The sequence below is a fragment of the Maylandia zebra genome, linkage group LG23, assembly GCF_041146795.1.
Source record: "Maylandia zebra isolate NMK-2024a linkage group LG23, Mzebra_GT3a, whole genome shotgun sequence".
In the NCBI taxonomy this organism is placed as follows: domain Eukaryota; kingdom Metazoa; phylum Chordata; class Actinopteri; order Cichliformes; family Cichlidae; genus Maylandia; species Maylandia zebra.
Genome location: NC_135188.1, coordinates 31,790,421 through 31,862,509, shown reverse-complemented (window position 1 = coordinate 31,862,509; position 72,089 = coordinate 31,790,421). Strand labels below are relative to the sequence as shown.

At 36.7% G+C, this 72,089-nt stretch overlaps 1 long non-coding RNA gene across 4 annotated transcripts; it reads right to left on the bottom strand.

Annotated features, from left to right (window-relative positions):
• Positions 1-56,618: 56,618 nt before the first annotated feature.
• LOC143415124 (uncharacterized) lies at positions 56,619-65,806 on the bottom strand. Of its 4 annotated transcripts, none has more exons than XR_013095745.1 (9): positions 64,997-65,806; positions 64,299-64,460; positions 63,940-64,048; positions 63,711-63,830; positions 63,407-63,568; positions 59,448-59,554; positions 58,564-58,721; positions 58,079-58,136; positions 56,619-57,125 (listed from the first exon to the last, which is right to left on the bottom strand). It is a non-coding gene; the product is annotated as an uncharacterized LOC143415124 (long non-coding RNA). The 4 variants fall into 4 exon arrangements; XR_013095744.1 differs by having other exon boundaries at positions 64,010-64,048; XR_013095746.1 differs by having other exon boundaries at positions 64,010-64,048; positions 64,299-64,455.
• Positions 65,807-72,089: the final 6,283 nt, after the last annotated feature.

Sequence of the window (72,089 nt, the reverse complement as noted above, 5' to 3'; positions counted from 1 at the left end):
TGTTCAAAAACGCTTTATTTCGCCAAGACAATGCGTTTCTCACTGTTACATGCATTTGAATGGGAAACTCGCCCGAGACAAAGTATAGGTTTTCATTATGTGAATAATTTTAAAATCTTAGCTCAAACGGCTGCAAAACCTGTTTGCCCAGCACGGGGATATTGAGTTCTATAAGATAAAGCCATAAACATTTTTGTCTGAGTCTTCTATCAAAAGTTACAGCGATTTATATGAAGTTGTACGAAAACGCTTTCTTTCGCCAAGACAGTGTGTTTCTCACTGTTACATGCATTTGAATGGGAAACTCGCCTGAAACAAAGTATAGGTTTTCATTATGTGAATAATTTTAAAATCTTAGCTCAAACAGCTGCAAAACCTGTTTGCCCAGCACGGGGATATTGAGTTCTATAAGATAAAGCCATAAACATGTTTGTCTGAGTCTTCTATCAAAAGTTACAGCGATTTATATGAAGTTGTACGAAAACGCTTTATTTCGCCAAGACAATGCGTTTCACACTGTTACATGCATTTGAATGGGAAACTCGCCCGAGACAAAGTATAGGTTTTCATTATGTGAATAATTTTAAAATCTTAGCTCAAACGGCTGCAAAACCTGTTTGCCCAGCACGGGGATATTGAGTTCTATAAGATAAAGCCATAAACATTTTTGTCTGAGTCTTCTATCAAAAGTTACAGCGATTTATATGAAGTTGTACGAAAATGCTTTCTTTCGCCAAGACAGTGTGTTTCTCACTGTTACATGCATTTGAATGGGAAACTCGCCTGAAACAAAGTATAGGTTTTCATTATGTGAATAATTTTAAAATCTTAGCTCAAACGGCTGCAAAACCTGTTTGCCCAGCACGGGGATATTGAGTTCTATAAGATAAAGCCATAAACATGTTTGTCTGAGTCTTCTATCAAAAGTTACAGCGATTTATATGAAGTTGTTCAAAAACGCTTTATTTCGCCAAGACAATGCGTTTCACGCTGTTACATGCATTTGAATGGGAAACTCGCCCGAGACAAAGTATAGGTTTTCATTATGTGAATAATTTTAAAATCTTAGCTCAAACGGCTGCAAAACCTGTTTGCCCAGCACGGGGATATTGAGTTCTATAAGATAAAGCCATAAACATGTTTGTCTGAGTCTTCTATCAAAAGTTACAGCGATTTATATGAAGTTGTTCAAAAATGCTTTATTTCGCCAAGACAATGCGTTTCACGCTGTTACATGCATTTGAATGGGAAACTCGCCCGAGACAAAGTATAGGTTTTCATTATGTGAATAATTTTAAAATCTTAGCTCAAACAGCTGCAAAACCTGTTTGCCCAGCACGGGAATATTGAGTTCTATAAGATAAAGCCATAAACATGTTTGTCTGAGTCTTCTATCAAAAGTTACAGCGATTTATATGAAGTTGTACGAAAACGCTTTCTTTCGCCAAGACAGTGTGTTTCTCACTGTTACATGCATTTGAATGGGAAACTCGCCTGAAACAAAGTATAGGTTTTCATTATGTGAATAATTTTAAAATCTTAGCTCAAATGGCTGCAAAACCTGTTTGCCCAGCACGGGGATATTGAGTTCTATAAGATAAAGCCATAAACATTTTTGTCTGAGTCTTCTATCAAAAGTTACAGCGATTTATATGAAGTTGTACGAAAATGCTTTCTTTCGCCAAGACAGTGTGTTTCTCACTGTTACATGCATTTGAATGGGGAAACTCGCCTGAAACAAAGTATAGGTTTTCATTATGTGAATAATTTTAAAATCTTAGCTCAAACGGCTGCAAAACCTGTTTGCCCAGCACGGGGATATTGAGTTCTATAAGATAAAGCCATAAACAATTTTGTCTGAGTCTTCTATCAAAAGTTACAGCGATTTATATGAAGTTGTACGAAAATGCTTTCTTTCGCCAAGACAGTGTGTTTCTCACTGTTACATGCATTTGAATGGGAAACTCGCCTGAAACAAAGTATAGGTTTTCATTATGTGAATAATTTTAAAATCTTAGCTCAAACGGCTGCAAAACCTGTTTGCCCAGCACGGGGATATTGAGTTCTATAAGATAAAGCCATAAACATGTTTGTCTGAGTCTTCTATCAAAAGTTACAGCGATTTATATGAAATTGTTCAAAAACGCTTTCTTTCGCCAAGAGAGTGTGTTTCTCACTGTTACATGCATTTGAATGGGAAACTCGCCCGAGACAAAGTATAGGTTTTCATTATGTGAATAATTTTAAAATCTTAGCTCAAACGGCTGCAAAACCTGTTTGCCCAGCATGGGGATATTGAGTTCTATAAGATAAAGCCATAAACATGTGTTTCTGAGTCTTCTATCAAAAGTTACAGCGATTTATATGAAGTTGTACGAAAATGCTTTCTTTCGCCAAGACAGTGTGTTTCTCACTGTTACATGCATTTGAATGGGAAACTCGCCTGAAACAAAGTATAGGTTTTCATTATGTGAATAATTTTAAAATCTTAGCTCAAACGGCTGCAAAACCTGTTTGCCCAGCACGGGGATATTGAGTTCTATAAGATAAAGCCATAAACATTTTTGTCTGAGTCTTCTATCAAAAGTTACAGCGATTTATATGAAGTTGTACGAAAATGCTTTCTTTCGCCAAGACAGTGTGTTTCTCACTGTTACATGCATTTGAATGGGAAACTCGCCTGAAACAAAGTATAGGTTTTCATTATGTGAATAATTTTAAAATCTTAGCTCAAACGGCTGCAAAACCTGTTTGCCCAGCACGGGGATATTGAGTTCTATAAGATAAAGCCATAAACATGTTTGTCTGAGTCTTCTATCAAAAGTTACAGCGATTTATATGAAGTTGTTCAAAAACGCTTTATTTCGCCAAGACAATGCGTTTCTCACTGTTACATGCATTTGAATGGGAAACTCGCCCGAGACAAAGTATAGGTTTTCATTATGTGAATAATTTTAAAATCTTAGCTCAAACAGCTGCAAAACCTGTTTGCCCAGCACGGGGATATTGAGTTCTATAAGATAAAGCCATAAACATGTTTGTCTGAGTCTTCTATCAAAAGTTACAGCGATTTATATGAAGTTGTTCAAAAACGCTTTATTTCGCCAAGACAATGCGTTTCTCACTGTTACATGCATTTGAATGGGAAACTCGCCCGAGACAAAGTATAGGTTTTCATTATGTGAATAATTTTAAAATCTTAGCTCAAACAGCTGCAAAACCTGTTTGCCCAGCACGGGGATATTGAGTTCTATAAGATAAAGCCATAAACATTTTTGTCTGAGTCTTCTATCAAAAGTTACAGCGATTTATATGAAGTTGTACGAAAACGCTTTCTTTCGCCAAGACAGTGTGTTTCTCACTGTTACATGCATTTGAATGGGAAACTCGCCTGAAACAAAGTATAGGTTTTCATTATGTGAATAATTTTAAAATCTTAGCTCAAACAGCTGCAAAACCTGTTTGCCCAGCACGGGGATATTGAGTTCTATAAGATAAAGCCATAAACATGTTTGTCTGAGTCTTCTATCAAAAGTTACAGCGATTTATATGAAGTTGTACGAAAACGCTTTATTTCGCCAAGACAATGCGTTTCACACTGTTACATGCATTTGAATGGGAAACTCGCCCGAGACAAAGTATAGGTTTTCATTATGTGAATAATTTTAAAATCTTATCTCAAACAGCTGCAAAACCTGTTTGCCCAGCACGGGGATATTGAGTTCTATAAGATAAAGCCATAAACATTTTTGTCTGAGTCTTCTATCAAAAGTTACAGCGATTTATATGAAGTTGTACGAAAACGCTTTCTTTCGCCAAGACAGTGTGTTTCTCACTGTTACATGCATTTGAATGGGAAACTCGCCTGAAACAAAGTATAGGTTTTCATTATGTGAATAATTTTAAAATCTTAGCTCAAACAGCTGCAAAACCTGTTTGCCCAGCACGGGGATATTGAGTTCTATAAGATAAAGCCATAAACATGTTTGTCTGAGTCTTCTATCAAAAGTTACAGCGATTTATATGAAATTGTTCAAAAACGCTTTCTTTCGCCAAGAGAGTGTGTTTCTCACTGTTACATGCATTTGAATGGGAAACTCGCCCGAGACAAAGTATAGGTTTTCATTATGTGAATAATTTTAAAATCTTAGCTCAAACGGCTGCAAAACCTGTTTGCCCAGCATGGGGATATTGAGTTCTATAAGATAAAGCCATAAACATGTGTTTCTGAGTCTTCTATCAAAAGTTACAGCGATTTATATGAAGTTGTACGAAAATGCTTTCTTTCGCCAAGACAGTGTGTTTCTCACTGTTACATGCATTTGAATGGGAAACTCGCCTGAAACAAAGTATAGGTTTTCATTATGTGAATAATTTTAAAATCTTAGCTCAAACGGCTGCAAAACCTGTTTGCCCAGCACGGGGATATTGAGTTCTATAAGATAAAGCCATAAACATTTTTGTCTGAGTCTTCTATCAAAAGTTACAGCGATTTATATGAAGTTGTACGAAAATGCTTTCTTTCGCCAAGACAGTGTGTTTCTCACTGTTACATGCATTTGAATGGGAAACTCGCCTGAAACAAAGTATAGGTTTTCATTATGTGAATAATTTTAAAATCTTAGCTCAAACGGCTGCAAAACCTGTTTGCCCAGCACGGGGATATTGAGTTCTATAAGATAAAGCCATAAACATGTTTGTCTGAGTCTTCTATCAAAAGTTACAGCGATTTATATGAAGTTGTTCAAAAACGCTTTATTTCGCCAAGACAATGCGTTTCTCACTGTTACATGCATTTGAATGGGAAACTCGCCCGAGACAAAGTATAGGTTTTCATTATGTGAATAATTTTAAAATCTTAGCTCAAACAGCTGCAAAACCTGTTTGCCCAGCACGGGGATATTGAGTTCTATAAGATAAAGCCATAAACATGTTTGTCTGAGTCTTCTATCAAAAGTTACAGCGATTTATATGAAGTTGTTCAAAAACGCTTTATTTCGCCAAGACAATGCGTTTCTCACTGTTACATGCATTTGAATGGGAAACTCGCCCGAGACAAAGTATAGGTTTTCATTATGTGAATAATTTTAAAATCTTAGCTCAAACGGCTGCAAAACCTGTTTGCCCAGCACGGGGATATTGAGTTCTATAAGATAAAGCCATAAACATTTTTGTCTGAGTCTTCTATCAAAAGTTACAGCGATTTATATGAAGTTGTACGAAAACGCTTTCTTTCGCCAAGACAGTGTGTTTCTCACTGTTACATGCATTTGAATGGGAAACTCGCCTGAAACAAAGTATAGGTTTTCATTATGTGAATAATTTTAAAATCTTAGCTCAAACAGCTGCAAAACCTGTTTGCCCAGCACGGGGATATTGAGTTCTATAAGATAAAGCCATAAACATGTTTGTCTGAGTCTTCTATCAAAAGTTACAGCGATTTATATGAAGTTGTACGAAAACGCTTTATTTCGCCAAGACAATGCGTTTCACACTGTTACATGCATTTGAATGGGAAACTCGCCCGAGACAAAGTATAGGTTTTCATTATGTGAATAATTTTAAAATCTTAGCTCAAACGGCTGCAAAACCTGTTTGCCCAGCACGGGGATATTGAGTTCTATAAGATAAAGCCATAAACATTTTTGTCTGAGTCTTCTATCAAAAGTTACAGCGATTTATATGAAGTTGTACGAAAATGCTTTCTTTCGCCAAGACAGTGTGTTTCTCACTGTTACATGCATTTGAATGGGAAACTCGCCTGAAACAAAGTATAGGTTTTCATTATGTGAATAATTTTAAAATCTTAGCTCAAACGGCTGCAAAACCTGTTTGCCCAGCACGGGGATATTGAGTTCTATAAGATAAAGCCATAAACATGTTTGTCTGAGTCTTCTATCAAAAGTTACAGCGATTTATATGAAGTTGTTCAAAAACGCTTTATTTCGCCAAGACAATGCGTTTCACGCTGTTACATGCATTTGAATGGGAAACTCGCCCGAGACAAAGTATAGGTTTTCATTATGTGAATAATTTTAAAATCTTAGCTCAAACGGCTGCAAAACCTGTTTGCCCAGCACGGGGATATTGAGTTCTATAAGATAAAGCCATAAACATGTTTGTCTGAGTCTTCTATCAAAAGTTACAGCGATTTATATGAAGTTGTTCAAAAATGCTTTATTTCGCCAAGACAATGCGTTTCACGCTGTTACATGCATTTGAATGGGAAACTCGCCCGAGACAAAGTATAGGTTTTCATTATGTGAATAATTTTAAAATCTTAGCTCAAACAGCTGCAAAACCTGTTTGCCCAGCACGGGAATATTGAGTTCTATAAGATAAAGCCATAAACATGTTTGTCTGAGTCTTCTATCAAAAGTTACAGCGATTTATATGAAGTTGTACGAAAACGCTTTCTTTCGCCAAGACAGTGTGTTTCTCACTGTTACATGCATTTGAATGGGAAACTCGCCTGAAACAAAGTATAGGTTTTCATTATGTGAATAATTTTAAAATCTTAGCTCAAATGGCTGCAAAACCTGTTTGCCCAGCACGGGGATATTGAGTTCTATAAGATAAAGCCATAAACATTTTTGTCTGAGTCTTCTATCAAAAGTTACAGCGATTTATATGAAGTTGTACGAAAATGCTTTCTTTCGCCAAGACAGTGTGTTTCTCACTGTTACATGCATTTGAATGGGGAAACTCGCCTGAAACAAAGTATAGGTTTTCATTATGTGAATAATTTTAAAATCTTAGCTCAAACGGCTGCAAAACCTGTTTGCCCAGCACGGGGATATTGAGTTCTATAAGATAAAGCCATAAACAATTTTGTCTGAGTCTTCTATCAAAAGTTACAGCGATTTATATGAAGTTGTACGAAAATGCTTTCTTTCGCCAAGACAGTGTGTTTCTCACTGTTACATGCATTTGAATGGGAAACTCGCCTGAAACAAAGTATAGGTTTTCATTATGTGAATAATTTTAAAATCTTAGCTCAAACGGCTGCAAAACCTGTTTGCCCAGCACGGGGATATTGAGTTCTATAAGATAAAGCCATAAACATGTTTGTCTGAGTCTTCTATCAAAAGTTACAGCGATTTATATGAAATTGTTCAAAAACGCTTTCTTTCGCCAAGAGAGTGTGTTTCTCACTGTTACATGCATTTGAATGGGAAACTCGCCCGAGACAAAGTATAGGTTTTCATTATGTGAATAATTTTAAAATCTTAGCTCAAACGGCTGCAAAACCTGTTTGCCCAGCATGGGGATATTGAGTTCTATAAGATAAAGCCATAAACATGTGTTTCTGAGTCTTCTATCAAAAGTTACAGCGATTTATATGAAGTTGTACGAAAATGCTTTCTTTCGCCAAGACAGTGTGTTTCTCACTGTTACATGCATTTGAATGGGAAACTCGCCTGAAACAAAGTATAGGTTTTCATTATGTGAATAATTTTAAAATCTTAGCTCAAACGGCTGCAAAACCTGTTTGCCCAGCACGGGGATATTGAGTTCTATAAGATAAAGCCATAAACATTTTTGTCTGAGTCTTCTATCAAAAGTTACAGCGATTTATATGAAGTTGTACGAAAATGCTTTCTTTCGCCAAGACAGTGTGTTTCTCACTGTTACATGCATTTGAATGGGAAACTCGCCTGAAACAAAGTATAGGTTTTCATTATGTGAATAATTTTAAAATCTTAGCTCAAACGGCTGCAAAACCTGTTTGCCCAGCACGGGGATATTGAGTTCTATAAGATAAAGCCATAAACATGTTTGTCTGAGTCTTCTATCAAAAGTTACAGCGATTTATATGAAGTTGTTCAAAAACGCTTTATTTCGCCAAGACAATGCGTTTCTCACTGTTACATGCATTTGAATGGGAAACTCGCCCGAGACAAAGTATAGGTTTTCATTATGTGAATAATTTTAAAATCTTAGCTCAAACAGCTGCAAAACCTGTTTGCCCAGCACGGGGATATTGAGTTCTATAAGATAAAGCCATAAACATGTTTGTCTGAGTCTTCTATCAAAAGTTACAGCGATTTATATGAAGTTGTTCAAAAACGCTTTATTTCGCCAAGACAATGCGTTTCTCACTGTTACATGCATTTGAATGGGAAACTCGCCCGAGACAAAGTATAGGTTTTCATTATGTGAATAATTTTAAAATCTTAGCTCAAACAGCTGCAAAACCTGTTTGCCCAGCACGGGGATATTGAGTTCTATAAGATAAAGCCATAAACATTTTTGTCTGAGTCTTCTATCAAAAGTTACAGCGATTTATATGAAGTTGTACGAAAACGCTTTCTTTCGCCAAGACAGTGTGTTTCTCACTGTTACATGCATTTGAATGGGAAACTCGCCTGAAACAAAGTATAGGTTTTCATTATGTGAATAATTTTAAAATCTTAGCTCAAACAGCTGCAAAACCTGTTTGCCCAGCACGGGGATATTGAGTTCTATAAGATAAAGCCATAAACATGTTTGTCTGAGTCTTCTATCAAAAGTTACAGCGATTTATATGAAGTTGTACGAAAACGCTTTATTTCGCCAAGACAATGCGTTTCACACTGTTACATGCATTTGAATGGGAAACTCGCCCGAGACAAAGTATAGGTTTTCATTATGTGAATAATTTTAAAATCTTATCTCAAACAGCTGCAAAACCTGTTTGCCCAGCACGGGGATATTGAGTTCTATAAGATAAAGCCATAAACATTTTTGTCTGAGTCTTCTATCAAAAGTTACAGCGATTTATATGAAGTTGTACGAAAACGCTTTCTTTCGCCAAGACAGTGTGTTTCTCACTGTTACATGCATTTGAATGGGAAACTCGCCTGAAACAAAGTATAGGTTTTCATTATGTGAATAATTTTAAAATCTTAGCTCAAACAGCTGCAAAACCTGTTTGCCCAGCACGGGGATATTGAGTTCTATAAGATAAAGCCATAAACATGTTTGTCTGAGTCTTCTATCAAAAGTTACAGCGATTTATATGAAGTTGTACGAAAATGCTTTCTTTCGCCAAGACAGTGTGTTTCTCACTGTTACATGCATTTGAATGGGAAACTCGCCTGAAACAAAGTATAGGTTTTCATTATGTGAATAATTTTAAAATCTTAGCTCAAACGGCTGCAAAACCTGTTTGCCCAGCACGGGGATATTGAGTTCTATAAGATAAAGCCATAAACATATGTTTCTGAGTCTTCTATCAAAAGTTACAGCGATTTATATGAAGTTGTACGAAAATGCTTTCTTTCGCCAAGACAGTGTGTTTCTCACTGTTACATGCATTTGAATGGGAAACTCGCCTGAAACAAAGTATAGGTTTTCATTATGTGAATAATTTTAAAATCTTAGCTCAAACGGCTGCAAAACCTGTTTGCCCAGCACGGGGATATTGAGTTCTATAAGATAAAGCCATAAACATGTTTGTCTGAGTCTTCTATCAAAAGTTACAGCGATTTATATGAAGTTGTACGAAAATGCTTTCTTTCGCCAAGACAGTGTGTTTCTCACTGTTACATGCATTTGAATGGGAAACTCGCCTGAAACAAAGTATAGGTTTTCATTATGTGAATAATTTTAAAATCTTAGCTCAAACAGCTGCAAAACCTGTTTGCCCAGCACGGGGATATTGAGTTCTATAAGATAAAGCCATAAACATGTTTGTCTGAGTCTTCTATCAAAAGTTACAGCGATTTATATGAAGTTGTACGAAAACGCTTTCTTTCGCCAAGACAGTGTGTTTCTCACTGTTACATGCATTTGAATGGGAAACTCGCCTGAAACAAAGTATAGGTTTTCATTATGTGAATAATTTTAAAATCTTAGCTCAAACAGCTGCAAAACCTGTTTGCCCAGCACGGGGATATTGAGTTCTATAAGATAAAGCCATAAACATGTTTGTCTGAGTCTTCTATCAAAAGTTACAGCGATTTATATGAAGTTGTACGAAAACGCTTTATTTCGCCAAGACAATGCGTTTCACACTGTTACATGCATTTGAATGGGAAACTCGCCCGAGACAAAGTATAGGTTTTCATTATGTGAATAATTTTAAAATCTTAGCTCAAACAGCTGCAAAACCTGTTTGCCCAGCACGGGGATATTGAGTTCTATAAGATAAAGCCATAAACATTTTTGTCTGAGTCTTCTATCAAAAGTTACAGCGATTTATATGAAGTTGTACGAAAACGCTTTCTTTCGCCAAGACAGTGTGTTTCTCACTGTTACATGCATTTGAATGGGAAACTCGCCTGAAACAAAGTATAGGTTTTCATTATGTGAATAATTTTAAAATCTTAGCTCAAACAGCTGCAAAACCTGTTTGCCCAGCACGGGGATATTGAGTTCTATAAGATAAAGCCATAAACATGTTTGTCTGAGTCTTCTATCAAAAGTTACAGCGATTTATATGAAGTTGTACGAAAACGCTTTATTTCGCCAAGACAATGCGTTTCACACTGTTACATGCATTTGAATGGGAAACTCGCCCGAGACAAAGTATAGGTTTTCATTATGTGAATAATTTTAAAATCTTAGCTCAAACAGCTGCAAAACCTGTTTGCCCAGCACGGGGATATTGAGTTCTATAAGATAAAGCCATAAACATATGTTTCTGAGTCTTCTATCAAAAGTTACAGCGATTTATATGAAGTTGTACGAAAATGCTTTCTTTCGCCAAGACAGTGTGTTTCTCACTGTTACATGCATTTGAATGGGAAACTCGCCTGAAACAAAGTATAGGTTTTCATTATGTGAATAATTTTAAAATCTTAGCTCAAACGGCTGCAAAACCTGTTTGCCCAGCACGGGGATATTGAGTTCTATAAGATAAAGCCATAAACATGTTTGTCTGAGTCTTCTATCAAAAGTTACAGCGATTTATATGAAGTTGTACGAAAATGCTTTCTTTCGCCAAGACAGTGTTTCTCACTGTTACATGCATTTGAATGGGAAACTCGCCTGAAACAAAGTATAGGTTTTCATTATGTGAATAATTTTAAAATCTTAGCTCAAACGGCTGCAAAACCTGTTTGCCCAGCACGGGGATATTGAGTTCTATAAGATAAAGCCATAAACATATGTTTCTGAGTCTTCTATCAAAAGTTACAGCGATTTATATGAAGTTGTACAAAAATGCTTTCTTTCGCCAAGACAGTGTGTTTCTCACTGTTACATCCATTTGAATGGGAAACTCGCCTGAAACAAAGTATAGGTTTTCATTATGTGAATAATTTTAAAATCTTAGCTCAAACAGCTGCAAAACCTGTTTGCCCAGCACGGGAATATTGAGTTCTATAAGATAAAGCCATAAACATGTTTGTCTGAGTCTTCTATCAAAAGTTACAGCGATTTATATGAAGTTGTACGAAAACGCTTTATTTCGCCAAGACAATGCGTTTCACACTGTTACATGCATTTGAATGGGAAACTCGCCCGAGACAAAGTATAGGTTTTCATTATGTGAATAATTTTAAAATCTTAGCTCAAACAGCTGCAAAACCTGTTTGCCCAGCACGGGGATATTGAGTTCTATAAGATAAAGCCATAAACATTTTTGTCTGAGTCTTCTATCAAAAGTTACAGCGATTTATATGAAGTTGTACGAAAACGCTTTCTTTCGCCAAGACAGTGTGTTTCTCACTGTTACATGCATTTGAATGGGAAACTCGCCTGAAACAAAGTATAGGTTTTCATTATGTGAATAATTTTAAAATCTTAGCTCAAACAGCTGCAAAACCTGTTTGCCCAGCACGGGGATATTGAGTTCTATAAGATAAAGCCATAAACATGTTTGTCTGAGTCTTCTATCAAAAGTTACAGCGATTTATATGAAGTTGTACGAAAATGCTTTCTTTCGCCAAGACAGTGTGTTTCTCACTGTTACATGCATTTGAATGGGAAACTCGCCTGAAACAAAGTATAGGTTTTCATTATGTGAATAATTTTAAAATCTTAGCTCAAACAGCTGCAAAACCTGTTTGCCCAGCACGGGGATATTGAGTTCTATAAGATAAAGCCATAAACATGTTTGTCTGAGTCTTCTATCAAAAGTTACAGCGATTTATATGAAGTTGTACGAAAACGCTTTATTTCGCCAAGACAATGCGTTTCACACTGTTACATGCATTTGAATGGGAAACTCGCCCGAGACAAAGTATAGGTTTTCATTATGTGAATAATTTTAAAATCTTAGCTCAAACAGCTGCAAAACCTGTTTGCCCAGCACGGGGATATTGAGTTCTATAAGATAAAGCCATAAACATTTTTGTCTGAGTCTTCTATCAAAAGTTACAGCGATTTATATGAAGTTGTACGAAAACGCTTTCTTTCGCCAAGACAGTGTGTTTCTCACTGTTACATGCATTTGAATGGGAAACTCGCCTGAAACAAAGTATAGGTTTTCATTATGTGAATAATTTTAAAATCTTAGCTCAAACAGCTGCAAAACCTGTTTGCCCAGCACGGGGATATTGAGTTCTATAAGATAAAGCCATAAACATGTTTGTCTGAGTCTTCTATCAAAAGTTACAGCGATTTATATGAAGTTGTACGAAAATGCTTTCTTTCGCCAAGACAGTGTGTTTCTCACTGTTACATGCATTTGAATGGGAAACTCGCCTGAAACAAAGTATAGGTTTTCATTATGTGAATAATTTTAAAATCTTAGCTCAAACAGCTGCAAAACCTGTTTGCCCAGCACGGGGATATTGAGTTCTATAAGATAAAGCCATAAACATGTTTGTCTGAGTCTTCTATCAAAAGTTACAGCGATTTATATGAAGTTGTACGAAAACGCTTTATTTCGCCAAGACAATGCGTTTCACACTGTTACATGCATTTGAATGGGAAACTCGCCCGAGACAAAGTATAGGTTTTCATTATGTGAATACTTTTAAAATCTTAGCTCAAACAGCTGCAAAACCTGTTTGCCCAGCACGGGGATATTGAGTTCTATAAGATAAAGCCATAAACATGTTTGTCTGAGTCTTCTATCAAAAGTTACAGCGATTTATATGAAGTTGTACGAAAATGCTTTCTTTCGCCAAGACAGTGTGTTTCTCACTGTTACATGCATTTGAATGGGAAACTCGCCTGAAACAAAGTATAGGTTTTCATTATGTGAATAATTTTAAAATCTTAGCTCAAACGGCTGCAAAACCTGTTTGCCCAGCACGGGGATATTGAGTTCTATAAGATAAAGCCATAAACATATGTTTCTGAGTCTTCTATCAAAAGTTACAGCGATTTATATGAAGTTGTACGAAAATGCTTTCTTTCGCCAAGACAGTGTGTTTCTCACTGTTACATGCATTTGAATGGGAAACTCGCCTGAAACAAAGTATAGGTTTTCATTATGTGAATAATTTTAAAATCTTAGCTCAAACGGCTGCAAAACCTGTTTGCCCAGCACGGGGATATTGAGTTCTATAAGATAAAGCCATAAACATTTTTGTCTGAGTCTTCTATCAAAAGTTACAGCGATTTATATGAAGTTGTACGAAAACGCTTTCTTTCGCCAAGACAGTGTGTTTCTCACTGTTACATGCATTTGAATGGGAAACTCGCCTGAAACAAAGTATAGGTTTTCATTATGTGAATAATTTTAAAATCTTAGCTCAAACAGCTGCAAAACCTGTTTGCCCAGCACGGGGATATTGAGTTCTATAAGATAAAGCCATAAACATGTTTGTCTGAGTCTTCTATCAAAAGTTACAGCGATTTATATGAAGTTGTACGAAAATGCTTTCTTTCGCCAAGACAGTGTGTTTCTCACTGTTACATGCATTTGAATGGGAAACTCGCCTGAAACAAAGTATAGGTTTTCATTATGTGAATAATTTTAAAATCTTAGCTCAAACAGCTGCAAAACCTGTTTGCCCAGCACGGGGATATTGAGTTCTATAAGATAAAGCCATAAACATGTTTGTCTGAGTCTTCTATCAAAAGTTACAGCGATTTATATGAAGTTGTACGAAAACGCTTTATTTCGCCAAGACAATGCGTTTCACACTGTTACATGCATTTGAATGGGAAACTCGCCCGAGACAAAGTATAGGTTTTCATTATGTGAATACTTTTAAAATCTTAGCTCAAACAGCTGCAAAACCTGTTTGCCCAGCACGGGGATATTGAGTTCTATAAGATAAAGCCATAAACATTTTTGTCTGAGTCTTCTATCAAAAGTTACAGCGATTTATATGAAGTTGTACGAAAATGCTTTCTTTCGCCAAGACAGTGTGTTTCTCACTGTTACATGCATTTGAATGGGAAACTCGCCTGAAACAAAGTATAGGTTTTCATTATGTGAATAATTTTAAAATCTTAGCTCAAACGGCTGCAAAACCTGTTTGCCCAGCACGGGGATATTGAGTTCTATAAGATAAAGCCATAAACATATGTTTCTGAGTCTTCTATCAAAAGTTACAGCGATTTATATGAAGTTGTACGAAAATGCTTTCTTTCGCCAAGACAGTGTGTTTCTCACTGTTACATGCATTTGAATGGGAAACTCGCCTGAAACAAAGTATAGGTTTTCATTATGTGAATAATTTTAAAATCTTAGCTCAAACGGCTGCAAAACCTGTTTGCCCAGCACGGGGATATTGAGTTCTATAAGATAAAGCCATAAACATATGTTTCTGAGTCTTCTATCAAAAGTTACAGCGATTTATATGAAGTTGTACGAAAATGCTTTCTTTCGCCAAGACAGTGTGTTTCTCACTGTTACATGCATTTGAATGGGAAACTCGCCTGAAACAAAGTATAGGTTTTCATTATGTGAATAATTTTAAAATCTTAGCTCAAACGGCTGCAAAACCTGTTTGCCCAGCACGGGGATATTGAGTTCTATAAGATAAAGCCATAAACATATGTTTCTGAGTCTTCTATCAAAAGTTACAGCGATTTATATGAAGTTGTACGAAAATGCTTTCTTTCGCCAAGACAGTGTGTTTCTCACTGTTACATGCATTTGAATGGGAAACTCGCCTGAAACAAAGTATAGGTTTTCATTATGTGAATAATTTTAAAATCTTAGCTCAAACGGCTGCAAAACCTGTTTGCCCAGCACGGGGATATTGAGTTCTATAAGATAAAGCCATAAACATGTTTGTCTGAGTCTTCTATCAAAAGTTACAGCGATTTATATGAAGTTGTACGAAAACGCTTTCTTTCGCCAAGACAGTGTGTTTCTCACTGTTACATGCATTTGAATGGGAAACTCGCCTGAAACAAAGTATAGGTTTTCATTATGTGAATAATTTTAAAATCTTAGCTCAAACAGCTGCAAAACCTGTTTGCCCAGCACGGGGATATTGAGTTCTATAAGATAAAGCCATAAACATGTTTGTCTGAGTCTTCTATCAAAAGTTACAGCGATTTATATGAAGTTGTACGAAAACGCTTTATTTCGCCAAGACAATGCGTTTCACACTGTTACATGCATTTGAATGGGAAACTCGCCCGAGACAAAGTATAGGTTTTCATTATGTGAATAATTTTAAAATCTTAGCTCAAACAGCTGCAAAACCTGTTTGCCCAGCACGGGGATATTGAGTTCTATAAGATAAAGCCATAAACATATGTTTCTGAGTCTTCTATCAAAAGTTACAGCGATTTATATGAAGTTGTACGAAAATGCTTTCTTTCGCCAAGACAGTGTGTTTCTCACTGTTACATGCATTTGAATGGGAAACTCGCCTGAAACAAAGTATAGGTTTTCATTATGTGAATAATTTTAAAATCTTAGCTCAAACGGCTGCAAAACCTGTTTGCCCAGCACGGGGATATTGAGTTCTATAAGATAAAGCCATAAACATGTTTGTCTGAGTCTTCTATCAAAAGTTACAGCGATTTATATGAAGTTGTACGAAAATGCTTTCTTTCGCCAAGACAGTGTTTCTCACTGTTACATGCATTTGAATGGGAAACTCGCCTGAAACAAAGTATAGGTTTTCATTATGTGAATAATTTTAAAATCTTAGCTCAAACGGCTGCAAAACCTGTTTGCCCAGCACGGGGATATTGAGTTCTATAAGATAAAGCCATAAACATATGTTTCTGAGTCTTCTATCAAAAGTTACAGCGATTTATATGAAGTTGTACAAAAATGCTTTCTTTCGCCAAGACAGTGTGTTTCTCACTGTTACATGCATTTGAATGGGAAACTCGCCTGAAACAAAGTATAGGTTTTCATTATGTGAATAATTTTAAAATCTTAGCTCAAACAGCTGCAAAACCTGTTTGCCCAGCACGGGAATATTGAGTTCTATAAGATAAAGCCATAAACATGTTTGTCTGAGTCTTCTATCAAAAGTTACAGCGATTTATATGAAGTTGTACGAAAACGCTTTATTTCGCCAAGACAATGCGTTTCACACTGTTACATGCATTTGAATGGGAAACTCGCCCGAGACAAAGTATAGGTTTTCATTATGTGAATAATTTTAAAATCTTAGCTCAAACAGCTGCAAAACCTGTTTGCCCAGCACGGGGATATTGAGTTCTATAAGATAAAGCCATAAACATTTTTGTCTGAGTCTTCTATCAAAAGTTACAGCGATTTATATGAAGTTGTACGAAAACGCTTTCTTTCGCCAAGACAGTGTGTTTCTCACTGTTACATGCATTTGAATGGGAAACTCGCCTGAAACAAAGTATAGGTTTTCATTATGTGAATAATTTTAAAATCTTAGCTCAAACAGCTGCAAAACCTGTTTGCCCAGCACGGGGATATTGAGTTCTATAAGATAAAGCCATAAACATGTTTGTCTGAGTCTTCTATCAAAAGTTACAGCGATTTATATGAAGTTGTACGAAAATGCTTTCTTTCGCCAAGACAGTGTGTTTCTCACTGTTACATGCATTTGAATGGGAAACTCGCCTGAAACAAAGTATAGGTTTTCATTATGTGAATAATTTTAAAATCTTAGCTCAAACAGCTGCAAAACCTGTTTGCCCAGCACGGGGATATTGAGTTCTATAAGATAAAGCCATAAACATGTTTGTCTGAGTCTTCTATCAAAAGTTACAGCGATTTATATGAAGTTGTACGAAAACGCTTTATTTCGCCAAGACAATGCGTTTCACACTGTTACATGCATTTGAATGGGAAACTCGCCCGAGACAAAGTATAGGTTTTCATTATGTGAATAATTTTAAAATCTTATCTCAAACAGCTGCAAAACCTGTTTGCCCAGCACGGGGATATTGAGTTCTATAAGATAAAGCCATAAACATTTTTGTCTGAGTCTTCTATCAAAAGTTACAGCGATTTATATGAAGTTGTACGAAAACGCTTTCTTTCGCCAAGACAGTGTGTTTCTCACTGTTACATGCATTTGAATGGGAAACTCGCCTGAAACAAAGTATAGGTTTTCATTATGTGAATAATTTTAAAATCTTAGCTCAAACAGCTGCAAAACCTGTTTGCCCAGCACGGGGATATTGAGTTCTATAAGATAAAGCCATAAACATGTTTGTCTGAGTCTTCTATCAAAAGTTACAGCGATTTATATGAAGTTGTACGAAAATGCTTTCTTTCGCCAAGACAGTGTGTTTCTCACTGTTACATGCATTTGAATGGGAAACTCGCCTGAAACAAAGTATAGGTTTTCATTATGTGAATAATTTTAAAATCTTAGCTCAAACAGCTGCAAAACCTGTTTGCCCAGCACGGGGATATTGAGTTCTATAAGATAAAGCCATAAACATGTTTGTCTGAGTCTTCTATCAAAAGTTACAGCGATTTATATGAAGTTGTACGAAAACGCTTTATTTCGCCAAGACAGTGTGTTTCTCACTGTTACATGCATTTGAATGGGAAACTCGCCTGAAACAAAGTATAGGTTTTCATTATGTGAATAATTTTAAAATCTTAGCTCAAACGGCTGCAAAACCTGTTTGCCCAGCACGGGGATATTGAGTTCTATAAGATAAAGCCATAAACATATGTTTCTGAGTCTTCTATCAAAAGTTACAGCGATTTATATGAAGTTGTACGAAAATGCTTTCTTTCGCCAAGACAGTGTGTTTCTCACTGTTACATGCATTTGAATGGGAAACTCGCCTGAAACAAAGTATAGGTTTTCATTATGTGAATAATTTTAAAATCTTAGCTCAAACGGCTGCAAAACCTGTTTGCCCAGCACGGGGATATTGAGTTCTATAAGATAAAGCCATAAACATGTTTGTCTGAGTCTTCTATCAAAAGTTACAGCGATTTATATGAAGTTGTACGAAAATGCTTTCTTTCGCCAAGACAGTGTTTCTCACTGTTACATGCATTTGAATGGGAAACTCGCCTGAAACAAAGTATAGGTTTTCATTATGTGAATAATTTTAAAATCTTAGCTCAAACGGCTGCAAAACCTGTTTGCCCAGCACGGGGATATTGAGTTCTATAAGATAAAGCCATAAACATATGTTTCTGAGTCTTCTATCAAAAGTTACAGCGATTTATATGAAGTTGTACAAAAATGCTTTCTTTCGCCAAGACAGTGTGTTTCTCACTGTTACATGCATTTGAATGGGAAACTCGCCTGAAACAAAGTATAGGTTTTCATTATGTGAATAATTTTAAAATCTTAGCTCAAACAGCTGCAAAACCTGTTTGCCCAGCACGGGGATATTGAGTTCTATAAGATAAAGCCATAAACATTTTTGTCTGAGTCTTCTATCAAAAGTTACAGCGATTTATATGAAGTTGTACAAAAATGCTTTCTTTCGCCAAGACAGTGTGTTTCTCACTGTTACATGCATTTGAATGGGAAACTCGCCTGAAACAAAGTATAGGTTTTCATTATGTGAATAATTTTAAAATCTTAGCTCAAACAGCTGCAAAACCTGTTTGCCCAGCACGGGGATATTGAGTTCTATAAGATAAAGCCATAAACATGTTTGTCTGAGTCTTCTATCAAAAGTTACAGCGATTTATATGAAGTTGTACGAAAACGCTTTATTTCGCCAAGACAATGCGTTTCACACTGTTACATGCATTTGAATGGGAAACTCGCCCGAGACAAAGTATAGGTTTTCATTATGTGAATACTTTTAAAATCTTAGCTCAAACAGCTGCAAAACCTGTTTGCCCAGCACGGGGATATTGAGTTCTATAAGATAAAGCCATAAACATTTTTGTCTGAGTCTTCTATCAAAAGTTACAGCGATTTATATGAAGTTGTACGAAAACGCTTTCTTTCGCCAAGACAGTGTGTTTCTCACTGTTACATGCATTTGAATGGGAAACTCGCCTGAAACAAAGTATAGGTTTTCATTATGTGAATAATTTTAAAATCTTAGCTCAAACAGCTGCAAAACCTGTTTGCCCAGCACGGGGATATTGAGTTCTATAAGATAAAGCCATAAACATGTTTGTCTGAGTCTTCTATCAAAAGTTACAGCGATTTATATGAAGTTGTACGAAAATGCTTTCTTTCGCCAAGACAGTGTGTTTCTCACTGTTACATGCATTTGAATGGGAAACTCGCCTGAAACAAAGTATAGGTTTTCATTATGTGAATAATTTTAAAATCTTAGCTCAAACGGCTGCAAAACCTGTTTGCCCAGCACGGGAATATTGAGTTCTATAAGATAAAGCCATAAACATATGTTTCTGAGTCTTCTATCAAAAGTTACAGCGATTTATATGAAGTTGTACGAAAATGCTTTCTTTCGCCAAGACAGTGTGTTTCTCACTGTTACATGCATTTGAATGGGAAACTCGCCTGAAACAAAGTATAGGTTTTCATTATGTGAATAATTTTAAAATCTTAGCTCAAACAGCTGCAAAACCTGTTTGCCCAGCACGGGGATATTGAGTTCTATAAGATAAAGCCATAAACATATGTTTCTGAGTCTTCTATCAAAAGTTACAGCGATTTATATGAAGTTGTACAAAAATGCTTTCTTTCGCCAAGACAGTGTGTTTCTCACTGTTACATGCATTTGAATGGGAAACTCGCCCGAGACAAAGTATAGGTTTTCATTATGTGAATAATTTTAAAATCTTAGCTCAAACAGCTGCAAAACCTGTTTGCCCAGCACGGGGATATTGAGTTCTATAAGATAAAGCCATAAACATTTTTGTCTGAGTCTTCTATCAAAAGTTACAGCGATTTATATGAAGTTGTACGAAAACGCTTTCTTTCGCCAAGACAGTGTGTTTCTCACTGTTACATGCATTTGAATGGGAAACTCGCCTGAAACAAAGTATAGGTTTTCATTATGTGAATAATTTTAAAATCTTAGCTCAAACAGCTGCAAAACCTGTTTGCCCAGCACGGGGATATTGAGTTCTATAAGATAAAGCCATAAACATGTTTGTCTGAGTCTTCTATCAAAAGTTACAGCGATTTATATGAAGTTGTACGAAAATGCTTTCTTTCGCCAAGATAGTGTGTTTCTCACTGTTACATGCATTTGAATGGGAAACTCGCCTGAAACAAAGTATAGGTTTTCATTATGTGAATAATTTTAAAATCTTAGCTCAAACAGCTGCAAAACCTGTTTGCCCAGCACGGGGATATTGAGTTCTATAAGATAAAGCCATAAACATGTTTGTCTGAGTCTTCTATCAAAAGTTACAGCGATTTATATGAAGTTGTACGAAAACGCTTTATTTCGCCAAGACAATGCGTTTCACACTGTTACATGCATTTGAATGGGAAACTCGCCCGAGACAAAGTATAGGTTTTCATTATGTGAATACTTTTAAAATCTTAGCTCAAACAGCTGCAAAACCTGTTTGCCCAGCACGGGGATATTGAGTTCTATAAGATAAAGCCATAAACATTTTTGTCTGAGTCTTCTATCAAAAGTTACAGCGATTTATATGAAGTTGTACGAAAACGCTTTCTTTCGCCAAGACAGTGTGTTTCTCACTGTTACATGCATTTGAATGGGAAACTCGCCTGAAACAAAGTATAGGTTTTCATTATGTGAATAATTTTAAAATCTTAGCTCAAACAGCTGCAAAACCTGTTTGCCCAGCACGGGGATATTGAGTTCTATAAGATAAAGCCATAAACATGTTTGTCTGAGTCTTCTATCAAAAGTTACAGCGATTTATATGAAGTTGTACGAAAACGCTTTCTTTCGCCAAGACAGTGTGTTTCTCACTGTTACATGCATTTGAATGGGAAACTCGCCTGAAACAAAGTATAGGTTTTCATTATGTGAATAATTTTAAAATCTTAGCTCAAACAGCTGCAAAACCTGTTTGCCCAGCACGGGGATATTGAGTTCTATAAGATAAAGCCATAAACATGTTTGTCTGAGTCTTCTATCAAAAGTTACAGCGATTTATATGAAGTTGTACGAAAACGCTTTATTTCGCCAAGACAATGCGTTTCACACTGTTACATGCATTTGAATGGGAAACTCGCCCGAGACAAAGTATAGGTTTTCATTATGTGAATAATTTTAAAATCTTAGCTCAAACAGCTGCAAAACCTGTTTGCCCAGCACGGGGATATTGAGTTCTATAAGATAAAGCCATAAACATTTTTGTCTGAGTCTTCTATCAAAAGTTACAGCGATTTATATGAAGTTGTACGAAAACGCTTTCTTTCGCCAAGACAGTGTGTTTCTCACTGTTACATGCATTTGAATGGGAAACTCGCCTGAAACAAAGTATAGGTTTTCATTATGTGAATAATTTTAAAATCTTAGCTCAAACAGCTGCAAAACCTGTTTGCCCAGCACGGGGATATTGAGTTCTATAAGATAAAGCCATAAACATGTTTGTCTGAGTCTTCTATCAAAAGTTACAGCGATTTATATGAAGTTGTACGAAAATGCTTTCTTTCGCCAAGACAGTGTGTTTCTCACTGTTACATGCATTTGAATGGGAAACTCGCCTGAAACAAAGTATAGGTTTTCATTATGTGAATAATTTTAAAATCTTAGCTCAAACGGCTGCAAAACCTGTTTGCCCAGCACGGGGATATTGAGTTATATAAGATAAAGCCATAAACATATGTTTCTGAGTCTTCTATCAAAAGTTACAGCGATTTATATGAAGTTGTACGAAAACGCTTTCTTTCGCCAAGACAGTGTGTTTCTCACTGTTACATGCATTTGAATGGGAAACTCGCCTGAAACAAAGTATAGGTTTTCATTATGTGAATAATTTTAAAATCTTAGCTCAAACAGCTGCAAAACCTGTTTGCCCAGCACGGGAATATTGAGTTCTATAAGATAAAGCCATAAACATGTTTGTCTGAGTCTTCTATCAAAAGTTACAGCGATTTATATGAAGTTGTACGAAAACGCTTTATTTCGCCAAGACAATGCGTTTCACACTGTTACATGCATTTGAATGGGAAACTCGCCCGAGACAAAGTATAGGTTTTCATTATGTGAATAATTTTAAAATCTTAGCTCAAACAGCTGCAAAACCTGTTTGCCCAGCACGGGGATATTGAGTTCTATAAGATAAAGCCATAAACATTTTTGTCTGAGTCTTCTATCAAAAGTTACAGCGATTTATATGAAGTTGTACGAAAACGCTTTCTTTCGCCAAGACAGTGTGTTTCTCACTGTTACATGCATTTGAATGGGAAACTCGCCTGAAACAAAGTATAGGTTTTCATTATGTGAATAATTTTAAAATCTTAGCTCAAACAGCTGCAAAACCTGTTTGCCCAGCACGGGGATATTGAGTTCTATAAGATAAAGCCATAAACATGTTTGTCTGAGTCTTCTATCAAAAGTTACAGCGATTTATATGAAGTTGTACGAAAACGCTTTATTTCGCCAAGACAATGCGTTTCACACTGTTACATGCATTTGAATGGGAAACTCGCCCGAGACAAAGTATAGGTTTTCATTATGTGAATAATTTTAAAATCTTAGCTCAAACAGCTGCAAAACCTGTTTGCCCAGCACGGGGATATTGAGTTCTATAAGATAAAGCCATAAACATTTTTGTCTGAGTCTTCTATCAAAAGTTACAGCGATTTATATGAAGTTGTACGAAAACGCTTTCTTTCGCCAAGACAGTGTGTTTCTCACTGTTACATGCATTTGAATGGGAAACTCGCCTGAAACAAAGTATAGGTTTTCATTATGTGAATAATTTTAAAATCTTAGCTCAAACAGCTGCAAAACCTGTTTGCCCAGCACGGGGATATTGAGTTCTATAAGATAAAGCCATAAACATGTTTGTCTGAGTCTTCTATCAAAAGTTACAGCGATTTATATGAAGTTGTACGAAAATGCTTTCTTTCGCCAAGACAGTGTGTTTCTCACTGTTACATGCATTTGAATGGGAAACTCGCCTGAAACAAAGTATAGGTTTTCATTATGTGAATAATTTTAAAATCTTAGCTCAAACGGCTGCAAAACCTGTTTGCCCAGCACGGGGATATTGAGTTATATAAGATAAAGCCATAAACATATGTTTCTGAGTCTTCTATCAAAAGTTACAGCGATTTATATGAAGTTGTACGAAAACGCTTTCTTTCGCCAAGACAGTGTGTTTCTCACTGTTACATGCATTTGAATGGGAAACTCGCCTGAAACAAAGTATAGGTTTTCATTATGTGAATAATTTTAAAATCTTAGCTCAAACAGCTGCAAAACCTGTTTGCCCAGCACGGGAATATTGAGTTCTATAAGATAAAGCCATAAACATGTTTGTCTGAGTCTTCTATCAAAAGTTACAGCGATTTATATGAAGTTGTACGAAAACGCTTTATTTCGCCAAGACAATGCGTTTCACACTGTTACATGCATTTGAATGGGAAACTCGCCCGAGACAAAGTATAGGTTTTCATTATGTGAATAATTTTAAAATCTTAGCTCAAACAGCTGCAAAACCTGTTTGCCCAGCACGGGGATATTGAGTTCTATAAGATAAAGCCATAAACATTTTTGTCTGAGTCTTCTATCAAAAGTTACAGCGATTTATATGAAGTTGTACGAAAACGCTTTCTTTCGCCAAGACAGTGTGTTTCTCACTGTTACATGCATTTGAATGGGAAACTCGCCTGAAACAAAGTATAGGTTTTCATTATGTGAATAATTTTAAAATCTTAGCTCAAACAGCTGCAAAACCTGTTTGCCCAGCACGGGGATATTGAGTTCTATAAGATAAAGCCATAAACATGTTTGTCTGAGTCTTCTATCAAAAGTTACAGCGATTTATATGAAGTTGTACGAAAACGCTTTATTTCGCCAAGACAATGCGTTTCACACTGTTACATGCATTTGAATGGGAAACTCGCCCGAGACAAAGTATAGGTTTTCATTATGTGAATAATTTTAAAATCTTAGCTCAAACAGCTGCAAAACCTGTTTGCCCAGCACGGGGATATTGAGTTCTATAAGATAAAGCCATAAACATTTTTGTCTGAGTCTTCTATCAAAAGTTACAGCGATTTATATGAAGTTGTACGAAAACGCTTTCTTTCGCCAAGACAGTGTGTTTCTCACTGTTACATGCATTTGAATGGGAAACTCGCCTGAAACAAAGTATAGGTTTTCATTATGTGAATAATTTTAAAATCTTAGCTCAAACAGCTGCAAAACCTGTTTGCCCAGCACGGGGATATTGAGTTCTATAAGATAAAGCCATAAACATGTTTGTCTGAGTCTTCTATCAAAAGTTACAGCGATTTATATGAAGTTGTACGAAAATGCTTTCTTTCGCCAAGACAGTGTGTTTCTCACTGTTACATGCATTTGAATGGGAAACTCGCCTGAAACAAAGTATAGGTTTTCATTATGTGAATAATTTTAAAATCTTAGCTCAAACGGCTGCAAAACCTGTTTGCCCAGCACGGGGATATTGAGTTCTATAAGATAAAGCCATAAACATATGTTTCTGAGTCTTCTATCAAAAGTTACAGCGATTTATATGAAGTTGTACGAAAACGCTTTCTTTCGCCAAGACAGTGTGTTTCTCACTGTTACATGCATTTGAATGGGAAACTCGCCTGAAACAAAGTATAGGTTTTCATTATGTGAATAATTTTAAAATCTTAGCTCAAACAGCTGCAAAACCTGTTTGCCCAGCACGGGGATATTGAGTTCTATAAGATAAAGCCATAAACATGTTTGTCTGAGTCTTCTATCAAAAGTTACAGCGATTTATATGAAGTTGTACGAAAATGCTTTCTTTCGCCAAGACAGTGTGTTTCTCACTGTTACATGCATTTGAATGGGAAACTCGCCTGAAACAAAGTATAGGTTTTCATTATGTGAATAATTTTAAAATCTTAGCTCAAACGGCTGCAAAACCTGTTTGCCCAGCACGGGGATATTGAGTTCTATAAGATAAAGCCATAAACATGTTTGTCTGAGTCTTCTATCAAAAGTTACAGCGATTTATATGAAGTTGTACGAAAATGCTTTCTTTCGCCAAGACAGTGTGTTTCTCACTGTTACATGCATTTGAATGGGAAACTCGCCTGAAACAAAGTATAGGTTTTCATTATGTGAATAATTTTAAAATCTTAGCTCAAACGGCTGCAAAACCTGTTTGCCCAGCACGGGGATATTGAGTTATATAAGATAAAGCCATAAACATATGTTTCTGAGTCTTCTATCAAAAGTTACAGCGATTTATATGAAGTTGTACGAAAATGCTTTCTTTCGCCAAGACAGTGTGTTTCTCACTGTTACATGCATTTGAATGGGAAACTCGCCTGAAACAAAGTATAGGTTTTCATTATGTGAATAATTTTAAAATCTTAGCTCAAACAGCTGCAAAACCTGTTTGCCCAGCACGGGAATATTGAGTTCTATAAGATAAAGCCATAAACATGTTTGTCTGAGTCTTCTATCAAAAGTTACAGCGATTTATATGAAGTTGTACGAAAACGCTTTATTTCGCCAAGACAATGCGTTTCACACTGTTACATGCATTTGAATGGGAAACTCGCCCGAGACAAAGTATAGGTTTTCATTATGTGAATAATTTTAAAATCTTAGCTCAAACAGCTGCAAAACCTGTTTGCCCAGCACGGGGATATTGAGTTCTATAAGATAAAGCCATAAACATTTTTGTCTGAGTCTTCTATCAAAAGTTACAGCGATTTATATGAAGTTGTACGAAAACGCTTTCTTTCGCCAAGACAGTGTGTTTCTCACTGTTACATGCATTTGAATGGGAAACTCGCCTGAAACAAAGTATAGGTTTTCATTATGTGAATAATTTTAAAATCTTAGCTCAAACAGCTGCAAAACCTGTTTGCCCAGCACGGGGATATTGAGTTCTATAAGATAAAGCCATAAACATTTTTGTCTGAGTCTTCTATCAAAAGTTACAGCGATTTATATGAAGTTGTACGAAAATGCTTTCTTTCGCCAAGACAGTGTGTTTCTCACTGTTACATGCATTTGAATGGGAAACTCGCCTGAAACAAAGTATAGGTTTTCATTATGTGAATAATTTTAAAATCTTAGCTCAAACGGCTGCAAAACCTGTTTGCCCAGCACGGGGATATTGAGTTCTATAAGATAAAGCCATAAACATGTTTGTCTGAGTCTTCTATCAAAAGTTACAGCGATTTATATGAAGTTGTACGAAAATGCTTTCTTTCGCCAAGACAGTGTGTTTCTCACTGTTACATGCATTTGAATGGGAAACTCGCCTGAAACAAAGTATAGGTTTTCATTATGTGAATAATTTTAAAATCTTAGCTCAAACGGCTGCAAAACCTGTTTGCCCAGCACGGGGATATTGAGTTATATAAGATAAAGCCATAAACATATGTTTCTGAGTCTTCTATCAAAAGTTACAGCGATTTATATGAAGTTGTACGAAAATGCTTTCTTTCGCCAAGACAGTGTGTTTCTCACTGTTACATGCATTTGAATGGGAAACTCGCCTGAAACAAAGTATAGGTTTTCATTATGTGAATAATTTTAAAATCTTAGCTCAAACAGCTGCAAAACCTGTTTGCCCAGCACGGGAATATTGAGTTCTATAAGATAAAGCCATAAACATGTTTGTCTGAGTCTTCTATCAAAAGTTACAGCGATTTATATGAAGTTGTACGAAAACGCTTTATTTCGCCAAGACAATGCGTTTCACACTGTTACATGCATTTGAATGGGAAACTCGCCCGAGACAAAGTATAGGTTTTCATTATGTGAATAATTTTAAAATCTTAGCTCAAACAGCTGCAAAACCTGTTTGCCCAGCACGGGGATATTGAGTTCTATAAGATAAAGCCATAAACATTTTTGTCTGAGTCTTCTATCAAAAGTTACAGCGATTTATATGAAGTTGTACGAAAACGCTTTCTTTCGCCAAGACAGTGTGTTTCTCACTGTTACATGCATTTGAATGGGAAACTCGCCTGAAACAAAGTATAGGTTTTCATTATGTGAATAATTTTAAAATCTTAGCTCAAACAGCTGCAAAACCTGTTTGCCCAGCACGGGGATATTGAGTTCTATAAGATAAAGCCATAAACATGTTTGTCTGAGTCTTCTATCAAAAGTTACAGCGATTTATATGAAGTTGTACGAAAATGCTTTCTTTCGCCAAGACAGTGTGTTTCTCACTGTTACATGCATTTGAATGGGAAACTCGCCTGAAACAAAGTATAGGTTTTCATTATGTGAATAATTTTAAAATCTTAGCTCAAACGGCTGCAAAACCTGTTTGCCCAGCACGGGGATATTGAGTTCTATAAGATAAAGCCATAAACATATGTTTCTGAGTCTTCTATCAAAAGTTACAGCGATTTATATGAAGTTGTACGAAAATGCTTTCTTTCGCCAAGACAGTGTGTTTCTCACTGTTACATGCATTTGAATGGGAAACTCGCCTGAAACAAAGTATAGGTTTTCATTATGTGAATAATTTTAAAATCTTAGCTCAAACGGCTGCAAAACCTGTTTGCCCAGCACGGGGATATTGAGTTCTATAAGATAAAGCCATAAACATGTTTGTCTGAGTCTTCTATCAAAAGTTACAGCGATTTATATGAAGTTGTACGAAAATGCTTTCTTTCGCCAAGACAGTGTGTTTCTCACTGTTACATGCATTTGAATGGGAAACTCGCCTGAAACAAAGTATAGGTTTTCATTATGTGAATAATTTTAAAATCTTAGCTCAAACAGCTGCAAAACCTGTTTGCCCAGCACGGGGATATTGAGTTCTATAAGATAAAGCCATAAACATGTTTGTCTGAGTCTTCTATCAAAAGTTACAGCGATTTATATGAAGTTGTACGAAAATGCTTTCTTTCGCCAAGACAGTGTGTTTCTCACTGTTACATGCATTTGAATGGGAAACTCGCCTGAAACAAAGTATAGGTTTTCATTATGTGAATAATTTTAAAATCTTAGCTCAAACGGCTGCAAAACCTGTTTGCCCAGCACGGGGATATTGAGTTCTATAAGATAAAGCCATAAACATATGTTTCTGAGTCTTCTATCAAAAGTTACAGCGATTTATATGAAGTTGTACGAAAATGCTTTCTTTCGCCAAGACAGTGTGTTTCTCACTGTTACATGCATTTGAATGGGAAACTCGCCTGAAACAAAGTATAGGTTTTCATTATGTGAATAATTTTAAAATCTTAGCTCAAACGGCTGCAAAACCTGTTTGCCCAGCACGGGGATATTGAGTTCTATAAGATAAAGCCATAAACATGTTTGTCTGAGTCTTCTATCAAAAGTTACAGCGATTTATATGAAGTTGTACGAAAATGCTTTCTTTCGCCAAGACAGTGTGTTTCTCACTGTTACATGCATTTGAATGGGAAACTCGCCTGAAACAAAGTATAGGTTTTCATTATGTGAATAATTTTAAAATCTTAGCTCAAACGGCTGCAAAACCTGTTTGCCCAGCACGGGAATATTGAGTTCTATAAGATAAAGCCATAAACATATGTTTCTGAGTCTTCTATCAAAAGTTACAGCGATTTATATGAAGTTGTACGAAAATGCTTTCTTTCGCCAAGACAGTGTGTTTCTCACTGTTACATGCATTTGAATGGGAAACTCGCCTGAAACAAAGTATAGGTTTTCATTATGTGAATAATTTTAAAATCTTAGCTCAAACAGCTGCAAAACCTGTTTGCCCAGCACGGGGATATTGAGTTCTATAAGATAAAGCCATAAACATTTTTGTCTGAGTCTTCTATCAAAAGTTACAGCGATTTATATGAAGTTGTACGAAAACGCTTTCTTTCGCCAAGACAGTGTGTTTCTCACTGTTACATGCATTTGAATGGGAAACTCGCCTGAAACAAAGTATAGGTTTTCATTATGTGAATAATTTTAAAATCTTAGCTCAAACAGCTGCAAAACCTGTTTGCCCAGCACGGGGATATTGAGTTCTATAAGATAAAGCCATAAACATGTTTGTCTGAGTCTTCTATCAAAAGTTACAGCGATTTATATGAAGTTGTACGAAAATGCTTTCTTTCGCCAAGACAGTGTGTTTCTCACTGTTACATGCATTTGAATGGGAAACTCGCCTGAAACAAAGTATAGGTTTTCATTATGTGAATAATTTTAAAATCTTAGCTCAAACGGCTGCAAAACCTGTTTGCCCAGCACGGGGATATTGAGTTCTATAAGATAAAGCCATAAACATATGTTTCTGAGTCTTCTATCAAAAGTTACAGCGATTTATATGAAGTTGTACGAAAATGCTTTCTTTCGCCAAGACAGTGTGTTTCTCACTGTTACATGCATTTGAATGGGAAACTCGCCTGAAACAAAGTATAGGTTTTCATTATGTGAATAATTTTAAAATCTTAGCTCAAACGGCTGCAAAACCTGTTTGCCCAGCACGGGGATATTGAGTTCTATAAGATAAAGCCATAAACATGTTTGTCTGAGTCTTCTATCAAAAGTTACAGCGATTTATATGAAGTTGTACGAAAATGCTTTCTTTCGCCAAGACAGTGTGTTTCTCACTGTTACATGCATTTGAATGGGAAACTCGCCTGAAACAAAGTATAGGTTTTCATTATGTGAATAATTTTAAAATCTTAGCTCAAACGGCTGCAAAACCTGTTTGCCCAGCACGGGAATATTGAGTTCTATAAGATAAAGCCATAAACATATGTTTCTGAGTCTTCTATCAAAAGTTACAGCGATTTATATGAAGTTGTACGAAAATGCTTTCTTTCGCCAAGACAGTGTGTTTCTCACTGTTACATGCATTTGAATGGGAAACTCGCCTGAAACAAAGTATAGGTTTTCATTATGTGAATAATTTTAAAATCTTAGCTCAAACAGCTGCAAAACCTGTTTGCCCAGCACGGGGATATTGAGTTCTATAAGATAAAGCCATAAACATATGTTTCTGAGTCTTCTATCAAAAGTTACAGCGATTTATATGAAGTTGTACGAAAATGCTTTCTTTCGCCAAGACAGTGTGTTTCTCACTGTTACATGCATTTGAATGGGAAACTCGCCTGAAACAAAGTATAGGTTTTCATTATGTGAATAATTTTAAAATCTTAGCTCAAACGGCTGCAAAACCTGTTTGCCCAGCACGGGGATATTGAGTTCTATAAGATAAAGCCATAAACATGTTTGTCTGAGTCTTCTATCAAAAGTTACAGCGATTTATATGAAGTTGTACGAAAATGCTTTCTTTCGCCAAGACAGTGTGTTTCTCACTGTTACATGCATTTGAATGGGAAACTCGCCTGAAACAAAGTATAGGTTTTCATTATGTGAATAATTTTAAAATCTTAGCTCAAACGGCTGCAAAACCTGTTTGCCCAGCACGGGAATATTGAGTTCTATAAGATAAAGCCATAAACATATGTTTCTGAGTCTTCTATCAAAAGTTACAGCGATTTATATGAAGTTGTACGAAAATGCTTTCTTTCGCCAAGACAGTGTGTTTCTCACTGTTACATGCATTTGAATGGGAAACTCGCCTGAAACAAAGTATAGGTTTTCATTATGTGAATAATTTTAAAATCTTAGCTCAAACGGCTGCAAAACCTGTTTGCCCAGCACGGGGATATTGAGTTCTATAAGATAAAGCCATAAACATATGTTTCTGAGTCTTCTATCAAAAGTTACAGCGATTTATATGAAGTTGTACGAAAATGCTTTCTTTCGCCAAGACAGTGTGTTTCTCACTGTTACATGCATTTGAATGGGAAACTCGCCTGAAACAAAGTATAGGTTTTCATTATGTGAATAATTTTAAAATCTTAGCTCAAACGGCTGCAAAACCTGTTTGCCCAGCACGGGGATATTGAGTTCTATAAGATAAAGCCATAAACATGTTTGTCTGAGTCTTCTATCAAAAGTTACAGCGATTTATATGAAGTTGTACGAAAATGCTTTCTTTCGCCAAGACAGTGTGTTTCTCACTGTTACATGCATTTGAATGGGAAACTCGCCTGAAACAAAGTATAGGTTTTCATTATGTGAATAATTTTAAAATCTTAGCTCAAACGGCTGCAAAACCTGTTTGCCCAGCACGGGAATATTGAGTTCTATAAGATAAAGCCATAAACATATGTTTCTGAGTCTTCTATCAAAAGTTACAGCGATTTATATGAAGTTGTACGAAAATGCTTTCTTTCGCCAAGACAGTGTGTTTCTCACTGTTACATGCATTTGAATGGGAAACTCGCCTGAAACAAAGTATAGGTTTTCATTATGTGAATAATTTTAAAATCTTAGCTCAAACAGCTGCAAAACCTGTTTGCCCAGCACGGGGATATTGAGTTCTATAAGATAAAGCCATAAACATATGTTTCTGAGTCTTCTATCAAAAGTTACAGCGATTTATATGAAGTTGTACGAAAATGCTTTCTTTCGCCAAGACAGTGTGTTTCTCACTGTTACATGCATTTGAATGGGAAACTCGCCTGAAACAAAGTATAGGTTTTCATTATGTGAATAATTTTAAAATCTTAGCTCAAACGGCTGCAAAACCTGTTTGCCCAGCACGGGGATATTGAGTTCTATAAGATAAAGCCATAAACATGTTTGTCTGAGTCTTCTATCAAAAGTTACAGCGATTTATATGAAGTTGTACGAAAATGCTTTCTTTCGCCAAGACAGTGTGTTTCTCACTGTTACATGCATTTGAATGGGAAACTCGCCTGAAACAAAGTATAGGTTTTCATTATGTGAATAATTTTAAAATCTTAGCTCAAACGGCTGCAAAACCTGTTTGCCCAGCACGGGAATATTGAGTTCTATAAGATAAAGCCATAAACATATGTTTCTGAGTCTTCTATCAAAAGTTACAGCGATTTATATGAAGTTGTACGAAAATGCTTTCTTTCGCCAAGACAGTGTGTTTCTCACTGTTACATGCATTTGAATGGGAAACTCGCCTGAAACAAAGTATAGGTTTTCATTATGTGAATAATTTTAAAATCTTAGCTCAAACAGCTGCAAAACCTGTTTGCCCAGCACGGGGATATTGAGTTCTATAAGATAAAGCCATAAACATTTTTGTCTGAGTCTTCTATCAAAAGTTACAGCGATTTATATGAAGTTGTACGAAAACGCTTTCTTTCGCCAAGACAGTGTGTTTCTCACTGTTACATGCATTTGAATGGGAAACTCGCCTGAAACAAAGTATAGGTTTTCATTATGTGAATAATTTTAAAATCTTAGCTCAAACAGCTGCAAAACCTGTTTGCCCAGCACGGGGATATTGAGTTCTATAAGATAAAGCCATAAACATGTTTGTCTGAGTCTTCTATCAAAAGTTACAGCGATTTATATGAAGTTGTACGAAAATGCTTTCTTTCGCCAAGACAGTGTGTTTCTCACTGTTACATGCATTTGAATGGGAAACTCGCCTGAAACAAAGTATAGGTTTTCATTATGTGAATAATTTTAAAATCTTAGCTCAAACGGCTGCAAAACCTGTTTGCCCAGCACGGGGATATTGAGTTCTATAAGATAAAGCCATAAACATATGTTTCTGAGTCTTCTATCAAAAGTTACAGCGATTTATATGAAGTTGTACGAAAATGCTTTCTTTCGCCAAGACAGTGTGTTTCTCACTGTTACATGCATTTGAATGGGAAACTCGCCTGAAACAAAGTATAGGTTTTCATTATGTGAATAATTTTAAAATCTTAGCTCAAACGGCTGCAAAACCTGTTTGCCCAGCACGGGGATATTGAGTTCTATAAGATAAAGCCATAAACATGTTTGTCTGAGTCTTCTATCAAAAGTTACAGCGATTTATATGAAGTTGTACGAAAATGCTTTCTTTCGCCAAGACAGTGTGTTTCTCACTGTTACATGCATTTGAATGGGAAACTCGCCTGAAACAAAGTATAGGTTTTCATTATGTGAATAATTTTAAAATCTTAGCTCAAACAGCTGCAAAACCTGTTTGCCCAGCACGGGAATGTTGAGTTCTATAAGATAAAGCCATAAACATGTTTGTCTGAGTCTTCTATCAAAAGTTACAGCGATTTATATGAAGTTGTACGAAAACGCTTTATTTCGCCAAGACAATGCGTTTCACACTGTTACATGCATTTGAATGGGAAACTCGCCCGAGACAAAGTATAGGTTTTCATTATGTGAATAATTTTAAAATCTTAGCTCAAACAGCTGCAAAACCTGTTTGCCCAGCACGGGGATATTGAGTTCTATAAGATAAAGCCATAAACATTTTTGTCTGAGTCTTCTATCAAAAGTTACAGCGATTTATATGAAGTTGTACGAAAACGCTTTATTTCGCCAAGACAGTGTGTTTCTCACTGTTACATGCATTTGAATGGGAAACTCGCCTGAAACAAAGTATAGGTTTTCATTATGTGAATAATTTTAAAATCTTAGCTCAAACAGCTGCAAAACCTGTTTGCCCAGCACGGGGATATTGAGTTCTATAAGATAAAGCCATAAACATGTTTGTCTGAGTCTTCTATCAAAAGTTACAGCGATTTATATGAAGTTGTACGAAAACGCTTTATTTCGCCAAGACAATGCGTTTCACACTGTTACATGCATTTGAATGGGAAACTCGCCCGAGACAAAGTATAGGTTTTCATTATGTGAATAATTTTAAAATCTTAGCTCAAACAGCTGCAAAACCTGTTTGCCCAGCACGGGGATATTGAGTTTGATAAGATAAAGCCATAAACATTTTTGTCTGAGTCTTCTATCAAAAGTTACAGCGATTTATATGAAGTTGTACAAAAACGCTTTCTTTCGCCAAGACAGTGTGTTTCTCACTGTTACATGCATTTGAATGGGAAACTCGCCTGAAACAAAGTATAGGTTTTCATTATGTGAATAATTTTAAAATCTTAGCTCAAACGGCTGCAAAACCTGTTTGCCCAGCACGGGGATATTGAGTTCTATAAGATAAAGCCATAAACATATGTTTCTGAGTCTTCTATCAAAAGTTACAGCGATTTATATGAAGTTGTACGAAAATGCTTTCTTTCGCCAAGACAGTGTGTTTCTCACTGTTACATGCATTTGAATGGGAAACTCGCCTGAAACAAAGTATAGGTTTTCATTATGTGAATAATTTTAAAATCTTAGCTCAAACGGCTGCAAAACCTGTTTGCCCAGCACGGGGATATTGAGTTCTATAAGATAAAGCCATAAACATGTTTGTCTGAGTCTTCTATCAAAAGTTACAGCGATTTATATGAAGTTGTACGAAAATGCTTTCTTTCGCCAAGACAGTGTGTTTCTCACTGTTACATGCATTTGAATGGGAAACTCGCCTGAAACAAAGTATAGGTTTTCATTATGTGAATAATTTTAAAATCTTAGCTCAAACGGCTGCAAAACCTGTTTGCCCAGCACGGGGATATTGAGTTCTATAAGATAAAGCCATAAACATGTTTGTCTGAGTCTTCTATCAAAAGTTACAGCGATTTATATGAAGTTGTTCAAAAACACTTTATTTCGCCAAGACAATGCGTTTCTCACTGTTACATGCATTTGAATGGGAAACTCGCCCGAGACAAAGTATAGGTTTTCATTATGTGAATAATTTTAAAATCTTAGCTCAAACAGCTGCAAAACCTGTTTGCCCAGCACGGGGATATTGAGTTCTATAAGATAAAGCCATAAACATGTTTGTCTGAGTCTTCTATCAAAAGTTACAGCGATTTATATGAAGTTGTACGAAAACGCTTTATTTCGCCAAGACAATGCGTTTCACACTGTTACATGCATTTGAATGGGAAACTCGCCCGAGACAAAGTATAGGTTTTCATTATGTGAATAATTTTAAAATCTTAGCTCAAACGGCTGCAAAACCTGTTTGCCCAGCACGGGGATATTGAGTTCTATAAGATAAAGCCATAAACATGTTTGTCTGAGTCTTCTATCAAAAGTTACAGCGATTTATATGAAGTTGTTCAAAAACGCTTTATTTCGCTAAGACAATGCGTTTCTCACTGTTACATGCATTTGAATGGGAAACTCGCCCGAGACAAAGTATAGGTTTTCATTATGTGAATAATTTTAAAATCTTAGCTCAAACGGCTGCAAAACCTGTTTGCCCAGCACGGGGATATTGAGTTCTATAAGATAAAGCCATAAACATGTTTGTCTGAGTCTTCTATCAAAAGTTACAGCGATTTATATGAAGTTGTACGAAAACGCTTTCTTTCGCCAAGACAGTGTTTCTCTCACTGTTACATGCATTTGAATGGGAAACTCGCCTGAAACAAAGTATAGGTTTTCATTATGTGAATAATTTTAAAATCTTAGCTCAAACAGCTGCAAAACCTGTTTGCCCAGCACGGGGATATTGAGTTCTATAAGATAAAGCCATACACATTTTTGTCTGAGTCTTCTATCAAAAGTTACAGCGATTTATATGAAGTTGTACAAAAATGCTTTCTTTCGCCAAGACAGTGTGTTTCTCACTGTTACATGCATTTGAATGGGAAACTCGCCTGAAACAAAGTATAGGTTTTCATTATGTGAATAATTTTAAAATCTTAGCTCAAACAGCTGCAAAACCTGTTTGCCCAGCACGGGGATATTGAGTTCTATAAGATAAAGCCATAAACATGTTTGTCTGAGTCTTCTATCAAAAGTTACAGCGATTTATATGAAGTTGTACGAAAACGCTTTATTTCGCCAAGACAATGCGTTTCACACTGTTACATGCATTTGAATGGGAAACTCGCCCGAGACAAAGTATAGGTTTTCATTATGTGAATAATTTTAAAATCTTAGCTCAAACGGCTGCAAAACCTGTTTGCCCAGCACGGGGATATTGAGTTCTATAAGATAAAGCCATAAACATGTTTGTCTGAGTCTTCTATCAAAAGTTACAGCGATTTATATGAAGTTGTTCAAAAACGCTTTATTTCGCTAAGACAATGCGTTTCTCACTGTTACATGCATTTGAATGGGAAACTCGCCCGAGACAAAGTATAGGTTTTCATTATGTGAATAATTTTAAAATCTTAGCTCAAACGGCTGCAAAACCTGTTTGCCCAGCACGGGGATATTGAGTTCTATAAGATAAAGCCATAAACATGTTTGTCTGAGTCTTCTATCAAAAGTTACAGCGATTTATATGAAGTTGTACGAAAACGCTTTCTTTCGCCAAGACAGTGTTTCTCTCACTGTTACATGCATTTGAATGGGAAACTCGCCTGAAACAAAGTATAGGTTTTCATTATGTGAATAATTTTAAAATCTTAGCTCAAACAGCTGCAAAACCTGTTTGCCCAGCACGGGGATATTGAGTTCTATAAGATAAAGCCATAAACATTTTTGTCTGAGTCTTCTATCAAAAGTTACAGCGATTTATATGAAGTTGTACGAAAATGCTTTCTTTCGCCAAGACAGTGTGTTTCTCACTGTTACATGCATTTGAATGGGAAACTCGCCCGAGACAAAGTATAGGTTTTCATTATGTGAATAATTTTAAAATCTTAGCTCAAACAGCTGCAAAACCTGTTTGCCCAGCACGGGGATATTGAGTTCTATAAGATAAAGCCATAAACATGTTTGTCTGAGTCTTCTATCAAAAGTTACAGCGATTTATATGAAGTTGTACGAAAACGCTTTCTTTCGCCAAGACAGTGTTTCTCTCACTGTTACATGCATTTGAATGGGAAACTCGCCTGAAACAAAGTATAGGTTTTCATTATGTGAATAATTTTAAAATCTTAGCTCAAACGGCTGCAAAACCTGTTTGCCCAGCACGGGGATATTGAGTTCTATAAGATAAAGCCATAAACATTTTTGTCTGAGTCTTCTATCAAAAGTTACAGCGATTTATATGAAGTTGTACGAAAATGCTTTCTTTCGCCAAGACAGTGTGTTTCTCACTGTTACATGCATTTGAATGGGAAACTCGCCCGAGACAAAGTATAGGTTTTCATTATGTGAATAATTTTAAAATCTTAGCTCAAACAGCTGCAAAACCTGTTTGCCCAGCACGGGGATATTGAGTTCTATAAGATAAAGCCATAAACATTTTTGTCTGAGTCTTCTATCAAAAGTTACAGCGATTTATATGAAGTTGTTCAAAAACGCTTTATTTCGCCAAGACAATGCGTTTCACACTGTTACATGCATTTGAATGGGAAACTCGCCCGAGACAAAGTATAGGTTTCCATTATGTGAATAATTTTAAAATCTTAGCTCAAACGGCTGCAAAACCTGTTTGCCCAGCACGGGGATATTGAGTTCTATAAGATAAAGCCATAAACATTTTTGTCTGAGTCTTCTATCAAAAGTTACAGCGATTTATATGAAGTTGTACAAAAATGCTTTCTTTCGCCAAGACAGTGTGTTTCTCACTGTTACATGCATTTGAATGGGAAACTCGCCTGAAACAAAGTATAGGTTTTCATTATGTGAATAATTTTAAAATCTTAGCTCAAACAGCTGCAAAACCTGTTTGCCCAGCACGGGGATATTGAGTTCTATAAGATAAAGCCATAAACATGTTTGTCTGAGTCTTCTATCAAAAGTTACAGCGATTTATATGAAGTTGTACGAAAACGCTTTCTTTCGCCAAGACAGTGTGTTTCTCACTGTTACATGCATTTGAATGGGAAACTCGCCCGAGACAAAGTATAGGTTTTCATTATGTGAATAATTTTAAAATCTTAGCTCAAACAGCTGCAAAACCTGTTTGCCCAGCACGGGGATATTGAGTTCTATAAGATAAAGCCATAAACATTTTTGTCTGAGTCTTCTATCAAAAGTTACAGCGATTTATATGAAGTTGTACGAAAACGCTTTCTTTCGCCAAGACAGTGTGTTTCTCACTGTTACATGCATTTGAATGGGAAACTCGCCTGAAACAAAGTATAGGTTTTCATTATGTGAATAATTTTAAAATCTTAGCTCAAACAGCTGCAAAACCTGTTTGCCCAGCACGGGGATATTGAGTTCTATAAGATAAAGCCATAAACATGTTTGTCTGAGTCTTCTATCAAAAGTTACAGCGATTTATATGAAGTTGTTCAAAAACGCTTTATTTCGCCAAGACAATGCGTTTCTCACTGTTACATGCATTTGAATGGGAAACTCGCCCGAGACAAAGTATAGGTTTTCATTATGTGAATAATTTTAAAATCTTAGCTCAAACAGCTGCAAAACCTGTTTGCCCAGCACGGGGATATTGAGTTCTATAAGATAAAGCCATAAACATGTTTGTCTGAGTCTTCTATCAAAAGTTACAGCGATTTATATGAAGTTGTACGAAAATGCTTTCTTTCGCCAAGACAGTGTGTTTCTCACTGTTACATGCATTTGAATGGGAAACTCGCCTGAAACAAAGTATAGGTTTTCATTATGTGAATAATTTTAAAATCTTAGCTCAAACGGCTGCAAAACCTGTTTGCCCAGCACGGGGATATTGAGTTCTATAAGATAAAGCCATAAACATGTTTGTCTGAGTCTTCTATCAAAAGTTACAGCGATTTATATGAAGTTGTACGAAAACGCTTTCTTTTGCCAAGACAGTGTTTCTCTCACTGTTACATGCATTTGAATGGGAAACTCGCCTGAAACAAAGTATAGGTTTTCATTATGTGAATAATTTTAAAATCTTAGCTCAAACGGCTGCAAAACCTGTTTGCCCAGCACGGGGATATTGAGTTCTATAAGATAAAGCCATAAACATTTTTGTCTGAGTCTTCTATCAAAAGTTACAGCGATTTATATGAAGTTGTACGAAAATGCTTTCTTTCGCCAAGACAGTGTGTTTCTCACTGTTACATGCATTTGAATGGGAAACTCGCCTGAAACAAAGTATAGGTTTTCATTATGTGAATAATTTTAAAATCTTAGCTCAAACAGCTGCAAAACCTGTTTGCCCAGCACGGGGATATTGAGTTCTATAAGATAAAGCCATAAACATGTTTGTCTGAGTCTTCTATCAAAAGTTACAGCGATTTATATGAAGTTGTACGAAAACGCTTTCTTTCGCCAAGACAGTGTGTTTCTCACTGTTACATGCATTTGAATGGGAAACTCGCCCGAGACAAAGTATAGGTTTTCATTATGTGAATAATTTTAAAATCTTAGCTCAAACAGCTGCAAAACCTGTTTGCCCAGCACGGGGATATTGAGTTCTATAAGATAAAGCCATAAACATTTTTGTCTGAGTCTTCTATCAAAAGTTACAGCGATTTATATGAAGTTGTACGAAAATGCTTTCTTTCGCCAAGACAGTGTGTTTCTCACTGTTACATGCATTTGAATGGGAAACTCGCCTGAAACAAAGTATAGGTTTTCATTATGTGAATAATTTTAAAATCTTAGCTCAAACAGCTGCAAAACCTGTTTGCCCAGCACGGGGATATTGAGTTCTATAAGATAAAGCCATAAACATGTTTGTCTGAGTCTTCTATCAAAAGTTACAGCGATTTATATGAAGTTGTTCAAAAACGCTTTATTTCGCCAAGACAATGCGTTTCTCACTGTTACATGCATTTGAATGGGAAACTCGCCCGAGACAAAGTATAGGTTTTCATTATGTGAATAATTTTAAAATCTTAGCTCAAACAGCTGCAAAACCTGTTTGCCCAGCACGGGGATATTGAGTTCTATAAGATAAAGCCATAAACATGTTTGTCTGAGTCTTCTATCAAAAGTTACAGCGATTTATATGAAGTTGTACGAAAATGCTTTCTTTCGCCAAGACAGTGTGTTTCTCACTGTTACATGCATTTGAATGGGAAACTCGCCTGAAACAAAGTATAGGTTTTCATTATGTGAATAATTTTAAAATCTTAGCTCAAACGGCTGCAAAACCTGTTTGCCCAGCACGGGGATATTGAGTTCTATAAGATAAAGCCATAAACATGTTTGTCTGAGTCTTCTATCAAAAGTTACAGCGATTTATATGAAGTTGTACGAAAACGCTTTCTTTTGCCAAGACAGTGTTTCTCTCACTGTTACATGCATTTGAATGGGAAACTCGCCTGAAACAAAGTATAGGTTTTCATTATGTGAATAATTTTAAAATCTTAGCTCAAACGGCTGCAAAACCTGTTTGCCCAGCACGGGGATATTGAGTTCTATAAGATAAAGCCATAAACATTTTTGTCTGAGTCTTCTATCAAAAGTTACAGCGATTTATATGAAGTTGTACGAAAACGCTTTCTTTCGCCAAGACAGTGTGTTTCTCACTGTTACATGCATTTGAATGGGAAACTCGCCCGAGACAAAGTATAGGTTTTCATTATGTGAATAATTTTAAAATCTTAGCTCAAACAGCTGCAAAACCTGTTTGCCCAGCACGGGGATATTGAGTTCTATAAGATAAAGCCATAAACATTTTTGTCTGAGTCTTCTATCAAAAGTTACAGCGATTTATATGAAGTTGTACGAAAATGCTTTCTTTCGCCAAGACAGTGTGTTTCTCACTGTTACATGCATTTGAATGGGAAACTCGCCTGAAACAAAGTATAGGTTTTCATTATGTGAATAATTTTAAAATCTTAGCTCAAACAGCTGCAAAACCTGTTTGCCCAGCACGGGGATATTGAGTTCTATAAGATAAAGCCATAAACATGTTTGTCTGAGTCTTCTATCAAAAGTTACAGCGATTTATATGAAGTTGTTCAAAAACGCTTTATTTCGCCAAGACAATGCGTTTCTCACTGTTACATGCATTTGAATGGGAAACTCGCCCGAGACAAAGTATAGGTTTTCATTATGTGAATAATTTTAAAATCTTAGCTCAAACAGCTGCAAAACCTGTTTGCCCAGCACGGGGATATTGAGTTCTATAAGATAAAGCCATAAACATGTTTGTCTGAGTCTTCTATCAAAAGTTACAGCGATTTATATGAAGTTGTACGAAAATGCTTTCTTTCGCCAAGACAGTGTGTTTCTCACTGTTACATGCATTTGAATGGGAAACTCGCCTGAAACAAAGTATAGGTTTTCATTATGTGAATAATTTTAAAATCTTAGCTCAAACGGCTGCAAAACCTGTTTGCCCAGCACGGGGATATTGAGTTCTATAAGATAAAGCCATAAACATGTTTGTCTGAGTCTTCTATCAAAAGTTACAGCGATTTATATGAAGTTGTACGAAAACGCTTTCTTTTGCCAAGACAGTGTTTCTCTCACTGTTACATGCATTTGAATGGGAAACTCGCCTGAAACAAAGTATAGGTTTTCATTATGTGAATAATTTTAAAATCTTAGCTCAAACGGCTGCAAAACCTGTTTGCCCAGCACGGGGATATTGAGTTCTATAAGATAAAGCCATAAACATTTTTGTCTGAGTCTTCTATCAAAAGTTACAGCGATTTATATGAAGTTGTACGAAAATGCTTTCTTTCGCCAAGACAGTGTGTTTCTCACTGTTACATGCATTTGAATGGGAAACTCGCCCGAGACAAAGTATAGGTTTTCATTATGTGAATAATTTTAAAATCTTAGCTCAAACAGCTGCAAAACCTGTTTGCCCAGCACGGGGATATTGAGTTCTATAAGATAAAGCCATAAACATTTTTGTCTGAGTCTTCTATCAAAAGTTACAGCGATTTATATGAAGTTGTTCAAAAACGCTTTATTTCGCCAAGACAATGCGTTTCACACTGTTACATGCATTTGAATGGGAAACTCGCCCGAGACAAAGTATAGGTTTCCATTATGTGAATAATTTTAAAATCTTAGCTCAAACGGCTGCAAAACCTGTTTGCCCAGCACGGGGATATTGAGTTCTATAAGATAAAGCCATAAACATTTTTGTCTGAGTCTTCTATCAAAAGTTACAGCGATTTATATGAAGTTGTACAAAAATGCTTTCTTTCGCCAAGACAGTGTGTTTCTCACTGTTACATGCATTTGAATGGGAAACTCGCCTGAAACAAAGTATAGGTTTTCATTATGTGAATAATTTTAAAATCTTAGCTCAAACAGCTGCAAAACCTGTTTGCCCAGCACGGGGATATTGAGTTCTATAAGATAAAGCCATAAACATTTTTGTCTGAGTCTTCTATCAAAAGTTACAGCGATTTATATGAAGTTGTTCAAAAACGCTTTATTTCGCCAAGACAATGCGTTTCACACTGTTACATGCATTTGAATGGGAAACTCGCCCGAGACAAAGTATAGGTTTCCATTATGTGAATAATTTTAAAATCTTAGCTCAAACGGCTGCAAAACCTGTTTGCCCAGCACGGGGATATTGAGTTCTATAAGATAAAGCCATAAACATGTTTGTCTGAGTCTTCTATCAAAAGTTACAGCGATTTATATGAAGTTGTACGAAAACGCTTTCTTTCGCCAAGACAGTGTGTTTCTCACTGTTACATGCATTTGAATGGGAAACTCGCCCGAGACAAAGTATAGGTTTTCATTATGTGAATAATTTTAAAATCTTAGCTCAAACAGCTGCAAAACCTGTTTGCCCAGCACGGGGATATTGAGTTCTATAAGATAAAGCCATAAACATTTTTGTCTGAGTCTTCTATCAAAAGTTACAGCGATTTATATGAAGTTGTACGAAAATGCTTTCTTTCGCCAAGACAGTGTGTTTCTCACTGTTACATGCATTTGAATGGGAAACTCGCCTGAAACAAAGTATAGGTTTTCATTATGTGAATAATTTTAAAATCTTAGCTCAAACAGCTGCAAAACCTGTTTGCCCAGCACGGGGATATTGAGTTCTATAAGATAAAGCCATAAACATGTTTGTCTGAGTCTTCTATCAAAAGTTACAGCGATTTATATGAAGTTGTTCAAAAACGCTTTATTTCGCCAAGACAATGCGTTTCTCACTGTTACATGCATTTGAATGGGAAACTCGCCCGAGACAAAGTATAGGTTTTCATTATGTGAATAATTTTAAAATCTTAGCTCAAACAGCTGCAAAACCTGTTTGCCCAGCACGGGGATATTGAGTTCTATAAGATAAAGCCATAAACATGTTTGTCTGAGTCTTCTATCAAAAGTTACAGCGATTTATATGAAGTTGTACGAAAATGCTTTCTTTCGCCAAGACAGTGTGTTTCTCACTGTTACATGCATTTGAATGGGAAACTCGCCTGAAACAAAGTATAGGTTTTCATTATGTGAATAATTTTAAAATCTTAGCTCAAACGGCTGCAAAACCTGTTTGCCCAGCACGGGGATATTGAGTTCTATAAGATAAAGCCATAAACATGTTTGTCTGAGTCTTCTATCAAAAGTTACAGCGATTTATATGAAGTTGTTCAAAAACGCTTTATTTCGCCAAGACAATGCGTTTCTCACTGTTACATGCATTTGAATGGGAAACTCGCCCGAGACAAAGTATAGGTTTTCATTATGTGAATAATTTTAAAATCTTAGCTCAAACAGCTGCAAAACCTGTTTGCCCAGCACGGGAATATTGAGTTCTATAAGATAAAGCCATAAACATGTTTGTCTGAGTCTTCTATCAAAAGTTACAGCGATTTATATGAAGTTGTACGAAAACGCTTTATTTCGCCAAGACAATGCGTTTCACACTGTTACATGCATTTGAATGGGAAACTCGCCCGAGACAAAGTATAGGTTTTCATTATGTGAATAATTTTAAAATCTTAGCTCAAACGGCTGCAAAACCTGTTTGCCCAGCACGGGGATATTGAGTTCTATAAGATAAAGCCATAAACATGTTTGTCTGAGTCTTCTATCAAAAGTTACAGCGATTTATATGAAGTTGTACGAAAATGCTTTCTTTCGCCAAGACAGTGTGTTTCTCACTGTTACATGCATTTGAATGGGAAACTCGCCTGAAACAAAGTATAGGTTTTCATTATGTGAATAATTTTAAAATCTTAGCTCAAACGGCTGCAAAACCTGTTTGCCCAGCACGGGGATATTGAGTTCTGTAAGATAAAGCCATAAACATATGTTTCTGAGTCTTCTATCAAAAGTTACAGCGATTTATATGAAGTTGTACGAAAATGCTTTCTTTCGCCAAGACAGTGTGTTTCTCACTGTTACATGCATTTGAATGGGAAACTCGCCTGAAACAAAGTATAGGTTTTCATTATGTGAATAATTTTAAAATCTTAGCTCAAACGGCTGCAAAACCTGTTTGCCCAGCACGGGGATATTGAGTTCTATAAGATAAAGCCATAAACATGTTTGTCTGAGTCTTCTATCAAAAGTTACAGCGATTTATATGAAGTTGTACGAAAATGCTTTCTTTCGCCAAGACAGTGTGTTTCTCACTGTTACATGCATTTGAATGGGAAACTCGCCTGAAACAAAGTATAGGTTTTCATTATGTGAATAATTTTAAAATCTTAGCTCAAACGGCTGCAAAACCTGTTTGCCCAGCACGGGGATATTGAGTTCTGTAAGATAAAGCCATAAACATATGTTTCTGAGTCTTCTATCAAAAGTTACAGCGATTTATATGAAGTTGTACGAAAATGCTTTCTTTCGCCAAGACAGTGTGTTTCTCACTGTTACATGCATTTGAATGGGAAACTCGCCTGAAACAAAGTATAGGTTTTCATTATGTGAATAATTTTAAAATCTTAGCTCAAACGGCTGCAAAACCTGTTTGCCCAGCACGGGGATATTGAGTTCTATAAGATAAAGCCATAAACATGTTTGTCTGAGTCTTCTATCAAAAGTTACAGCGATTTATATGAAGTTGTACGAAAACGCTTTCTTTCGCCAAGACAGTGTGTTTCTCACTGTTACATGCATTTGAATGGGAAACTCGCCCGAGACAAAGTATAGGTTTTCATTATGTGAATAATTTTAAAATCTTAGCTCAAACAGCTGCAAAACCTGTTTGCCCAGCACGGGGATATTGAGTTCTATAAGATAAAGCCATAAACATTTTTGTCTGAGTCTTCTATCAAAAGTTACAGCGATTTATATGAAGTTGTACGAAAATGCTTTCTTTCGCCAAGACAGTGTGTTTCTCACTGTTACATGCATTTGAATGGGAAACTCGCCTGAAACAAAGTATAGGTTTTCATTATGTGAATAATTTTAAAATCTTAGCTCAAACAGCTGCAAAACCTGTTTGCCCAGCACGGGGATATTGAGTTCTATAAGATAAAGCCATAAACATGTTTGTCTGAGTCTTCTATCAAAAGTTACAGCGATTTATATGAAGTTGTTCAAAAACGCTTTATTTCGCCAAGACAATGCGTTTCTCACTGTTACATGCATTTGAATGGGAAACTCGCCTGAAACAAAGTATAGGTTTTCATTATGTGAATAATTTTAAAATCTTAGCTCAAACGGCTGCAAAACCTGTTTGCCCAGCACGGGGATATTGAGTTCTGTAAGATAAAGCCATAAACATATGTTTCTGAGTCTTCTATCAAAAGTTACAGCGATTTATATGAAGTTGTACGAAAATGCTTTCTTTCGCCAAGACAGTGTGTTTCTCACTGTTACATGCATTTGAATGGGAAACTCGCCTGAAACAAAGTATAGGTTTTCATTATGTGAATAATTTTAAAATCTTAGCTCAAACGGCTGCAAAACCTGTTTGCCCAGCACGGGGATATTGAGTTCTATAAGATAAAGCCATAAACATTTTTGTCTGAGTCTTCTATCAAAAGTTACAGCGATTTATATGAAGTTGTACGAAAACGCTTTATTTCGCCAAGACAATGCGTTTCACACTGTTACATGCATTTGAATGGGAAACTCGCCCGAGACAAAGTATAGGTTTTCATTATGTGAATAATTTTAAAATCTTAGCTCAAACGGCTGCAAAACCTGTTTGCCCAGCACGGGGATATTGAGTTCTATAAGATAAAGCCATAAACATTTTTGTCTGAGTCTTCTATCAAAAGTTACAGCGATTTATATGAAGTTGTACAAAAATGCTTTCTTTCGCCAAGACAGTGTGTTTCTCACTGTTACATGCATTTGAATGGGAAACTCGCCCGAGACAAAGTATAGGTTTTCATTATGTGAATAATTTTAAAATCTTAGCTCAAACGGCTGCAAAACCTGTTTGCCCAGCACGGGGATATTGAGTTCTATAAGATAAAGCCATAAACATGTTTGTCTGAGTCTTCTATCAAAAGTTACAGCGATTTATATGAAGTTGTTCAAAAACGCTTTATTTCGCCAAGACAATGCGTTTCACACTGTTACATGCATTTGAATGGGAAACTCGCCCGAGACAAAGTATAGGTTTTCATTATGTGAATAATTTTAAAATCTTAGCTCAAACGGCTGCAAAACCTGTTTGCCCAGCACGGGGATATTGAGTTCTATAAGATAAAGCCATAAACATTTTTGTCTGAGTCTTCTATCAAAAGTTACAGCGATTTATATGAAGTTGTACGAAAATGCTTTCTTTCGCCAAGACAGTGTGTTTCTCACTGTTACATGCATTTGAATGGGAAACTCGCCTGAAACAAAGTATAGGTTTTCATTATGTGAATAATTTTAAAATCTTAGCTCAAACGGCTGCAAAACCTGTTTGCCCAGCACGGGGATATTGAGTTCTGTAAGATAAAGCCATAAACATATGTTTCTGAGTCTTCTATCAAAAGTTACCGCGATTTATATGAAGTTGTACGAAAATGCTTTCTTTCGCCAAGACAGTGTGTTTCTCACTGTTACATGCATTTGAATGGGAAACTCGCCTGAAACAAAGTATAGGTTTTCATTATGTGAATAATTTTAAAATCTTAGCTCAAACGGCTGCAAAACCTGTTTGCCCAGCACGGGGATATTGAGTTCTATAAGATAAAGCCATAAACATGTTTGTCTGAGTCTTCTATCAAAAGTTACAGCGATTTATATGAAGTTGTTCAAAAACGCTTTATTTCGCCAAGACAATGCGTTTCTCACTGTTACATGCATTTGAATGGGAAACTCGCCCGAGACAAAGTATAGGTTTTCATTATATGAATAATTTTAAAATCTTAGCTCAAACGGCTGCAAAACCTGTTTGCCCAGCACGGGGATATTGAGTTCTATAAGATAAAGCCATAAACATTTTTGTCTGAGTCTTCTATCAAAAGTTACAGCGATTTATATGAAGTTGTACGAAAACGCTTTATTTCGCCAAGACAATGCGTTTCACACTGTTACATGCATTTGAATGGGAAACTCGCCTGAGACAAAGTATAGGTTTTCATTATGTGAATAATTTTAAAATCTTAGCTCAAACGGCTGCAAAACCTGTTTGCCCAGCACGGGGATATTGAGTTCTATAAGATAAAGCCATAAACATGTTTGTCTGAGTCTTCTATCAAAAGTTACAGCGATTTATATGAAGTTGTTCAAAAACGCTTTATTTCGCCAAGACAATGCGTTTCTCACTGTTACATGCATTTGAATGGGAAACTCGCCCGAGACAACGTATAGGTTTTCATTATGTGAATAATTTTAAAATCTTAGCTCAAACGGCTGCAAAACCTGTTTGCCCAGCACGGGGATATTGAGTTCTATAAGATAAAGCCATAAACATTTTTGTCTGAGTCTTCTATCAAAAGTTACAGCGATTTATATGAAGTTGTACGAAAACGCTTTATTTCGCCAAGACAATGCGTTTCACACTGTTACATGCATTTGAATGGGAAACTCGCCTGAGACAAAGTATAGGTTTTCATTATGTGAATAATTTTAAAATCTTAGCTCAAACGGCTGCAAAACCTGTTTGCCCAGCACGGGGATATTGAGTTCTATAAGATAAAGCCATAAACATTTTTGTCTGAGTCTTCTATCAAAAGTTACAGCGATTTATATGAAGTTGTACAAAAATGCTTTCTTTCGCCAAGACAGTGTGTTTCTCACTGTTACATGCATTTGAATGGGAAACTCGCCCGAGACAAAGTATAGGTTTTCATTATGTGAATAATTTTAAAATCTTAGCTCAAACGGCTGCAAAACCTGTTTGCCCAGCACGGGGATATTGAGTTCTATAAGATAAAGCCATAAACATGTTTGTCTGAGTCTTCTATCAAAAGTTACAGCGATTTATATGAAGTTGTTCAAAAACGCTTTATTTCGCCAAGACAATGCGTTTCACACTGTTACATGCATTTGAATGGGAAACTCGCCCGAGACAAAGTATAGGTTTTCATTATGTGAATAATTTTAAAATCTTAGCTCAAACGGCTGCAAAACCTGTTTGCCCAGCACGGGGATATTGAGTTCTATAAGATAAAGCCATAAACATTTTTGTCTGAGTCTTCTATCAAAAGTTACAGCGATTTATATGAAGTTGTACGAAAATGCTTTCTTTCGCCAAGACAGTGTGTTTCTCACTGTTACATGCATTTGAATGGGAAACTCGCCTGAAACAAAGTATAGGTTTTCATTATGTGAATAATTTTAAAATCTTAGCTCAAACGGCTGCAAAACCTGTTTGCCCAGCACGGGGATATTGAGTTCTGTAAGATAAAGCCATAAACATATGTTTCTGAGTCTTCTATCAAAAGTTACCGCGATTTATATGAAGTTGTACGAAAATGCTTTCTTTCGCCAAGACAGTGTGTTTCTCACTGTTACATGCATTTGAATGGGAAACTCGCCTGAAACAAAGTATAGGTTTTCATTATGTGAATAATTTTAAAATCTTAGCTCAAACGGCTGCAAAACCTGTTTGCCCAGCACGGGGATATTGAGTTCTATAAGATAAAGCCATAAACATTTTTGTCTGAGTCTTCTATCAAAAGTTACAGCGATTTATATGAAGTTGTACGAAAACGCTTTATTTCGCCAAGACAATGCGTTTCACACTGTTACATGCATTTGAATGGGAAACTCGCCCGAGACAACGTATAGGTTTTCATTATGTGAATAATTTTAAAATCTTAGCTCAAACGGCTGCAAAACCTGTTTGCCCAGCACGGGGATATTGAGTTCTATAAGATAAAGCCATAAACATGTTTGTCTGAGTCTTCTATCAAAAGTTACAGCGATTTATATGAAGTTGTACGAAAATGCTTTCTTTCGCCAAGACAGTGTGTTTCTCACTGTTACATGCATTTGAATGGGAAACTCGCCTGAAACAAAGTATAGGTTTTCATTATGTGAATAATTTTAAAATCTTAGCTCAAACGGCTGCAAAACCTGTTTGCCCAGCACGGGGATATTGAGTTCTATAAGATAAAGCCATAAACATGTTTGTCTGAGTCTTCTATCAAAAGTTACAGCGATTTATATGAAGTTGTTCAAAAACGCTTTATTTCGCCAAGACAATGCGTTTCTCACTGTTACATGCATTTGAATGGGAAACTCGCCCGAGACAAAGTATAGGTTTTCATTATATGAATAATTTTAAAATCTTAGCTCAAACGGCTGCAAAACCTGTTTGCCCAGCACGGGGATATTGAGTTCTATAAGATAAAGCCATAAACATTTTTGTCTGAGTCTTCTATCAAAAGTTACAGCGATTTATATGAAGTTGTACGAAAACGCTTTATTTCGCCAAGACAATGCGTTTCACACTGTTACATGCATTTGAATGGGAAACTCGCCTGAGACAAAGTATAGGTTTTCATTATGTGAATAATTTTAAAATCTTAGCTCAAACGGCTGCAAAACCTGTTTGCCCAGCACGGGGATATTGAGTTCTATAAGATAAAGCCATAAACATGTTTGTCTGAGTCTTCTATCAAAAGTTACAGCGATTTATATGAAGTTGTTCAAAAACGCTTTATTTCGCCAAGACAATGCGTTTCACACTGTTACATGCATTTGAATGGGAAACTCGCCCGAGACAACGTATAGGTTTTCATTATGTGAATAATTTTAAAATCTTAGCTCAAACGGCTGCAAAACCTGTTTGCCCAGCACGGGGATATTGAGTTCTATAAGATAAAGCCATAAACATTTTTGTCTGAGTCTTCTATCAAAAGTTACAGCGATTTATATGAAGTTGTACGAAAACGCTTTATTTCGCCAAGACAATGCGTTTCACACTGTTACATGCATTTGAATGGGAAACTCGCCTGAGACAAAGTATAGGTTTTCATTATGTGAATAATTTTAAAATCTTAGCTCAAACGGCTGCAAAACCTGTTTGCCCAGCACGGGGATATTGAGTTCTATAAGATAAAGCCATAAACATGTTTGTCTGAGTCTTCTATCAAAAGTTACAGCGATTTATATGAAGTTGTACGAAAACGCTTTATTTCGCCAAGACACCGCGTTTCACACTGTTACATGCATTTGAATGGGAAACTCGCCCGAGACAACGTATAGGTTTTCATTATGTGAATAATTTTAAAATCTTAGCTCAAACGGCTGCAAAACCTGTTTGCCCAGCACGGGGATATTGAGTTCTATAAGATAAAGCCATAAACATGTTTGTCTGAGTCTTCTATCAAAAGTTACAGCGATTTATATGAAGTTGTTCAAAAACGCTTTATTTCGCCAAGACAATGCGTTTCACACTGTTACATGCATTTGAATGGGAAACTCGCCCGAGACAAAGTATAGGTTTTCATTATGTGAATAATTTTAAAATCTTAGCTCAAACGGCTGCAAAACCTGTTTGCCCAGCATGGGGATATTGAGTTCTATAAGATAAAGCCATAAACATATGTTTCTGAGTCTTCTATCAAAAGTTACAGCGATTTATATGAAGTTGTACGAAAATGCTTTCTTTCGCCAAGACAGTGTGTTTCTCACTGTTACATGCATTTGAATGGGAAACTCGCCTGAAACAAAGTATAGGTTTTCATTATGTGAATAATTTTAAAATCTTAGCTCAAACGGCTGCAAAACCTGTTTGCCCAGCACGGGGATATTGAGTTCTATAAGATAAAGCCATAAACATTTTTGTCTGAGTCTTCTATCAAAAGTTACAGCGATTTATATGAAGTTGTACGAAAACGCTTTATTTCGCCAAGACAATGCGTTTCACACTGTTACATGCATTTGAATGGGAAACTCGCCTGAGACAAAGTATAGGTTTTCATTATGTGAATAATTTTAAAATCTTAGCTCAAACGGCTGCAAAACCTGTTTGCCCAGCACGGGGATATTGAGTTCTATAAGATAAAGCCATAAACATGTTTGTCTGAGTCTTCTATCAAAAGTTACAGCGATTTATATGAAGTTGTACGAAAATGCTTTCTTTCGCCAAGACAGTGTGTTTCTCACTGTTACATGCATTTGAATGGGAAACTCGCCTGAAACAAAGTATAGGTTTTCATTATGTGAATAATTTTAAAATCTTAGCTCAAACGGCTGCAAAACCTGTTTGCCCAGCACGGGGATATTGAGTTCTATAAGATAAAGCCATAAACATGTTTGTCTGAGTCTTCTATCAAAAGTTACAGCGATTTATATGAAGTTGTTCAAAAACGCTTTATTTCGCCAAGACAATGCGTTTCTCACTGTTACATGCATTTGAATGGGAAACTCGCCCGAGACAAAGTATAGGTTTTCATTATGTGAATAATTTTAAAATCTTAGCTCAAACAGCTGCAAAACCTGTTTGCCCAGCACGGGGATATTGAGTTCTATAAGATAAAGCCATAAACATTTTTGTCTGAGTCTTCTATCAAAAGTTACAGCGATTTATATGAAGTTGTACGAAAACGCTTTATTTCGCCAAGACAATGCGTTTCACACTGTTACATGCATTTGAATGGGAAACTCGCCTGAGACAAAGTATAGGTTTTCATTATGTGAATAATTTTAAAATCTTAGCTCAAACGGCTGCAAAACCTGTTTGCCCAGCACGGGGATATTGAGTTCTATAAGATAAAGCCATAAACATGTTTGTCTGAGTCTTCTATCAAAAGTTACAGCGATTTATATGAAGTTGTACGAAAACGCTTTATTTCGCCAAGACACCGCGTTTCACACTGTTACATGCATTTGAATGGGAAACTCGCCCGAGACAACGTATAGGTTTTCATTATGTGAATAATTTTAAAATCTTAGCTCAAACGGCTGCAAAACCTGTTTGCCCAGCACGGGGATATTGAGTTCTATAAGATAAAGCCATAAACATGTTTGTCTGAGTCTTCTATCAAAAGTTACAGCGATTTATATGAAGTTGTACGAAAATGCTTTCTTTCGCCAAGACAGTGTGTTTCTCACTGTTACATGCATTTGAATGGGAAACTCGCCTGAAACAAAGTATAGGTTTTCATTATGTGAATAATTTTAAAATCTTAGCTCAAACGGCTGCAAAACCTGTTTGCCCAGCACGGGGATATTGAGTTCTATAAGATAAAGCCATAAACATTTTTGTCTGAGTCTTCTATCAAAAGTTACAGCGATTTATATGAAGTTGTTCAAAAACGCTTTATTTCGCCAAGACAATGCGTTTCACACTGTTACATGCATTTGAATGGGAAACTCGCCCGAGACAAAGTATAGGTTTTCATTATGTGAATAATTTTAAAATCTTAGCTCAAACGGCTGCAAAACCTGTTTGCCCAGCATGGGGATATTGAGTTCTATAAGATAAAGCCATAAACATATGTTTCTGAGTCTTCTATCAAAAGTTACAGCGATTTATATGAAGTTGTACGAAAATGCTTTCTTTCGCCAAGACAGTGTGTTTCTCACTGTTACATGCATTTGAATGGGAAACTCGCCTGAAACAAAGTATAGGTTTTCATTATGTGAATAATTTTAAAATCTTAGCTCAAACGGCTGCAAAACCTGTTTGCCCAGCACGGGGATATTGAGTTCTATAAGATAAAGCCATAAACATTTTTGTCTGAGTCTTCTATCAAAAGTTACAGCGATTTATATGAAGTTGTACGAAAACGCTTTATTTCGCCAAGACAATGCGTTTCACACTGTTACATGCATTTGAATGGGAAACTCGCCTGAGACAAAGTATAGGTTTTCATTATGTGAATAATTTTAAAATCTTAGCTCAAACGGCTGCAAAACCTGTTTGCCCAGCACGGGGATATTGAGTTCTATAAGATAAAGCCATAAACATGTTTGTCTGAGTCTTCTATCAAAAGTTACAGCGATTTATATGAAGTTGTACGAAAATGCTTTCTTTCGCCAAGACAGTGTGTTTCTCACTGTTACATGCATTTGAATGGGAAACTCGCCTGAAACAAAGTATAGGTTTTCATTATGTGAATAATTTTAAAATCTTAGCTCAAACGGCTGCAAAACCTGTTTGCCCAGCACGGGGATATTGAGTTCTATAAGATAAAGCCATAAACATGTTTGTCTGAGTCTTCTATCAAAAGTTACAGCGATTTATATGAAGTTGTTCAAAAACGCTTTATTTCGCCAAGACAATGCGTTTCTCACTGTTACATGCATTTGAATGGGAAACTCGCCCCAGACAAAGTATAGGTTTTCATTATGTGAATAATTTTAAAATCTTAGCTCAAACAGCTGCAAAACCTGTTTGCCCAGCACGGGGATATTGAGTTCTATAAGATAAAGCCATAAACATTTTTGTCTGAGTCTTCTATCAAAAGTTACAGCGATTTATATGAAGTTGTACAAAAATGCTTTCTTTCGCCAAGACAGTGTGTTTCTCACTGTTACATGCATTTGAATGGGAAACTCGCCTGAAACAAAGTATAGGTTTTCATTATGTGAATAATTTTAAAATCTTAGCTCAAACGGCTGCAAAACCTGTTTGCCCAGCACGGGGATATTGAGTTCTATAAGATAAAGCCATAAACATTTTTGTCTGAGTCTTCTATCAAAAGTTACAGCGATTTATATGAAGTTGTACGAAAATGCTTTCTTTCGCCAAGACAGTGTGTTTCTCACTGTTACATGCATTTGAATGGGAAACTCGCCTGAAACAAAGTATAGGTTTTCATTATGTGAATAATTTTAAAATCTTAGCTCAAACGGCTGCAAAACCTGTTTGCCCAGCACGGGGATATTGAGTTCTATAAGATAAAGCCATAAACATGTTTGTCTGAGTCTTCTATCAAAAGTTACAGCGATTTATATGAAGTTGTACGAAAATGCTTTCTTTCGCCAAGACAGTGTGTTTCTCACTGTTACATGCATTTGAATGGGAAACTCGCCTGAAACAAAGTATAAGTTTTCATTATGTGAATAATTTTAAAATCTTAGCTCAAACGGCTGCAAAACCTGTTTGCCCAGCACGGGGATATTGAGTTCTATAAGATAAAGCCATAAACATTTTTGTCTGAGTCTTCTATCAAAAGTTACAGCGATTTATATGAAGTTGTACGAAAATGCTTTCTTTCGCCAAGACAGTGTGTTTCTCACTGTTACATGCATTTGAATGGGAAACTCGCCTGAAACAAAGTATAGGTTTTCATTATGTGAATAATTTTAAAATCTTAGCTCAAACGGCTGCAAAACCTGTTTGCCCAGCACGGGGATATTGAGTTCTATAAGATAAAGCCATAAACATGTTTGTCTGAGTCTTCTATCAAAAGTTACAGCGATTTATATGAAGTTGTACGAAAATGCTTTCTTTCGCCAAGACAGTGTGTTTCTCACTGTTACATGCATTTGAATGGGAAACTCGCCTGAAACAAAGTATAGGTTTTCATTATGTGAATAATTTTAAAATCTTAGCTCAAACGGCTGCAAAACCTGTTTGCCCAGCACGGGGATATTGAGTTCTATAAGATAAAGCCATAAACATTTTTGTCTGAGTCTTCTATCAAAAGTTACAGCGATTTATATGAAGTTGTACGAAAATGCTTTCTTTCGCCAAGACAGTGTGTTTCTCACTGTTACATGCATTTGAATGGGAAACTCGCCTGAAACAAAGTATAGGTTTTCATTATGTGAATAATTTTAAAATCTTAGCTCAAACGGCTGCAAAACCTGTTTGCCCAGCACGGGGATATTGAGTTCTATAAGATAAAGCCATAAACATGTTTGTCTGAGTCTTCTATCAAAAGTTACAGCGATTTATATGAAGTTGTTCAAAAACGCTTTATTTCGCCAAGACAATGCGTTTCTCACTGTTACATGCATTTGAATGGGAAACTCGCCCGAGACAAAGTATAGGTTTTCATTATGTGAATAATTTTAAAATCTTAGCTCAAACAGCTGCAAAACCTGTTTGCCCAGCACGGGGATATTGAGTTCTATAAGATAAAGCCATAAACATGTTTGTCTGAGTCTTCTATCAAAAGTTATAGCGATTTATATGAAGTTGTACGAAAACGCTTTCTTTCGCCAAGACAGTGTGTTTCTCACTGTTACATGCATTTGAATGGGAAACTCGCCTGAAACAAAGTATAGGTTTTCATTATGTGAATAATTTTAAAATCTTAGCTCAAACGGCTGCAAAGCCTGTTTGCCCAGCACGGGGATATTGAGTTCTATAAGATAAAGCCATAAACATGTTTGTCTGAGTCTTCTATCAAAAGTTACAGCGATTTATATGAAGTTGTACGAAAATGCTTTCTTTCGCCAAGACAGTGTGTTTCTCACTGTTACATGCATTTGAATGGGAAACTCGCCTGAAACAAAGTATAGGTTTTCATTATGTGAATAATTTTAAAATCTTAGCTCAAACGGCTGCAAAACCTGTTTGCCCAGCACGGGGATATTGAGTTCTATAAGATAAAGCCATAAACATCTTTGTCTGAGTCTTCTATCAAAAGTTACAGCTATTTATATGAAGTTGTACAAAAACGCTTTATTTTGTCAAGACAGTGGGTTTTAGAGTCTTCATCATTAAATCTCTGGTTGCTTCATTTTTCTATCCTATATCAGATATTTTAAAGGTTAGCTTAGGTAAAGTTCCATTCTCATGGTGAGGCAAAGTGCTTTATGTGTGTGCGTGTCATGAACGGCTATAAAAGGCCTATAATTAAAGAACAAAGCGGGGTTTGAGTTCGAGTTGCGGCAGACTGTCACTACTTGTAAATGGAACGCAGCCTTCCTACGGCGGACAGCTAATAACAGGAATCGGACGCGGTCCAGCCAAGTCCACAGCAACCACCATAGCAACCGCCTAGCATGACCTTAAAAACATATTCTGTCTTCATAACTATCAAAATCGTGAAATGATTTGCAAAGTGTGAAAGTGTTACAGCTGCAGAGAGCTATGGCGGTATCTATGGAAGCTGTTTACATAGCTAATAATATACGATGTAACCATGGAGACAGTCAGTCACTTGAGCTAGCGGTGCATGTTTACTACAGTGAATAAGGTGATTGAGTGCACAGCGTCCACACTCTGCAGGGGGTAAAGACATTACTTCAATATTATTTTATATTGATATATATTAGCCTTCTGTTGACCATCACCTCAGGTTCACCATTACAGTTTCAGATTACAGATGCACACTGTCTAAACACATTCAAAAACTCATGTCTCAGAAATAAGCACAGCTGTTCATGTTTGTCATTAGAGTTTTATTTGTAAGAAAATTATGAACTTCATATTGTGCATTAAATAAAAGAACATTTCACAACTCTGAGTCAACAGAAACAGGTAACAGAAATGTCTCTAATGTGTACAGTGTAGTGTAAGCATTAAAAGATCATAAAGGAAAAACTAACATTTATGTGAAACTAATTGTAATAAAAAATGAGCAGGTGCTTTATAGATTTAAAAGAAAGAATCTGAAAACAACACTTTTTTGGTCTAAGTGATCAAAGTAGAAAACAGAACTGATGTTCAAGAACAAACCGTAGCTGCACTAATATTACACATCTCGATCGTTGTACTGAACAGACATGTTGCTTTTAAAACCACATGCAGTGTGTGACCATGACTGTTCACTGAGACCATGAACGCCACTTCGCTGAAGCATTCTTCTTCTTCTTCTTGCCATTAAATTGGAAGCAGAAGCAGCACGAGCTGATTTGATCTACTGAAAGGAAAAAGCAGAACATCTGAGTTGAAACCAGTCAGCTGAAATCATTAAGACAGGAACAAATTCAATGCAGTGTCTCACGTGGCTTAGCCTGTTACAACTGTTGATACAAGCTAAATACGGTTAACACACAGTGTCAGGGAGCTCCAGTGTGGGAACTAGTGGCTTTAGGTTTGTAGTCATTTAACTTTCATCCATTCATTCATTTAATTCAGGAGGAAGAAATGCCAGGTTGGTGCAGGCTGGTTACATGCATTTGGTCCCATGCTGTCTTTAATTAAATGACTTGGTTCATTTTATGGCTGGGCTGTATGTGGGGTTATATCATGTTATTTGGGCAGGAGTACCTGTCCCCTGTTAGACTTAGAAAGTTTCTCCATAAGTAGAGTTTCTAACTCTTCTAGCACATCTGTGGCTGACAGCTTTTTGGTGGCTCTTTTTACCCCACACTGGTTGTGAGTGTGTAAATAGCCCCACTAGTTATTTTGGGTTGCAGTTAACTAGGGAGGAAGGGCTGGGTATGCCATGATTAGGTGAATAACAATTATATGTGATACATAAATTTCACAATGCATGCATATATCTCTATCAATTAAACCTGGCCTGAGGGCTGCCATTTTTTACATTCAGTTATTTCTCTTAGAAATGTTGGAACTAAATAATGAATGTGTTACAGTTAAAGTGAAACACTGGTCAGTGTAAATGGCTCATTGGGACACAGAAACCTTTAAATTAAACCTGATATCTAGTGTCAAACAATATCAAAGCTGTAAAAGATGTTTACATTCAGAATTTATAAAACTATGATTGTAAATAAATTCAAACAAGTGAGCTTTTCTCTTTGTGCTGAATATCAACACTGTGGTTTCTTAGACTGTAAGCTTTACTTTAGTGCAACCAGTTGCAGAAGCTGCCACTCCAAATGTCTTTTGATAACAAGAAAAAAATACCTTTTCAGTACACGGCCTGAAGTTCTTCTCCGAAATCTTCTGCAATCGGCTTTGTCTGCTGGTTTGAAGACAATAAACCATAAAAAAGATGATTTAGTCACTTTGTCTGTGTCATGCAGCTCGAATGTGTCGTGTAACGATGTTGAATAGCCGTCGTTATCCCTCTGCTGCGTCAGTAGGATTGTACTGTACAGCATCTCATTGATATGTGAGGAATGCTAATGTAACACGATAACAGACTTACATCATTAAAATATAAAGTGCAGGAGATATTTAGATATTTTTTATATTTATATTACATTTTATAGCTGACGGATTTTACTAAATAGATAGAATTTACTAAATAGCTGGATGAACATGAAAAATATGTCTATAATAACAAATGACCATGAGAGCCAGTAGAATTAATTCAGCTGGACACTCAAAAGACGTCCTTAAATGCTCTTTAAGTGGCAGAACAGATGAACAAACAGTTAATCGCTTACTTGAGATGAAATCTGCTCAGCTACTTTGAAAACAGCTTCTAACTGGTTCCTCCTTTAACAGGATGACTGCTCAGGGGTAAGGCCATCATGCAATCCAGCAACCTTTATGGTTCTGCTTTGATTCACCAGGAACTATTAGGGAAACCTTCCAGCGCCTCCTGTGAAAGACACAGGCATAAACACACAAACATTTATTAACATGTTCCACAGTGTTCCAGTTTGATTTTCTTATCCTGTGGACAACAACGTACATGGATGCAGGTTTATTGTTAACTTTTGTAAGGTTTATTTAATGAACATATCCAGCTGCAGCTCCACTGTGATCCTGAACTGGATAAGCACTTAAGAAAATGTGTCAATAAATGGACAAACATCAACTTACTATATTTATCCAAACAGACGGGACCAATAATGCTTCGCTGAGTTAGAGACTTTAACAGACTCTTCTATGTAAGAATGTCTCGTGCTGATATACCTGCAAACTTGACAACAAAGGTTTTTCAGACTACATGTAGCTGTCCTCTATGTCAGCTAACACATTTACATTTATGTCACACTTATTTCTGCTTTCCCATTTTATAATTATTACTTACATTTTGATTAGATACCTTGAGTTTGTAAATGATCAGATTACATAATTGGAATACAATGTATCCAATTCAGGGTTGCGGGAGGATGAAGCCTATCCCAGCTGATACAGGACAAAGACAGGCTGCCAGTTTATTGCAGGGCTAATACAATATGTGTAACAGAAAATCCACTTAAATGTTTGATATTTCTTATAATAATCATAATTATGACTATTATTTAAAGGTTTCTTCATAAATACATTTTGATTTTTTATAACCCCTAAAATATAAACCTGAGCTGTTTCAGATTCTGACCTCAGTGACCTGGCTGTGTCCTCACTGCAGCTCCCTCTTGGAAGTACATCTGCTTCTTGTCTTCCCCCAGTGTTGACCGCCTGATATCAAGATATCACGTACTGTAACTGAGGAACAAAAAAGGACAAACACTTGCCTTCATTTAAAAGTACATTCATACAGAGATAATCTATGGAAACACACTAGTTCACAGTTTGGGAGGAACCAGTTCCTGTGAAACATTTCTGTATATGAACATCATGTGGAGAATGAATGAAATGAGTTCTTCAGGTGACTCAGCAGTCCCACACTGACAAATGAAATCTAGTTAAACTATTAAGCATATTTGCTCTTCTGAAATCTGTGTTAAACAACAACAAACATAAATTAGTAACAAAAACTACAGCTGAGTATAGGCTTTACAAACCACCAGCAGCCATAATGCTAAATTTTAATCTTCAAATGTTTCTGAGCTGTCTTCAACCTGCTTTTAGCACATTAAAGTCTCAATAAATAAAGTCAATGCAGACTCAATCCTAAATGTTCAGCACACAGAGACACAGAGGTACTGTTTAAAGTTTAGTGTTAACTTGAGTCACTGATCATTCACAGTATTACAGAGTCTGGCAGTCTTTGCATGATGTCCACGTCACTGTAAGTTTCTAGCTGACTCTCAGGTGTGCCAGCAGGAAAGAGTAATAATAACCTGCATCCTGAGGTTTGTCATGCAGGATTAAAGGAGCCAAGCTTTGTTCACCCAGCTAGGATTGTATTTTACACTGACCCTGGGTCAGTATCAACTTCAAGAAGACAGCTGTAACTGTTGATAGAAGAATCACACACACATATTTATGGCTTTGCCTTATAGAATTCAGCATCTCAGTGCTCAGGAAATAGGTTTTGCAGCTGTTTGAGCTAAGATTTTCAAGTTATTCACAAATTAAAACCTATACTTTGTGTCGGGCAAGAACTAAATTCAAATGCATGTAACAGTGAGAAACGCGTTTCTCATCAACTTCATAGAGCTTGCTGTAACTTTTGATAGAAGACTCAGACAAACATATTCATGGCTTTATCTTATAGACTTCAATATCCCCCCAATGTGTGTGTGAGTCTTCTCTCAAAATTTACAGCTGTCTTTATGAAGTTTATGGAAAAACGCTTTATTTCACCACGTTAGTGCGTTTCACGCTATTACATGCATTTGAATGGAGTTCTCGCCCGACACAAAGTATAGGTTTTCAATTTGTGAATAACTTGAAAATCTTAGCTCAAACAGCTGCAAAACCTATTTCCTCAGCACGGAGATGCTGAATTCTATAAGGCAAAGCCATAAATATGTGTGTGTGTGAGTCCTCTATCAAAAGTTACAGCTGTCTTCATGAAGTTGATACTGACCCAGGGTCAGTGTAAAATACAAGTTATTCACATAATGAAAACTTATACTTTGTTTCGTGCAAGAACTCCATTCAAATGCATGTAATAGTCAGAAACGCACTGTCTCGGCGAAATGAAGCCTTTTTGTACAACTTCATGAAGTTAGCTGTAACTTTTGATAAAAGGCTCAAAGCAGAGGGATAACGACGGCTATTCAACATCGTTACACGACACATTCGAGCTGCATGACACAGACAAAGTGACTAAATCATCTTTTTTATGGTTTATTGTCTTCAAACCAGCAGACAAAGCCGATTGCAGAAGATTTCGGAGAAGAACTTCAGGCCGTGTACTGAAAAGGTATTTTTTTCTTGTTATCAAAAGACATTTGGAGTGGCAGCTTCTGCAACTGGTTGCACTAAAGTAAAGCTTACAGTCTAAGAAACCACAGTGTTGATATTCAGCACAAAGAGAAAAGCTCACTTGTTTGAATTTATTTACAATCATAGTTTTATAAATTCTGAATGTAAACATCTTTTACAGCTTTGATATTGTTTGACACTAGATATCAGGTTTAATTTAAAGGTTTCTGTGTCCCAATGAGCCATTTACACTGACCAGTGTTTCACTTTAACTGTAACACATTCATTATTTAGTTCCAACATTTCTAAGAGAAATAACTGAATGTAAAAAATGGCAGCCCTCAGGCCAGGTTTAATTGATAGAGATATATGCATGCATTGTGAAATTTATGTATCACATATAATTGTTATTCACCTAATCATGGCATACCCAGCCCTTCCTCCCTAGTTAACTGCAACCCAAAATAACTAGTGGGGCTATTTACACACTCACAACCAGTGTGGGGTAAAAAGAGCCACCAAAAAGCTGTCAGCCACAGATGTGCTAGAAGAGTTAGAAACTCTACTTATGGAGAAACTTTCTAAGTCTAACAGGGGACAGGTACTCCTGCCCAAATAACATGATATAACCCCACATACAGCCCAGCCATAAAATGAACCAAGTCATTTAATTAAATACAGCATGGGACCAAATGCATGTAACCAGCCTGCACCAACCTGGCATTTCTTCCTCCTGAATTAAATGAATGAATGGATGAAAGTTAAATGACTACAAACCTAAAGCCACTAGTTCCCACACTGGAGCTCCCTGACACTGTGTGTTAACCGTATTTAGCTTGTATCAACAGTTGTAACAGGCTAAGCCACGTGAGACACTGCATTGAATTTGTTCCTGTCTTAATGATTTCAGCTGACTGGTTTCAACTCAGATGTTCTGCTTTTTCCTTTCAGTAGATCAAATCAGCTCGTGCTGCTTCTGCTTCCAATTTAATGGCAAGAAGAAGAAGAAGAATGCTTCAGCGAAGTGGCGTTCATGGTCTCAGTGAACAGTCATGGTCACACACTGCATGTGGTTTTAAAAGCAACATGTCTGTTCAGTACAACGATCGAGATGTGTAATATTAGTGCAGCTACGGTTTGTTCTTGAACATCAGTTCTGTTTTCTACTTTGATCACTTAGACCAAAAAAGTGTTGTTTTCAGATTCTTTCTTTTAAATCTATAAAGCACCTGCTCATTTTTTATTACAATTAGTTTCACATAAATGTTAGTTTTTCCTTTATGATCTTTTAATGCTTACACTACACTGTACACATTAGAGACATTTCTGTTACCTGTTTCTGTTGACTCAGAGTTGTGAAATGTTCTTTTATTTAATGCACAATATGAAGTTCATAATTTTCTTACAAATAAAACTCTAATGACAAACATGAACAGCTGTGCTTATTTCTGAGACATGAGTTTTTGAATGTGTTTAGACAGTGTGCATCTGTAATCTGAAACTGTAATGGTGAACCTGAGGTGATGGTCAACAGAAGGCTAATATATATCAATATAAAATAATATTGAAGTAATGTCTTTACCCCCTGCAGAGTGTGGACGCTGTGCACTCAATCACCTTATTCACTGTAGTAAACATGCACCGCTAGCTCAAGTGACTGACTGTCTCCATGGTTACATCGTATATTATTAGCTATGTAAACAGCTTCCATAGATACCGCCATAGCTCTCTGCAGCTGTAACACTTTCACACTTTGCAAATCATTTCACGATTTTGATAGTTATGAAGACAGAATATGTTTTTAAGGTCATGCTAGGCGGTTGCTATGGTGGTTGCTGTGGACTTGGCTGGACCGCGTCCGATTCCTGTTATTAGCTGTCCGCCGTAGGAAGGCTGCGTTCCATTTACAAGTAGTGACAGTCTGCCGCAACTCGAACTCAAACCCCGCTTTGTTCTTTAATTATAGGCCTTTTATAGCCGTTCATGACACGCACACACATAAAGCACTTTGCCTCACCATGAGAATGGAACTTTACCTAAGCTAACCTTTAAAATATCTGATATAGGATAGAAAAATGAAGCAACCAGAGATTTAATGATGAAGACTCTGGGTTCTGTAGTGACCTGAATGACTCTTTGCATACAATTTATTGAAGAGGACTTTAGAATGCACTTTACATTTAGACTGTTGCTGTTTAATTTTTTACATTGTTGCGGTGTTATGTCATGAATAAAGTTCACCTGCTGGGGGTTTGATGGATCAGATCATCATAATCAATGGGTCCTGAGGTGGGCGGGACTGTCTCTGGTGATGTCACCATGAAGGAACAGCATCTGGCACGTGTTGCTGAAACATCCCAGTACACTGGTGTAGTTTCCTCTCCAGCTGTTTGACATTTGACACTTCAACATTAAGGGGAAGAAGAAGAAACAGTGTTAGGTCAGGTGACCACATGGTTTCTAAAGTAACTGACAGGAAGTAACCAGGCCGTTAGAAATGGATGGCATGTGTTTAGAGTTACTGGAGTTGGGTAACTCTACTTACCAAAAGCAGAAGCACACAGATGAAGGATCAGATGCTGAATGTTGCAGGAACATGCTCGTGCGGTGGTCATTCAGTGCTGCTCCGGCAGGTTAGACAGTCCAAGACTGATATACTGCCCATCTGAGAGTTTGAAAACACACATGCAAAGATTTATTTTGTATTACAGTCAAAGTTGGATGTTCATTCATTTTTGTCCTTTAAAAATGTTTGTGTATTTGAAAGCGCTAACATTTAAGGATGACTTGGATCGTCTCCTTTAAAGGGGAGACAAGTGTATCCACTGATCCACGTCACTTTACCTGGATGATGACTCCTCTCCCCCTCACTCAGAAACGCTCCTAATATAACCAAGCAAATAAATAATATTGAAGATTTACTTACATCATTACAAAAACAGGAAAAACATCTCCCTTTGATTCTATTTCTCCATTCCTGCTGAACATCAGGCAACAAATATCTCAATAAATCACAGTAAAATGTAAAGCACATGTTTTCTCTGCTTTGTCTAACCTCTGCAGAGCCTGTCAAGAAAAACATATCTGTAAGCATAAAACAAATATACATTTCATAACACGTCACTGGACAAACCTCGGTCAGTTGATTTCCTCTGTGCAGTGCAGACGAACATCAGTCAGCAAGTCAAGGTGGTGAGATGGACTGGTGTCCTTTGTGACTCTGCTGGTTCTTCTGAGGAAATACCACCGTCTCTCCACACCGTCACCATCTGTGAGCACAAACTGCTGCTCTGCTCTGCCAGCATGTAGGAAATCACATATCACACACACAGGGGTGAAGAAACATTAGAACTCAACTTTGGATACTTTAGATCTAAACAGATCAAAGTAGCTCTTAGCTTCAACAATCAGTGAACAGACAAACAATGATACCATACTGATTCTGTATGAATACAATATGGTATTTTCAATACAGGTGTCAAATTAATTTACTAAAACTAATACAGATATATGGTTTTTTTTTTGATAAATTCATTTGCTAAATTATAAGAATATATATTTTTTCATTTAACAATTGCAACTGAAAGAAATTAAATATTGAACAAAAATATATTGTCACATTCTGAGCATGCTCAGCATGCTGACAGACTTGAAGTTGCTACAGATTTTAAGAAGTGATAATTATAGGGAAAAAACTTCTCTTTTTCATCCGTTTAATCAAACATTTGATGCCTTAGACGTCTCAGTCCTATAGCATTCTGCAACTACAACTAAGCTGAAGCTTGGATTTGGCTGCAGGTGCCCTGTACATCCTTCTCAACATGTGGGTACCATTTAATCACACTTCTTCCTGAGCTTTGCTTCGTCACAAGACCAAAGGTGGCATCCCGTGTCACGGTCATATCATCATCCAGAAGAAACATTTGAAGAAACATCATGGAGAAGAAACATTTACGCGCCTCCCGGTTTTGTTTTCTGATCCTGCAAAAAGACTGAGGACAACAAAGCCCAGAGAACACGAGATACACAACATCCAACATTCAGACTCAACAGCCTCCATAAATGAAGAGCACCAGGTTGGTTCAGTTATAGTAGATGTCATGGAATTTTTTTAATAAAGTCTGCAACACAGAAAGAGCTGTGATCATGCTATTTATTACTGTGCACAGGAGAGCAAACACACATCAAACATCACAGTTCAGTCATGTCAGCTCTGCCACTTCACGTGTCTCGCTATGAAACCTAACGGATCGATGGTTATGCTGTTTTGTGCCCTTGACGTTATCAGCACCTGTAAAGGGAGTTGTTTTCTCAAACTGCTGAAGTAAGTTCATCTAGTTTTAGAAACTTTCATTGAACAGTCTATAACAGTGTCACAACTAAGCATATGCATAAGCACTTAAATGCTTTAAATGAGAATAACATAAAATTTCTATTACAGGAGCTAGAGCCTGTCCCAGTAGTCATAGGTAGAGCACACCTGGACAGGTCACCAGTCTGTCAGAGGACTAACACAGATGCAGCCTGACTCAATCCTAAATGTTCAGCACACAGAGACACAGAGGTACCGTTTAAAGTTTAGTGTTAACTTGAGTCACTGATCATTTGCAGTATTACAGAGTCTGGCAGTCTTTGCATGATGTCCACATCACTGTAAGTTTCTAGCTGACTCTCAGGTGTGACAGGTGTGCCAGCAGGAAAGCGTAATAATAGCCTGCATCCTGAGGTTTTTCATGCAGGATTAAAGGAGCCAGGCTTTGTTCACACAGCTAGGATTGTATTTTACACTGACCCTGGGTCAGTATAAGTATCATACAGTTTAAACGAAGCACTGAAACTTGCACATATTTATTACAGATGCACTGAAGCTAATCGAGATATTTGCTGTCAGTCTGTGGCTGCGATTAAACACTTTACTGGAAACTTTATTAACTAGTAACTTCGTCAGTCATGACAGAAGCTAATATTTCTGTGCTAACATCGTTTAAACAGTAACAGCTTTACTCCAATATAAGCTAACGTTTACACCGTAACTTTAAGCGAGCACCATAAAGACGGTAAAACACGTAATAACATCTACAAATGCATCTTAAAGCTGTTATATTAGCACTCGGTGTATTACTAACATAACCACATTAACATTATTGACACTCGCTGATTTTTAATAGTCATTCTATAAATGCTGTCCGTTTAAATGGTATTACCTGTAAACACTGCTGTATCCACCGGATTGCAGCCAGAGTGGATTCTGGAGTCTTCCCACGCTCCTGTTAGTGATCCTCCATCTGGATGGATGATAACAACCTTCTGAACAATCTAGCAGGAAATGGTCCATATCTATGGGATTGATTTGTGCTAATAACGCCCATTGTATGGAGTGATAACAGCCGAAGCGGGTGAATAAAGTCACCCAGTCGCTAGCTGTGCCATTACCCAGCATACACCAGCACAATATTAGGCACAGCACCACCATAGACATTTTCAGTGGTTTTGAATGCAGGACATGGTTATCTTACCTTGTAAAATGCATGACAATAAAACAGCTAACCACCATAAAATGGTATTGTGTGTGTATGTATGTGTGCGTGTGTGTGAGAGAGAGAGAAAGACAGGGGGGGGGGGGGGGGGGGGGGGGGGGGGGAGAGATCAAAGGCGTGCGTTTATGTTTTTTCTTGATCATGAGTGTGCCTCCTCTCTCTTATTGGATGTATGGTATAGCATGTTTATTCAGGTGCACCTTTGAAGTCTATGAGAATACTTTGCAGCCTGGTCTGAGTGGTCATTTCTGCACAGACACAATGAAGCGTGCACTCAGTTTAGAGGAGGCTGTTGCTGCAGTTTTGCACTCTCCACAAGCAGTGGAGATACTTCTGACAGCGAAGAAGAATTTTTGCCAGGCACCGAGGAGCTTTGCAGCTCATGTGAGGAGGAGGAGAAGGAGAAGGAGAAGGAGGAAGAAGAGCAGGAGGAAGAGACAAGACTGGAGGATGGCCAGTGGAGATCTAAAAATGGAGAAATCATGTGGCAACCCACACACGAAGAGGTCCTGCCATTTTTTCCTCCCCCCATTTTAACCCCAGGACCAACCCATTATGCAATTCGTATAGGATCAGCAGCCCTGTGAGCACTTTCCATCTTTTTTTTGCAGAGGACATTATGCAGCTAATCCTGCATTTCACCAACCCGCAGGGGCAACAGGTCAGTAAAAGACTGGAAGGACATAGATGAGGAGTTGCAGGCTTACATGGGGCTTGTGATGCTGGCTAGCCTGTACAGGTCTCAACATGAAACGACAACAAGCCTGTGAAATGGGGAGACAGGGCTCTTCTGTTTCCTGCTACCATGTCAAAAAAAAAAAGATTTGAGCAAATTAATCGGGCAGTAAGATTCGATGATTGTCTCTCCCATCCAGGTCGCTACAGGGGGGGCAAGGCTGTGGTTTCCTACATCCCCAAGCAAAGAAAAAAGGTTGTCTTATTGAGCACCAGGCACCGTGAGCTACAAGTCCAGGACTCTGGGAAGAGAAAGCCCCACATCATCCTGGATTATAACAAATGCAAAGGGACTGTGGATCATCTGGACCAGGTAAGCACAATTATAAGTCATTTATTTGCCAAATTGTTTACCGTTTCTCATTGTTATAACTGATAAAGTCAGATAATGTGATTATAATAGTTTTGATATGAGATGATAGTTTTAGACTATGATAGTTTTGATAGCTACAGTAAGGAGGGGGGGGGGGGGGGGGGGGGGGGTCCAGTTTGACGCCCACAGGCAGGAAGAATCTCTTGCTTATGGCTGTATAAATCTGTTCATGTCATCTGATCATTTCTTTTTGTTTTGCAGGTTTGTGGCAACTACTCCTGCCGTAGGAGGACACGTAGGTGGCCCATGTGTCTGTTCTACCACATGATCGAGGTAAGCTGCTATAATGCTTTCATTCAAGACAGCTGTAACTTTTGATAGAAGACGCATATACACATATTTATGGCTTTATCTTATAAAGTTCGATATCCCCGTGTTGAGCAAACAGGTTTTGCAGTTGTTTGAGCTAAGATTTTCAAGTTATTCACATAATGAAAACCTATACTTTGTTTCGGTCGAGTTCCCCATTCAAATGCATGTAACAGTGAGAAACGCACTGTCTTGGCGAAAGAAAGCATTTTTGTACAACTTCATATAAATAGCTGTAACTTTTGATAGAAGACTCAGACAAACATGTTTATGGCTTTATCTTATAGAACTCAAGGTCCCCGTGCTGGGAAAACAGGTTTTGCAGCTGTTTGAGCTAAGATTTTAAAATTATTCACATAATGAAAACCTATACTTTGTTTCAGGCGAGTTTCCCATTCAAATGCATGTAACAGTGAGAAACACACTGTCTTGGCGAAAGAAAGCGTTTTCGTACAACTTCATATAAATCGCTGTAACTTTTGATAGAAGACTCAGACAAAAATGTTTATGGCTTTATCTTATAGAACTCAATATCCCCGTGCTGGGCAAACAGGTTTTGCAGCCGTTTGAGCTAAGATTTTAAAATTATTCACATAATGAAAACCTATACTTTGTTTCAGGCGAGTTTCCCATTCAAATGCATGTAACAGTGAGAAACACACTGTCTTGGTGAAAGAAAGCATTTTCGTACAACTTCATATAAATCGCTGTAACTTTTGATAGAAGACGCAGACAAACATGTTTATGGCTTCATCTTATAGAACTCAATATCCCCGTGCTGGGAAAACAGGTTTTGCAGCTGTGTGAGCTAAGATTTCCAAGTTATTCACATAATGAAAACCTATACTTTGTTTCAGGCGAGTTCCCCATTCAAATCCATGTAACAGTGAGAAACGCACTGTCTTGGCGAAAGAAAGCGTTTTTGAACAACTTCATATAAATCGCTGTAACTTTTGATAGAAGACTCAGACAAACATGTTTATGGCTTCATCTTATAGAACTCAAGGTCCCCGTGCTGGGAAAACAGGTTTTGCAGCTGTTTGAGCTAAGATTTCCAAATTATTCACATAATGAAAACCTATACTTTGATTCGGTCTAGTTCCCCATTCAAATCCATGTAACAGTGAGAAACGCACTGTCTTGGCGAAAGAAAGCGTTTTTGTACAACTTCATATAAATAGCTGTAACTTTTGATAGAAGACTCAGACAAACATGTTTTTGGCTTCATCTTATAGAACTCAAGGTCCCCGTGCTGGGAAAACAGGTTTTGCAGCTGTTTGAGCTAAGATTTCCAAGTTATTCACATAATGAAAACCTATACTTTGATTCGGTCTAGTTCCCCATTCAAATGCATGTAACAGTGAGAAACGCACTGTCTTGGCGAAAGAAAGCGTTTTTGAACAACTTCATATAAATCGCTGTAACTTTTGATAGAAGACTCAGACAAACATGTTTATGGCTTCATCTTATAGAACTCAAGGTCCCCGTGCTGGGAAAACAGGTTTTGCAGCTGTTTGAGCTAAGATTTCCAAATTATTCACATAATGAAAACCTATACTTTGATTCGGTCTAGTTCCCCATTCAAATGCATGTAACAATGAGAAACGCACTGTCTTGGCGAAAGAAAGCGTTTTCGTACAACTTCATATAAATCGCTGTAACTTTTGATAGAAGACTCAGACAAAAATGTTTATGGCTTTATCTTATAGAACTCAATATCCCCGTGCTGGGCAAACAGGTTTTGCAGCTGTTTGAGCTAAGATTTTAAAATTATTCACATAATGAAAACCTATACTTTGTTTCAGGCGAGTTTCCCATTCAAATGCATGTAACAGTGAGAAACACACTGTCTTGGCGAAAGAAAGCGTTTTCGTACAACTTCATATAAATCGCTGTAACTTTTGATAGAAGACTCAGACAAACATGTTTATGGCTTTATCTTATAGAACTCAATATCCCCGTGCTGGGCAAACAGGTTTTGCAGCCGTTTGAGCTAAGATTTTAAAATTATTCACATAATGAAAACCTATACTTTGTCTCGGTCTAGTTTCCCATTCAAATGCATGTAACAGTGAGAAACGCATTGTCTTGGCGAAATAAAGCGTTTTTGAACAACTTCATATAAATAGCTGTAACTTTTGATAGAAGACTCAGACAAACATGTTTATGGCTTTATCTTATAGAACTCAATATCCCCGTGCTGGGCAAACAGGTTTTGCAGCCGTTTGAGCTAAGATTTTAAAATTATTCACATAATGAAAACCTATACTTTGTTTCAGGCGAGTTTCCCATTCAAATGCATGTAACAGTGAGAAACACACTGTCTTGGCGAAAGAAAGCATTTTCGTACAACTTCATATAAATCGCTGTAACTTTTGATAGAAGACTCAGAAACATATGTTTATGGCTTTATCTTATAGAACTCAATATCCCCGTGCTGGGCAAACAGGTTTTGCAGCCGTTTGAGCTAAGATTTTAAAATTATTCACATAATGAAAACCTATACTTTGTTTCAGGCGAGTTTCCCATTCAAATGCATGTAACAGTGAGAAACACACTGTCTTGGTGAAAGAAAGCATTTTCGTACAACTTCATATAAATCGCTGTAACTTTTGATAGAAGACTCAGAAACATATGTTTATGGCTTTATCTTATAGAACTCAATATCCCTGTGCTGGGCAAACAGGTTTTGCAGCCGTTTGAGCTAAGATTTTAAAATTATTCACATAATGAAAACCTATACTTTGTTTCAGGCGAGTTTCCCATTCAAATGCATGTAACAGTGAGAAACACACTGTCTTGGTGAAAGAAAGCATTTTCGTACAACTTCATATAAATCGCTGTAACTTTTGATAGAAGACGCAGACAAACATGTTTATGGCTTCATCTTATAGAACTCAATATCCCCGTGCTGGGAAAACAGGTTTTGCAGCTGTTTGAGCTAAGATTTCCAAATTATTCACATAATGAAAACCTATACTTTGATTCGGTCTAGTTCCCCATTCAAATCCATGTAACAGTGAGAAACGCACTGTCTTGGCGAAAGAAAGCGTTTTTGTACAACTTCATATAAATAGCTGTAACTTTTGATAGAAGACTCAGACAAACATGTTTTTGGCTTCATCTTATAGAACTCAAGGTCCCCGTGCTGGGAAAACAGGTTTTGCACCTGTTTGAGCTAAGATTTCCAAGTTATTCACATAATGAAAACCTATACTTTGATTCGGTCTAGTTCCCCATTCAAATCCATGTAACAGTGAGAAACGCACTGTCTTGGCGAAAGAAAGCGTTTTTGTACAACTTCATATAAATAGCTGTAACTTTTGATAGAAGACTCAGACAAACATGTTTATGGCTTCATCTTAAAGAACTCAAGGTCCCCGTGCTGGGAAAACAGGTTTTGCAGCTGTTTGAGCTAAGATTTCCAAATTATTCACATAATGAAAACCTATACTTTGATTCGGTCTAGTTCCCCATTCAAATGCATGTAACAGTGAGAAACGCACTGTCTTGGCGAAAGAAAGCGTTTTCGTACAACTTCATATAAATCGCTGTAACTTTTGATAGAAGACTCAGACAAAAATGTTTATGGCTTTATCTTATAGAACTCAATATCCCCGTGCTGGGCAAACAGGTTTTGCAGCCGTTTGAGCTAAGATTTTAAAATTATTCACATAATGAAAACCTATACTTTGTTTCAGGCGAGTTTCCCATTCAAATGCATGTAACAGTGAGAAACACACTGTCTTGGCGAAAGAAAGCGTTTTCGTACAACTTCATATAAATCGCTGTAACTTTTGATAGAAGACTCAGACAAACATGTTTATGGCTTTATCTTATAGAACTCAATATCCCCGTGCTGGGCAAACAGGTTTTGCAGCCGTTTGAGCTAAGATTTTAAAATTATTCACATAATGAAAACCTATACTTTGTCTCGGTCTAGTTTCCCATTCAAATGCATGTAACAGTG